Source organism: Pistacia vera, unplaced genomic scaffold (assembly GCF_008641045.1).
Source record: "Pistacia vera cultivar Batoury unplaced genomic scaffold, PisVer_v2 Contig270, whole genome shotgun sequence".
In the NCBI taxonomy this organism is placed as follows: domain Eukaryota; kingdom Viridiplantae; phylum Streptophyta; class Magnoliopsida; order Sapindales; family Anacardiaceae; genus Pistacia; species Pistacia vera.
In genome coordinates this window covers 950,671-1,012,619 of record NW_022196080.1, presented here as the reverse complement: position 1 = coordinate 1,012,619, position 61,949 = coordinate 950,671, and the positions used below count along the sequence as shown (strand labels likewise).

At 35.7% G+C, this 61,949-nt stretch overlaps 4 protein-coding genes across 5 annotated transcripts; 3 read left to right on the top strand and 1 right to left on the bottom strand.

Moving 5' to 3' along the window:
- Nucleotides 1-1,252: 1,252 nt before the first annotated feature.
- Nucleotides 1,253-32,690, top strand: LOC116133566 (THO complex subunit 2). 2 transcript variants are annotated; one of them, XM_031419261.1, is made up of 32 exons: nucleotides 1,253-1,582; nucleotides 1,686-1,811; nucleotides 4,882-4,923; nucleotides 5,775-5,834; nucleotides 5,991-6,053; nucleotides 6,730-6,810; nucleotides 6,918-6,989; nucleotides 7,084-7,131; nucleotides 7,246-7,314; nucleotides 7,416-7,549; nucleotides 9,802-9,877; nucleotides 10,234-10,427; nucleotides 13,713-13,793; nucleotides 14,383-14,593; nucleotides 14,699-14,941; nucleotides 15,022-15,102; nucleotides 15,196-15,315; nucleotides 15,423-15,482; nucleotides 16,791-16,918; nucleotides 21,742-21,838; nucleotides 21,922-22,050; nucleotides 23,169-23,272; nucleotides 24,485-24,665; nucleotides 24,873-25,051; nucleotides 25,220-25,826; nucleotides 25,987-26,091; nucleotides 27,906-28,061; nucleotides 28,166-28,246; nucleotides 28,318-28,782; nucleotides 29,810-30,928; nucleotides 31,800-32,116; nucleotides 32,284-32,690. In XM_031419261.1, exons 1-32 carry the CDS (start codon nucleotides 1,448-1,450, stop codon nucleotides 32,351-32,353), a joined length of 5,634 nt encoding a protein of 1,877 aa, XP_031275121.1. In that variant the 5' UTR covers nucleotides 1,253-1,447; the 3' UTR covers nucleotides 32,354-32,690. The 2 variants fall into 2 exon arrangements, with proteins under 2 accessions (XP_031275121.1, XP_031275122.1); XM_031419262.1 differs by lacking the exons at nucleotides 13,713-13,793; nucleotides 14,383-14,593; nucleotides 14,699-14,941; nucleotides 15,022-15,102; nucleotides 15,196-15,315 and adding exons at nucleotides 11,311-11,391; nucleotides 12,013-12,223; nucleotides 12,329-12,571; nucleotides 12,652-12,732; nucleotides 12,826-12,945.
- Nucleotides 32,691-32,945: 255 nt separating this feature from the next.
- LOC116133572 (putative clathrin assembly protein At2g25430) lies at nucleotides 32,946-34,424 on the bottom strand. The gene has a single exon (XM_031419267.1). It carries the CDS (start codon nucleotides 34,230-34,232, stop codon nucleotides 33,012-33,014), a length of 1,221 nt encoding a protein of 406 aa, XP_031275127.1. The 5' UTR covers nucleotides 34,233-34,424; the 3' UTR covers nucleotides 32,946-33,011.
- Nucleotides 34,425-41,080: 6,656 nt separating this feature from the next.
- LOC116133575 (G-type lectin S-receptor-like serine/threonine-protein kinase At5g24080) lies at nucleotides 41,081-43,663 on the top strand. The gene has a single exon (XM_031419272.1). It carries the CDS (start codon nucleotides 41,197-41,199, stop codon nucleotides 43,573-43,575), a length of 2,379 nt encoding a protein of 792 aa, XP_031275132.1. The 5' UTR covers nucleotides 41,081-41,196; the 3' UTR covers nucleotides 43,576-43,663.
- Nucleotides 43,664-54,577: 10,914 nt separating this feature from the next.
- LOC116133534 (protein POLLEN DEFECTIVE IN GUIDANCE 1-like) lies at nucleotides 54,578-57,232 on the top strand. The gene is made up of 4 exons (XM_031419227.1): nucleotides 54,578-55,258; nucleotides 56,079-56,230; nucleotides 56,612-56,715; nucleotides 57,181-57,232. The coding sequence occupies exons 1-4, from the start codon at nucleotides 54,694-54,696 to the stop codon at nucleotides 57,230-57,232; spliced, it is 873 nt and encodes a 290-aa protein (XP_031275087.1). The 5' UTR covers nucleotides 54,578-54,693.
- Nucleotides 57,233-61,949: the final 4,717 nt, after the last annotated feature.

Below are 61,949 nucleotides of genomic sequence, written 5' to 3'. Positions count from 1 at the left end.
GCCAGCCCTCTCACAAGGGGGATTAGATGACATTACGCCTTCACACCCGAAGCTCCTACTTGAGAGCTTCACATCACCACCGTAGTCACAGTCTCCGACTAGATTTCCGGTAACCTCTCTACTCCCTAGCCCTCACTATACTAGCCTTTTCAGCTTTGCTGACTTGAGCGTCGGAGTGCCTACGGCAAACACCATCCCAGTTTTTTCTGTTCGCTTCACGCTTGTTTCTCTACGTGTGCAGGTGCAGCGGATTGCTAGTGGCCTCAACCTCACGGGATCAGACCCCCCTTCTATACAGGTAGATTTTTACGTCTACACTTATGGACCCCAGAAAGTTTGGGGTGCGTTTGGCACATTATTTCTACCTATGTTCCCAAAATATTGTTTGGCACATTATTTGAGAAATATTAGTATATTTTTTAATCACTTTTAGACCCCTTAAGTTTATTAATTTCATAAATACCCCTAGAAAAAAAGTTTAAAAATTAACAAAAAACGCCCTCACCCACCCATATTTGCCAGATTCCGACAACCACCGTCGATGGTAGCCGGAATCTGTCACAACGGCCTACACCACGACCGGAACTGGCCGGTAATTCACCGATATGGCCGTTAGCGACAACCAAAGAAATGGCCGTCGTTGACAGTCAATGACGGCCAAATCTTGGTCATGGTTGAAAGACAACGACGACCATATCTTTGCCGTCGTTGATGGCTAAAGATGGACTTTTGCGGCCATTGACGACCATATTTGACTGTAGATCCGGAAAAGGTCATATCAACGCCCTACCCGCCAGATCCGACCGGTCTATGTCGTAATGTAATTTTCTAGCCAGATTCCGATGATGATGGCCGAAATCTGGCGCTGCAGGTGGTGGGGGTGTTTTTGTTATTTTGAAAAAAAAATTATATATTGGGGGGTTTAGTTAAATTAGTAAACCTATGAGGTTTTTTCTAAATTTTTAAATTTTACCTAGTAATACTCCCCTATTTAACTACCCAATATTATTTCCAAAATCCTATCCAAAATAATAAAACAAACGGATCCTTGGTTATTTATAAAATCCTTTTTTAATTTTTATTACAGATTTTTAGAAATAAAACAGCGGATAAAAACCCAATTCCACAACTTGACTTGAATAGACCCGAAATACACCCGGCCCGAACCCACTGAAAACAAAACAATGTCCCTCTCCAAAGAGACCAAGACAGATCATTACTTTTTTTTTTCCTTTTCATTTCAACGTAACAATATCAATCGGATGACTGAAAAGCCCTAATGCCCCCAAGGCTCCAAATCTCCAAACTCTTCTTAATTTTAGCCCATGAGAGTCTCAGTAATTACAACCCTACCACTCACTCACCATCCTCTGTAGACTGTAATCGACCTCGATATCTCTCACTCTAGGGTTCGGTTCTTCCTTCTCTCTCTTAAAAAAAAAAAAAAATGTCTCTCCCCCAAATAGAGTGTAAATACATAACGGAGGAATGTATTCGCGAATGGAAAAATGGAAACCCTACCTTCAGAGTCACGAACTCCGTCCCCATGCTTCGCTTCCTCCACGAGCTTTGCTCTACCATGGTACTTTGTAGTGTTTGTGTAGTTGAAGTGAATAGTGATTGATTGTGGATTGTTTGTTTTGGATTCAAACTAGTTTGTTTCTGTGTCGGTTTTTATTTTTTAGGTGCGCGGCGAGTTGCTGTTTCAGAAGTGTAAAACGGTGTTGGATTCGGTGGAGTTTTTGGACAAACCATCGGAGAAAGAGGTCGCCTCTGGCTTTGCAGATATTATTACTCAAATGGCTCAAGATGTGAGTTTTTTTTTTTTTTTCCTCTGTTTGTAGTGGTGAAATTTGTATATTAGACTCAAAAGAGTTGTATTTAAGTAAGCTTAATAATTGGTTCAACTCATTTTGATTAGCAGGCATTTGAAATTGTGATTGCAAGTTATGTCCAGGAAGACAGCTGAGCTAGTTAGCTCAACTCTAGTGTGTTTGAGTTTAATTCAATTAACAACTAATGGGCCTAAGCTCAGTTGAGCCTATTAACGATCTGTAAAATTGTTTTTATTCTTCTTCTACACATGCAATAATGTACCGTAGTTTAAATGCAACCATTTTGAAAATTATTTATGAGTTTGATCATATTTTTGGAGTAAATAGAACTAGTTGGTGATAGTGCGCTTATTGTTGTTTTGATGTAATAATTGATCATTGGTTCAACTTGTCTAGATTTTGGAGATATTGATACTTTTGATTTCTGTTGTTGAGTATATCATGAGCCAACTTCCAATTTTAAGCGAGGGTTTCACATCAAGGTTTTAGGTGCTTTTAGGAAGAGAGACTTGTTGTGAGCGGCTTCTGTTTGTGAAATACTTCTTTGGTTGTTAATAGAAGATATTGGCATGAAGGAGGAGCTACTTGTTGATGACATGAATAAACTGTGCATGCCCTAATGAGTTGGACCTAGAAATGATTGAAGAAATGGGTAATAAGTTGATTTGTTAGATTTTTGTATATTGCTTATTGTTAAAACTGATTCTGAGAAAGCATATGATCACGTAGACAGTAATTTTGCTGACTTTTCTTCAAGATAAAGATTTTAGGAAGAGATGACATAATGGATAAAGGGTTGTTTTTCTCCTATGGATTTATCTACTTTGATGAATGGGAGAACTAGGGGGAGATTTGGGGCCACCAGGTGTTTGTGCCAAACAAATCCTTTTTCACCTTTTCTTTTCACTTTAGTGGTGTTTGGGCTAAGCAAGTTGATGGGTAAAGCTGTTGAGGTAAACTAGTAGAAGACAACTGGAGTCAGAAGTAGAAGTTTAAAGTATCACTTCTGCATTATGCTGATGATAGTTTTTTTTTCTTTCTCAAATGGTGATGATCAACAAATGGATAACCTACTATAAGTTTCCGAAACATTTAGTCTTACTTTTGGATTTAGATTTTATGTCTAGAAGCATGTTTGTGGAGATTTTCCTTCAGAAAGAAAAGTTCAGAGCCTGTCCAATCAATCCGGGCTAATGATAGGGATCTGGCTGATCTAATAGTTGAGTTTTCCCATGGGCTGCTGATCCAAGTTATTCAAGCTTTTGGGACCCCATAATGGAGAAAATTGAAAGAGGCCTGATTGGTGAAACATGGGATTTTATCAAAAAGGTATAGGCCACATTTATCCTGTACATGTTGCTAGCACCCCAAATTTACTTTCTTTCATTTTTCAAGATCCCTAATGTTATTGCAAAAACATTAGAAAGATTGATGAGATATCTTGGGGGAAGGATACAAAGACAATCAATCTCATCTTATTTAGAAAAGATTGATGAGATATTTCACACATGTATTAATTCCTCTTTGCTTAGTTGGAATTTTAATTTCAATTTTAAGACGAGTTTTAATGAATGAGAAAAGCAAGAATATGCAGCCCTTTTGGAGATGCAGCCGATGTTTCTAATGATGACATGACAAATGGTGGTAGAGTTTGGAAGATAGAGAGTTCACATATCTATATTTGTGATTCATTTCTAGAGTGGTTGGTACTTTACTCTCAATGAGCATCTTTAATACTTCCATGGTTAGCTAAGAGGTGGTTTGTTAACCTTTTTTGTTCTTTTGATTTCAAAGAATGACTCAAAATGAAAATAAAAAATTTAAATTTCTGTCTTTAAGATTTGAGAATGTGGTCAGTATTATATTTAGAAATCAACATTGTGAAAATTAGATAATAAAAATATGTTTATCATATATAGTCATTAAAATGCTTTGCTTATATTCTTTATAATTTTAGAAATAAAATTAAAATGACAAAAAAAAAATTAATTCAAAATTGCTTTCTCGTTTTGACAAATGAACTGGAAATTGAGAAAACAAGAGGAAGTTGTTATCCCTGTTTTATTGCTGTGTTGTTATCTATAGGAAATACATGATTTTTGCATTTTTTTAAAAACAAAATGAAAACATTTGTTGATAAAGCACTTTGCATTTTATGAGGAGAAAACAGAAAAAGAAAAAAAACCCAAAAGTCAAGGCCGAATAAGGCATAAAGTTCCTCTTAAAATCCAAGTCTTTGGATGGTTTTTAGCCTAAGGAAATATTAATATCAAAGAATTGATCCAAAGAAAGTGTCTAAGAATGCGTCTTTTGCTTTCTTGGTGTTCATGATGTGTAACAAAAGGAAGATACTTAAGATCATCACGTCCTATACATTAGATAGGGGAAGGTAGAAATTATGAGTTAGAGTGGAGGAGAAAAGATCTTGTATTTTAATCATCTAGATTCAACACTCATCGTTCCAGTAAGTTTCACAGGTTTAATAAAAGCCTGAGATTTTGGAGCAATCCTATGGGTCTGACTTGTAGGAGAACATTTGAGGACCTGAATATCTTTATATATGAACTTGTACCTCTTTCTGGCCATTTTCTTTTTCCATTTGTTTGGCTTTCATCTATTTTTTGATTTGAATTTTAGTGGATTAGATTTCCGTATCTACCACTATAACTTAGAGTTTAGGAACAAATTTGAGGAGTGGCATCCTATTGGAAACAAAAGATAAAGTATTAGTAGAAAAATTAGATACACGGATTTCTTTTTCCCCATTTTGATATGTATGTGTTAATTTAACTGCTGAAAGAAAGGAATATCGAGAAGCACAGCTGCACAACGACGCTGTTGTTTAATTGGTTGCAAAGTTTTTTCTTTTATTTTTATTTTTTATTATATTTAAAATCAGGAAAGCATGCAAAATTATGTTATTACTATGACTTCTTTTCCTTGCAGCTTAATTTTCTATTTTTTATCAGGTAGCAAAGATTTACTTTTCAAATATTGTATTATGGCCAAGTGTTTACTTACACTTTGCATTTATGTAATGTTGCAGCTTACGATGCCTGGGGAGTACCGTGCACGTCTAATAAAGTTGGTTAGTGTTGAATATTTGTTGTTGTGTTTTTTTTAAAAGTGTATATAATGTATGAGTTGGATGTTATGTTGAATTTCCTTTAATTTAATTATATGGATAATGATTTGGTGACTTGGGCATTTGTGGCTTGGAAAAGAAGTGACCTGAATTTGGAATTTAATGGTTCTATTTGCTTAACTAATTTTGTGTAGTTTTTCTTAATGATATATCCGTAACCTCTATGATGCGGATGCGGATATGAACACCAGATGTTTTTATTTCATTAACGTTTTTTCAATACTGAAAATAACTTATTAATAGTCTATAAATTCTGTGTACCTTAAACTGAATGGATGAGAATTTTTTTCTCAGAGGAAGGAAACCCTATAGATAACTAGCAATTTAAAGAGTGATAGTGACTAGATGATTCAGTGCATTGGCACATGCCATGGAGTGTGCTTAAACTTGCTTTTCCTGATATTAATTGTCCTTAAAGTCAATTGTTTGAAACACCTGATTTTCACTCAGCATGTTTATCTAAAGTAAATGTTTTTAATTTTCTATGTTAATTATTGATGCTCTGTCAAATTCTTTACTTCGAAAACATATATGGAGTTAGTTTTTCCCCTTGGGGTAGTACCTTAGAAGAAGTATGATTCCTTAGCTTGTTCCATAAGGGTAGTGCCTTAGAAGACGTGTGATTCCTTATGTGTTTGTATGCTACCTCCTTTTGCCTTTAGCTACAGTATTCCTAATTTTATGTTCTAGTGCTTCACTGTGCATGATGCTTCATTGTTTTTCTATGCCAGGGATGTTTCTATTTTTGTAACTTGTTTTAGATTTGTCTAGTTATTTTATATTTTTGTTTCTAGGCAAAGTGGCTGGTGGAATCTGCATTGGTCCCATTGAGGCTCTTCCAGGAGCGATGTGAGGTAAAGTTTTTCATAATAACGTCGATTTCCTGGTAGCAATCTGGTCATGGATTTTGGTTTCTTTTTTTGATAATCCTATCAATGATTTTTCTTTCTGCTCAATGATAATAGCGATAACTAAAAGAGCTTACACAGGTTATGCATCCTATTTTGTAGGAAGAATTTTTGTGGGAGGCTGAAATGATTAAGATAAAGGCTCAAGATTTGAAGGGCAAAGAGGTAATATGTCATAATTGCTTGTTACTTACTCAAGTAATGATCCCTGATGTTTGCTAATTCAAAGTAATCGCTCCATGTTAGTGTAATATATATATAGGATCCATGGCACCATATTTTTTACACTATTTTTAAACTATTAGATCAAAGCACATTGGATGGTTAGAATTGAATCTAGCATTCATATGATGCATTTTGGAAATGACATGTTAGATGCAATCTCAACCATCCAAAGTGCTTTGATCCACTGTTCCTTTTAAAAAATGGTGTAAGAAGTTGTGTAAAATGTGCTATGATTGATCCTAGTATACATCTAAGTACACTTGTCATTGCAATGTGATTAAAATGTAATGATTTTTGGAAGCCTATTGTTTCCTTCCCTTGTGGATGGAGGAAATATCATAATCTGTTGTTCTAACTGTTATATCATGCTTTAAATATTAAATATGTTGGTTTAAGATGAAGCAGATGATGTTCTACCCTTTTGTTCGACATCTTAAACAAGGCAGCATGCATGGACTAGCACACCTAGGATTTATATTTTTGTACGTTGGCTGAGTAATACGTATATTTGAGAAATGCGAGGTTTGAATGATTATGTGCACTCAGATACATGCGAAATCATGAGAGTGGAAATCTAATTGCTTTGTGAACTGATGTACTTGTTCTTTTGATTCAGGTGAGAGTTAACACCCGACTTCTTTATCAGCAAACAAAATTCAACCTTCTTCGAGAAGAGAGTGAGGGCTATGCAAAGCTGGTATGATCTCTACTTAGTTAAAATTTTGGAAAATTCTAAGTATCACTTGCTTTGTCATCTCTTGGAATGTTGGTTTTATTGCTTAATACTGTCCTGTTGATATGTAGGCCACTCTTCTTTGTCAATGTTCTGAAGATTCAACTCAAAATTCGTCAACAGCGACAATAGGCATTATTAAGGTTTTGACTTGAAGTTGATATTTTTTATCTGAACTTTTCTGATTCAATCTTGTCTTGATATTGATTTTTTTTCTAATTGGTGTAATCTTTGCAGTCATTAATTGGACATTTTGATCTCGATCCCAACCGTGTTTTTGATATTGTAAGTTGTCTTATTTTTCCTTGTCTAAACAGTTGAACTATTTTGATGTTTCTATCTGTGGTATTTGGAAAATGATATGACAATCCAAGTTTCAAATATCCTTTGAGCCTTCAGGTTTTGGAGTGTTTTGAACTACAGCCAAATAGCACTGTTTTTCTGCAACTTGTTCCCTTATTTCCCAAGGTTAATATCTTCTACTTTGGACCGACTGGTAGCTTTAGGTTATTTTTCTCTTGAATTTAGAGAAATCCTTTGTTTCCTCATAATCTTATAATATTTTGCAGTCTCATGCTTCCCAAATTCTTGGATTTAAGTTTCAATATTATCAGCGGTTGGAAGTAAACAGCCCTGTACCATTTGGGTTGTATAACCTTGCAGCGTTGCTTGTGAAGAAAGAGTTCATTGATCTTGATAGCATGTGAGTGATTTGTGTGCATTTTGTTTTCACACTGTTGCATTGTAGTTATCTTTTATTTTAGTCAATTTATAACTACCATCTGAAATTGCATTCTGATTGAAGCTATCTGGCTCAAATTTGTTAAAATTGTTCATTTTTGGGGATTTAACTCTGGTGATTTTTTTATCTGGATGTTTGCAACAATACAATTTTAAGTAATTCTAATTTCTGTTCCTTGTATGTGAGACTTAGAATAGTATATTTCAGTTGATAATGACAAGATGTGGAGGTTTATGCAATATGAAGAGACTGAGATGTGAACTCGATAAACTTCTTGCTATATTTCTATTATAGTGTATACTTTGACAACTGTGAGAATTGGTTGAACAAAGTTCTTTCTATTTCAAATAGTAGTAGGACTAAAATTCACTTCATCAAGTTTTTGGATGGTGCTGTACAGTGATTTGTTTATTTATTCTTCTTTGTTAAAGATTTGAAGCTAAGCCCAATGGAACCCAACCCTGCAAAGTTCTTTCTATTTCAAATATTAGTAAGACCAGAAGTTACTGCTTTGAGGTTTTGAATGGTTCTACACTGTGATCTGTTGTTTATTTAATCTTCTTAGTTAAAAATTTAAAACTAATCCCAATAGAAGCCTGCCCTCCCCATTATTACTTTAGCTGAGGCCTGATAATAAAGAGAAAATAAATTTGTTATTCCATTTTTGGCTATGGTCAATGAGAAGGCAGTTCTTCAATTTATGTTTACCTTGATACGGGGTATATCAAGCGATTATTGTTTGTTCTACAAATGCAGTTAGGGTGTTTAGACTGGCAATAGTTTAAACAAGCATTCTGTTCTTCTTTTCTTAGCCAGCTGTTTTTGGATGATGATTATCAAGTTTTTTCTGGGATTTGTTCTTCAAGAAAAAGAATTCTAATCTTGTAGTAACAGAAAAGCAGAAAGATTCTTGTTTTTCCCTAGAGACAAAAAGCATAGTTCTTGGTTCAATTTATGTTGGCTGAAGAATCTGATTGCAAAATAGAGTTTATGTGAATGATTAGGGCACAATATTTACTTGGTAGGAATAATTAAGTTAAATAATTGCTTTTAACATTGGTCATGTTATCTTGTGGTAATGTGCATGATATTCTATACCTTGAAGCAGCAATATAGAAATGCGCACACTCATCGTGTAAATTTATACTTGTATATGAGATGCATTTTAAAGTGCACATGCATATAAGTATGTCATAATCTGCTGTTGGATAGGCTGGAAGTGGAAGTGGATGTATATCATGGATCTTTACCATGGTTGTCTTTTAGTGTTTTGTCTTCTATGCTGCAAAAGATGTTTGTGCTGTTTTCCTCCCAGTATATATGATTCATTGATTTTTTTTTTTTTTCACAACTGAAGTGCTGAAAGTTCAATCTTTATTCGGTACTCGTCAGTTGTGTTCTTTTACTCTTCGTGTAGACCTCTTTCTCATTCTCTTCATCACCACGAATACGTCATTGTGCTTTCCTGTTTTCACAAAACACAAATAGAAACTCTGTGCATTATGAAACTGTACCATGGAATTTATCAAAATTTCTAGTGAATAAGGAAATGATTTATTTGACCTAATTGAATCAAATTCATATGTTGGGAATTGCTTGATATGATCTGATGGGACCTTACAAAAAGCTTTAGATTTTAAGGAAAGCTAGTGATTGTCTTAGAAACACAGAAACTAGGAGATTTTAGGCAGAGCAAGTTTTTAATGGTAGTTTTTTCCATAGATGAACTACGGCTGCTGGTTCCAGTGGCTTTAAATGCTATTTATCTTTTAAATAAATAAATAAGCATTTGGCTTCAGAATTTTCATTATGCACATGGCTTAATTATGATTATGGCATTTAGTTGAAATTGTTTTGCCAAATTCAGATGAAAGTTGATGATCATGGCTTTCATGGAACTCTAGAATCAGCTGTAAGCAAATTAATTTGACAATATATGCTGTTTTGGATAGTGTGGTAATATAACAATGAGAAGAAGATACAGACTTTAGATTGAAGGTAATTTAGGAAAGAGAAACAGTTCACAAGAAAAGATTAGGAAAAAAGCACTGCCCTTTTCTTGCTATATATTTTTTTCCCTGATTTTCTTGTTTAGGCTAGGCCTTAATTTATGTTCTTGTGTTATTTCCATATCTAAACTTTGGCATTATGTTCCTTTATGTGTTTTTATCTGTTGATATTTCTGCATCTTATTATGCATGTTTGTGTTTCAGTTGTGCACATTTACTTCCCAAGGATGATGAAGCATTTGAACATTATAATGCATTTTCGGCTAAGCGGCTTGAAGAGGTATATCTACTGTAATTGTATACTGATGAGTTTACTGTTTTGGTGTTTGCTTTAAATTAAATTATATTCTATCTTGGTATTGGAAACTTTGTGTTTACTAGGTTGCATAGGATTTTTTGTCTATATATTGAAATGTGTATTCTTCCATTTGCTTCTGATTTTAGGTTTCATTGGTTGAATGTTTTTGTTTTTTCTTAATTCCGCTATTTTGGGTGCATTGACCAATATAAGATAGATTTATAGTGGAGGCTTTCCCGACTTCTTTAATCATTTTTTGTATAGTTTCTTCCTTTAATATGATGAAACTCAGACCTTTCTATATGGATATTTTTTTTTAAAAAATAAACCTTTTGCAGGCAAACAAAATTGGAAAAATAAATCTTGCTGCTACTGGGAAGGATCTGATGGAAGATGAAAAACAAGGAGACGTGACTATTGATCTATATGCTGCTTTAGACATGGAAACTGAGGCAGTTGCTGAAAGGTCCCTGGAGCTTGCAAATAGTCAAACTTTGGGCTTGCTTACTGGTTTTCTTTCCGTAGATGACTGGTAGGTTTGGTTTTTACGAGTATCTTTGGTGTCTGGGACTGTTGAAAAAACTACTTTGTACCTTCTCTTATGGTGTACTTTTCCATGCCCTTCTCTTCTTTCCTGTTTTCTTCACTGCGTGATAGTTATATATTGCTTCAGTTTTGCTTTTGAATATGTTACCACTTCCAGATTAGCTTGAGTGTCCTGTTATTTAATAATTCATTTCTATGTACATGAGCTGCAGTACTGCCTTTCCTCAACCCAGTCATTTAAATTTTGTTTATCTTTTAAATGTCTTTTTTAGGGATGGAGTGTGATATACTTCCTGCTTCCTATTTGTTTTTTTACATTTTTTTTTTTAATTTTTTGGTATTCATTTTCCCCTGAATTAAAGTGTTTTGTTTTACTCCCTTTATGATTGCAGACATTGTCTTGACGTGAAATTCTGGAAATGTTTGCTAAACTTGGTTTACAGTTTTTATGGTTAGGATTAACTTCTTGTGCTAAATTATATTTCGCTCTTATATGGCTGCCCTAGTGGATTATTATTTGAAAATCCATGGCTGCCCTAGTGGATTATTAATTTTTCTTTTTGACATTTTTTATTTTTCAGTCACTATTGAAAAGGATTCAGTTTTGCAAAATCTTTTGATAAGCTAATGAGTGCCAACAGGCTAAAACATTTAATGTAATATTGACTTGATAACCTTATTGTCTTTTGTTTATGAAAATTGTTGACTTACACTTTTTTCATCTTATGCATATCATGCACCCATTGTCAGGATTTTTTCATGTTGCTGAGGTCGCTTTGTGTTTTCTTCCTTGTATTGTATGTAATTAAATTTATATGCTTCTATTGATCATTTATGTATGTATCGTGCTTTTCATTGTTTATTGTCAGGTACCATGCCAATGTACTATTTGAACGTCTTGCCCCGCTTAATCCGGTGGCACACATTCCAATCTGTGATGGCTTACTTAGGTAAGCTCTTTTTTTATTTATTTATTTTTTATTGGCAATTCCTATTTGAATGTAGTTGAAAACTAAGGGCTGGTTTAATTTGTAATTTTAAAATAATTTTCATTAAGTAAGATATAATAAAAAATAGAAATGTATCACAATATTTTAATATCTGAGAACACATCTAACATAATTTCTAAAACTGGTATCAGCCTTAAAAACTATGTAAAACAGTGAAAATGATTTTTTTATATATTTTATTTTAGACTAATTATTGAGATTGTATCAAAAAACTTTTGGGAAATTCTTCAAGTGAACATGTTTCTGAAAATTTTTTGTATGTTTATTTTCAATATTATAAAATTTTATTTAAATTTTAAACCAAACTGCCCTTAAGATTTTGATGTCTTATTTGGGTGTAAGATCATATATTCTTGTACACAAGCGCACACCAAGAGCAGTGCAAGACTATCAATACTTTTTGATCCTGTAATCTCTTCTAACATAGAGAGGGCTTCTACCTTTTTTTGTTCTTCTACCTTTTTTTGTTCGAGTGGTACACATTCACATTTGTTTTTTTTTTTTTTTTTTTTTTGTTCTTTTTCCTTTTCCTTCAAATAATTGATTTGTATATTTGTCCAGGCTTATCGAAAAATCAATCTCTTCGGCATATGGTATCATTCGTCAAACACATCTTCAGAGCTTTGGGTCTGTCTCTGCAGTGGGTATTGATGTAATGGATACGACAGATACAACAGTCAATAGGTCTTTCGTAGATCTTCCCAAAGAACTTTTCCAGATGCTGGCTACTGTTGGACCTTATCTTTATCGTGATACTGTATTGCTGCAGAAGGTGCTTTGCTGTTTGTTTCTTGCACTTGCACCCAGGCATTTGCATGCAAATAAAATATTGCACTTACAGTTGCTTACTACAGTTTATTGTTGTTCCTGTGAGCAGGTATGTAGAGTGTTGAGAGGTTACTATGTGTCAGCACTTGAGCTTGTAAACTGTGATGACGGAGCTTCAAAAATTGAATCTGCTCTTGGTGGAAACCGAGTTCCCCGTCAGCACCTAAAGGAGGCTAGGTCAAGAGTAGAGGAAGCTTTAGGAGCTTGTCTACTTCCTTCTCTACAGTTGATACCTGCAAATCCAGCAGTTGGTCAGGAGATTTGGGAAGTAATGAATCTCCTTCCATATGAGGTTGGCATTACATCAGTGCTATTTGATTCTTTCATTTGAGAATTAGAAAAATCTTGCTAGATGAATCTTCGTCTGCTTAGGTGCGATATCGTTTATATGGTGAATGGGAAAAAGATGACGAGCGGAACCCTATGGTTTTGGCTGCGAAGCAGACAGCCAAGGTATCAACATAAAGTTTTTTAGACTGTGCTCTTCATGTTTGTTCAAGCCTGGTGCAATAAGATCCTTATTTGCTCTTTGTTGCTATTTTACAGCTGGACACAAGAAGGATTCTGAAAAGGCTTGCCAAAGAAAATTTGAAGCAGCTGGGTCGGATGGTTGCAAAACTAGCTCATGCAAATCCAATGACTGTACTTCGAACAATTGTTCACCAGGTATTATTTTTGCTATATATTGCATTATTCATTTCTTTTCTTAAAAATTTGATTTTTTTTTTTTAACAGAACAAAATGTTCTTTTTCTTTGGAATTCTGTGATGCAGATTGAAGCTTACAGGGATATGATTACTCCTGTTGTAGATGCGTTCAAATATTTGACACAGGTCTGCACTATATGGCGTGTTTTAGTAGATTGATTTGTTTGAATAATGATACTATGGTTGGTNTTTTGGTATTCATTTTCCCCTGAATTAAAGTGTTTTGTTTTACTCCCTTTATGATTGCAGACATTGTCTTGACGTGAAATTCTGGAAATGTTTGCTAAACTTGGTTTACAGTTTTCATGGTTAGGATTAACTTCTTGTGCTAAATTATATTTTGGTCTTATATGGCTGCCCTAGTGGATTATTATTTGAAAATCCATGGCTGCCCTAGTGGATTATTAATTTTTCTTTTTGACATTTTTTATTTTTCAGTCACTATTGAAAAGGATTCAGTTTTGCAAAATCTTTTGATAGGCTAATGAGTGCCAACAGGCTAAAATATTTAATGTAATATTGACTTGATAACCATATTGTCTTTTGTTTATGAAAATTGTTGACTTACGCTTTTTTCATCTTATGCATATCATGCACCCATTGTCAGGATTTTTTCATGTTGCTGAGGTCGCCTTGTGTTTTCTTCCTTGTATTGTATGTAATTAAATTTATATGCTTCTATTGATCATTTATGTATGTATTGTGCTTTTCATTGTTTATTGTCAGGTACCATGCCAATGTACTATTTGAACGTCTTGCCCCGCTTAATCCGGTGGCACACATTCCAATCTGTGATGGCTTATTTAGGTAAGCTCTTTTTTTATTTATTTATTTTTTATTGGCAATTCCTATTTGAATGTAGTTGAAAACTAAGGGCTGGTTTAATTTGTAATTTTAAAATAATTTTCATTAAGTAAGATATAATAAAAAATAGAAATGTATCACAATATTTTAATATCTGAGAACACATCTAACATAATTTCTAACTGTTATCAGCCTTAAAAACTATGTAAAACAGTGAAAATGAATTTTTTATATATTTTATTTTAGACTAATTATTGAGATTGTATCAAAAAACTTTTGGGAAATTCTTCAAGTGAACATGTTTCTGAAAATTTTTTGTATGTTTATTTTCAATATTATAAAATTTTATTTAAATTTTAAACCAAACTGCCCTTAAGATTTTGATGTCTTATTTGGGTGTAAGATCATATATTCTTGTACACAAGCGCACACCAAGAGCAGTGCAAGACTATCAATACTTTTTGATCCTGTAATCTCTTCTAACATAGAGAGGGCTTCTACCTTTTTTTGTTCGAGTGGTACACATCCACATTTGTTTTTTTTTTGTTCTTTTTCCTTTTCCTTCAAATAATTGATTTGTATATTTGTCCAGGCTTATCGAAAAATCAATCTCTTCGGCATATGGTATCATTCGTCAAACACATCTTCAGAGCTTTGGGTCTGTCTCTGCAGTGGGTATTGATGTAATGGATACGACAGATACAGCAGTCAATAGGTCTTTCGTAGATCTTCCCAAAGAACTTTTCCAGATGCTGGCTACTGTTGGACCTTATCTTTATCGTGATACTGTATTGCTGCAGAAGGTGCTTTGCTGTTTGTTTCTTGCACTCGCACCCAGGCATTTGCATGCAAATAAAATATTGCACTTACAGTTGCTTACTAGAGTTTATTGTTGTTCTTGTGAGCAGGTATGTAGAGTGTTGAGAGGTTACTATGTGTCAGCACTTGAGCTTGTAAACTGTGATGACGGAGCTTCAAAAATTGAATCTGCTGTTGGTGGAAACCGAGTTCCCCGTCAGCACCTAAAGGAGGCTAGGTCAAGAGTAGAGGAAGCTTTAGGAGCTTGTCTACTTCCTTCTCTACAGTTGATACCTGCAAATCCAGCAGTTGGTCAGGAGATTTGGGAAGTAATGAATCTCCTTCCATATGAGGTTGGCATTACATCGGTGCTATTTGATTCTTTCATTTGAGAATTAGAAAAATCTTGCTAGATGAATCTTCGTCTGCTTAGGTGCGATATCGTTTATATGGTGAATGGGAAAAAGACGACGAGCGGAACCCTATGGTTTTGGCTGCGAAGCAGACAGCCAAGGTATCAACATAAAGTTTTTTAGACTGTGCTCTTCATGTTTGTTCAAGCCTGGTGCAATAAGATCCTTATTTGCTCTTTGTTGCTATTTTACAGCTGGACACAAGAAGGATTCTGAAAAGGCTTGCCAAAGAAAATTTGAAGCAGCTGGGTCGGATGGTTGCAAAACTAGCTCATGCAAATCCAATGACTGTACTTCGAACAATTGTTCACCAGGTATTATTTTTGCTATATATTGCATTATTCATTTCTTTTCTTAAAAAATTGATTTTTTTTTTTTAACAGAACAAAATGTTCTTTTTCTTTGGAATTCTGTGATGCAGATTGAAGCTTACAGGGATATGATTACTCCTGTTGTAGATGCGTTCAAATATTTGACACAGGTCTGCACTATATGGCGTGTTTTAGTAGATTGATTTGTTTGAATAATGATACTATGGTTGGTGGTATTGTAAAAAGTAGCTATAGTTTTGTTCTGGTTTCTGTTAAAAAAAAAGTAGATATCTTTCTATCTGACTGAACAAGTCACTAGTACCTGTTGAGTTTGAAGTTGTACTAATAATCTACCATGTTTGCATCTAGATGTTACTATAACTTTTTGATGTAGCTATAGTTGACCTTGTCTGTGTTGATGTGGATGTTACTGTTGCTTTTGGTGATCTTAATCAGGTATATATCTATGTATATTGATTTGGCCTAGTTTTTAGGTCATTGGTGTGTTCTAGTGTAACTGAATAGGTATTAAGTTAAGGGTTTTTGGTGTGCATGGAGTTGCAAAATTAGCTTGTATGAAAGTCATTGGGGGAATTGCATTACAGTTCGGTGAATATTATTGGAATTTGACTATTAAAGAGCTGTTTTCTTTATCTTTTCTTTTGTTCCCCATGTATTTGGATACCCAATTTGAAGGTTAAATTTTTATTTTTTATTTTTGAAATTTGTTTTATATGCTTTTTGTTCTCTTCCTTTTTCCTTGAATCTTGCAAATAGGGCCTAATTTGTGATCATTTACATGATAGAATGTTTATGTATATATAATAGAAGAGAGAGCCTGTGGTTGCTTGCTTAATTGTTACAGCAGGTTGGTTGAGTAATTATGGTGCATCAGTTGGACATATTTGTGATGATTGGCAAATCTATGCCATCTTTGACTCTGAAAGCTTTTGTGTTGCCAAGGATATACACGGACTAGCCTGATATTTGGATTACATCATTTTCTGTTTACTTGGCACAATGGTAGGTCAAGCCTACTGCCCTAGCTTCTAGAAGATACCAAGTTACGTCTGTTGTTGTAGAAACCCTTAGTGAATCATTATGATGATGGAAATTAGGTCTTTGATGGTTAAGTCTTGAAGCTATAACTGTTTGTTAGTTGGTTGTTCTACTTTCTATCAGAAGGGGAGGGTTCATTATGCTAAGAAGTATTAGTTTTTTCCCTGGTTTAGTGGAATATTATTGCAAAGAACAGTCAATATTTTAGTAGAGTTAATGTAGAACTTTCTAACTGTGGTTGGTAAATCAACTTTGTATTTCTTTTCTTCTGATATATATGTATGCACTTTATGCTGCATTCATTTCAAATTTGCTGAGTGTGATGTTAAATTGTATATGGAATGCTTTATGTCGAATTTCTTCAAGTTAGTCATCTGCTATTTAGCATGACCTTATTAAATTCACATGGTTTTATGCAGCTTGAGTATGATATTTTGGAATATGTTGTCATTGAACGCTTGGCACAAGGTGGCCGTGACAAGCTAAAAGATGATGGCCTTAATTTGTCAGATTGGCTTCAATCTTTAGCTTCATTTTGGGGTCACCTGTATGTATAACTTCTTTATTATCCTTTTGTTATATTGTTATATACATTTTATGTGTTAAGCTCTTGAATTTTTTTCTTGTCATTATTGTTTTCCCTTGTGTATGTTTATCGACATGTTTGTTAGCAGTTAAATTTGTTGTCTTCTGATTTAACATTATAAAATTATTTGGTCCGAAATTGATACCACGACTGTTGGTCAAGAGGTTTCAGTGTTATTCTTCTTTTATATGGTTTCTACAAAGAATCAAATTTTTTTTTTTTTAAGTTGTGTGCATATCTGCCGTCTTCTCATCTGTTTTTGTTTTCTAATGTAATCTTCTTTTTGATATGATGTGAATTAGTCATTTTATTTGTTAATTTCATTTACATATAGAGTTTAGATCTATCTTGGGATGCTTCACTTCAGTTTCCAGGTTGCAGATTAAATTTGGAAAAAGCTGGATGACTGGTGCCGGGGATGTTTTGGGACATTGCAGATGTGCAAGTTCAGATCAGTTCCAACTCTTTGGCTTGCCAATTGGGTGGGGCATGATTCAGTGATCTGTATGTGAGTCTGACAGAGTTCTGATGTAAAGTCATAGGAACGGGAAAGTGATATCTGTTAAACTTGGAGGTTTTGGCAGGACATTGCTGTTCAACTTCCTTCCGGTGTCCTTTTTTTACCATTTTCAAGTTTGTTATATGGGATGGGATGTTAAAGAGGCAAAAAAGGTACTTTGAGAACAGTCAAGTGATATTCATGAGTTCCCGGACATGGAAGATTATCCCTGAACTATAAGTAGGTGCTAGCTGGGAAACTGGCCCTTGTGCTTTCTCATATAACTTGAGGGTTTGATGTTAATTGTAAAGATGGGAGACTGATGTAAAGTGAAGTGGACAGTAAGCACGTCAGTGTCAAAGATCATGAATAGCAATCTGCCTATTGTATTGAAGAGTATGATGCAGAGGCATCCATAGTATGGCATTTGCCGTATGAAATTGATTATCAGAAAGAGAGAATAGGTGCAACTATTTTAACTGTTGGTTGGTCAGATTGACAGAGAGATATGTGGTACTTCTACCGTTGATTGAGAGCTGTTCAATTTTATGCATATGTTCACCTGACAGCTGAATGATTAGGAATTACAGTTCTTGAATTTTGCTAAATGAAGCGCTTAGGTATAGGCGAGGACCTGAAGGTACAAGCAGTCGTATACTAAAGACTAGTCAGCATTCTTTCTTCTGGGTGCTCCTTACTTTTAGTTGTTTGCTTGGTGGTATCTCCTTTGCTTTGGAACATTCCATTAAAGATACATTTTTCAGATCAGGTTCTTACTACAGAAGTGTAACATTGACCANTATTGTTATATACATTTTATGTGTTAAGCTCTTGAATTTTTTTCTTGTCATTATTGTTTTCCCTTGTGTATGTTTATCGACATGTTTGTTAGCAGTTAAATTTGTTGTCTTCTGATTTAACATTATAAAATTATTTGGTCCGAAATTGATACCACGACTGTTGGTCAAGAGGTTTCAGTGTTATTCTTCTTTTATATGGTTTCTACAAAGAATCAAATTTTTTTTTTTTTAAGTTGTGTGCATATCTGCCGTCTTCTCATCTGTTTTTGTTTTCTAATGTAATCTTCTTCTTGATATGATGTGAATTAGTCATTTTATTTGTTAATTTCATTTACATATAGAGTTTAGATCTATCTTGGGATGCTTCACTTCAGTTTCCAGGTTGCAGATTAAATTTGGAAAAAGCTGGATGACTGGTGCCGGGGATGTTTTGGGACATTGCAGATGTGCAAGTTCAGATCAGTTCCAACTCTTTGGCTTGCCAATTGGGTGGGGCATGATTCAGTGATCTGTATGTGAGTCTGACAGAGTTCTGATGTAAAGTCATAGGAACGGGAAAGTGATATCTGTTAAACTTGGAGGTTTTGGCAGGACATTGCTGTTCAACTTCCTTCCGGTGTCCTTTTTTTACCATTTTCAAGTTTGTTATATGGGATGGGATGTTAAAGAGGCAAAAAAGGTACTTTGAGAACAGTCAAGTGATATTCATGAGTTCCCGGACATGGAAGATTATCCCTGAACTATAAGTAGGTGCTAGCTGGGAAACTGGCCCTTGTGCTTTCTCATATAACTTGAGGGTTTGATGTTAATTGTAAAGATGGGAGACTGATGTAAAGTGAAGTGGACAGTAAGCACGTCAGTGTCAATGATCATGAATGGCAATCTGCCTATTTTATTGAAGAGTATGATGCAGAGGCATCCATAGTATGGCATTTGCTGTATGCAATTGATTGTCAGAAAGAGAGAATAGGTGCAACTATTTTAACTGTTGGTTGGTCAGATTGACAGAGAGATATGTGGTACTTCTACCGTTGATTGAGAGCTGTTCAATTTTATGCATATGTTCACCTGACAGCTGAATGATTAGGAATTACAGTTCTTGAATTTTGCTAAATGAAGCGCTTAGGTATAGGCGAGGACCTGAAGGTACAAGCAGTCGTATACTAAAGACTAGTCAGCATTCTTTCTTCTGGGTGCTCCTTACTTTTAGTTATTTGCTTGGTGGTATCTCATTTGCTTTGGAACATTCCATTAAAGATACATTTTTCAGATCAGGTTCTTACTACAGAAGTGTAACATTGACCATTCCTTCAGAGGAAATTATTCTGTGGTGAGAGAGACGTTCTAAGAGTAGGTGTCATGGACCAGGCTCTGCTTAACTTTGGTCTTAGCTAATTAGCTTGCTTTGGTGATGGCTATTTTGTGGTCAGGAAATCTTGGGTCCTCATTATTGTGCATTTTGATTCATAGATGGCGCACTCCTGCCTTCTGTGGAAAGAGATGTACTATAATGCATCATTTTCGGGGTATAGAAAAAGAAGGTTCTTGCAACCTTTTTGAGGTGTACTTCAATTTTTGTCAAGGCGACATCAGAAGTTTGAGGTCAACAATATTTCTGTTGAGGTCCATTTCTCAAAGCTGTCAAGGGTGTGAGGCTATTCACTTATACAATAAAATATGGGGTAGTTCTTTTATTGGAGATCTGAAAAATTTGCTTTGTTAATTTTTTCCCTTTTTCCTTCCCCCTCCTTGTTGGTGAATGAGCATGTCATGTACATAGTGTGGTCTAAGTCAGCAGGTACTATGTATGTGTAGATTGTTAAAAAGGTGGCTGATATTAGTTAATGGAGTAAGTACATTTAGAGAACCCCTTACAGAGAGTTGAATGCCTGTATGTCCGTGCTTGTGTTTATAGATGTATATGTTTGTGTGATCTCCTTAATGTCCATAGATTTGTGTAGTAGTTTAAAGACATGTCACTGTTAAGCTTTAATGTGTTATACTGCTTGATTTTGCTAAATGCACTGTTAATCATTTTGTAGTTTGTTTTATTGATTGCTTGCACACACAGTATGCATGTGTTAGTCTTTAAAGAGGTTTCAAAAATTTGTAGATGTATAAATAGAGAACCCTTGGAATGCCTATATCACAGTAACTTAAATATGACAGAGAATAGTTAAAGTGAATTGCTGAATTTGACTTTTATACTGAATTAATGCCGGCCATGTAGAATTAAGGGCAATTTGTCAAAAAAGAAACAAAAGAATTTATATTGGAATGCCTGTATAAATTAACAACTGTAGGGAAAATTAGATATACAAGGGTGTGGAAAGTATATTTAATTGCCTAAGAGCCTTCTTTTCTCTTTACTATAGCTGGTTGTTTTAATTCTTACATTCGCTCACTTGAAAAAACAGTCAAAACACATAGAAATATACAGATAGTTGTGTATGGCTCATATTAATAAGTAGACCAACTAGAATAAATTTTTAAGTTTAGCTGAATATATTCTAAATGGTTATTATTTTCAATAGATGGGGGTGAAAAGGGTGTTCCAGATCATAATTTCTCAAAATGAATGTGCAGTTCTAGAATTGTATATAGGAAGTTAAATTGATTTCTTCCTTTGAACTCCTTGATGCATAAAGGGTATTCTCAGCAAGTTTGGCTAACACTGGGTGCAACTAGATCTATGACAAACAATGGGAGCCAGCAGCTGAATAAGAAGAAAATTAGGTTTATTATGGACACACCAATAGCTGCAACCAGCACATTGCAAACAATTAGTGACAATCAATTTTCCCTCTTTGGATCTTCAACATTTTCTTTTTTGGACCCCAGTCCACTATACATGAAAACATTTTTAGAGAGAAATTTGAAGTCAACTCTTCATTTTGCTACCACATTGTGAATGATATATACATCTTCAGGAGTGATTATAATTGATTGAATTTTCACATCTTCAGGAGTGATTATAATTGATTGAATTTTCAATTTCTGTAGTTGATCTTTCTACGGTTGATCAGTGGAAGAGTTGTGACTTCTTGGTTGCACGCCTTGATGTAACAAATTTTCTTCATTATTAATGGTTTCTTGTTATAGGCATACCTATGGCTGCAACAAGGAGCTTTTAAAATGATGGTGACAGTTAATTTCCATCGATTAGTTCTTTGAACATCTTTCCTGGAATTCATAAACTGAATCGCAATTAGTTCTATAGAAAAAGAAGCGGACTCCTACTTGTTAATTGTTATGCTCAATTATGTATTTTACTTGTGGAATGGTATAATAGTCTCTATGTTGGCTTGTGAAACATCATGTAAATTTTGGTTGTTTTGGTGATTTGATAAGATCGTGTTACTCCTTTCATTTTATGTGTTCATACTGATTATAAGTTTTATATTATTTGAAGTATTTATTTAATTTGAAATATGCTCTTTATGAATACATTCGTGAAATTTTACTGAAAGCAATTTCCATATCAGGTGTAAGAAGTATCCATCGATGGAACTGAGAGGCCTTTTCCAGTATCTTGTTAACCAGCTGAAAAAGGGACAAGGAATTGAGCTTGTTCTCCTTCAGGTATTATTTAGTTCCAAAGGTTATCATGCATGATTTTGTTCAAAACTTAGCAATTACATTTTGGATTTTTATGATTAATTCAGGAACTTATTCAACAAATGGCAAATTTTCAATACACGGAGAACCTGACTGAGGAACAGTTGGATGCCATGGCAGGGAGTGAGACACTTCGGTATCAGGCTACTTCGTTTGGAGTAACTAGAAATAACAAGGTTTTGTGGACTTTTTGTTCTTAAACTTTCATTGAGCTAAGTTTTAAATGATCAAATGAAGCGTCATCTGTGCATCTGATTTTTAGATTGTAGAAAACACTTGCGAATCTGGTGTCTTTGTAGTCTCTTTCCAAAGCTTTGGCTTTGATCCTAAGCGCATTTGAATCTTAAATATGAATTTTGTCAGAGAAACCATACTATATTTTCTAATTATATAAGGCTAACAACATGATACATTGTAATATATGATGTGTGAAATTAACTACTTAGTGTTTTACTTCTGAATAATTTTGTTTGGACAATGGACTTAGCAAGCTCCTTAGTTAAAACCATAAAGGAAAATACAAACACACACCCAAAAAAAAAAAAAATTGAGAGAAGAAAGAACTGTAATTGAATTAAATGACCCATGAATTGATGTTATAGTGGAAACATACAAAATGTGAACTACATGAAGTGATAGATATTGTTTGATTTTATGCTCTTCAAAATCCAAGACAAAGTGCATGGTCTCCTTGATAGGAACTTATTGGAATAGTTTTCCTCAAGCTTAAGGTCATATTTGCCTGTGACATTAATCTTAAGCTTTTAGAATGGCATAATGTTTTGGCATTATTTAATATCTCATTCTTATGGTTGTAAGATATGCCATGGGTTCTAGAACCCAGAACTCCTACCATGTATGGAATAAGTGAATATGTGAGGCTTTGTGGTTTTCTGCTAATGGAGTCCGATGATCTAAGATCTACATAATATGCATAATCTTTGTGCAGTTTCTGGTGCATTGGGCATTTATTTGTGATAAGATGATCTCAGTAAAATCTGCTTATATGGAGACTTCCTTGTTACATTATGTGCATGACCTTTAAAGTTTCCTCGTTACCTGATGGTTGTAGAAAACTGTCATCCGCTTTTATGCTTTCTATGTTCTCTTTTTTTTTTTCCTTTCTTTAAATTAAAATGAAATTCTGATTTATTAGAATATTAGCCAATGCTATAATGCTCAATGTTCCTTTTGGCTGTTATTTAATCAGGTTTTGAAAGTTGATATTGAAAACTTTGTATTGATTTCCATCCACCAAGTTTTTAGTTTTAATATCATTCTTTGCACTTTGCAGGCATTGATCAAGTCCACCAATAGGCTAAAAGATTCATTGCTTCCAAAGGATGAACCAAAGTTGGCAATCCCCCTTCTATTGCTTATTGCGCAACATCGTTCTGTGTAAGCAATTCATCTTTATTCATTATATAACTATTTGAAGAATATAACACTTTTTTTTTTTTTTTTATCATTACTGAAGAGAGTCAAAGGTTTTAGTTGTTTTTGAAGATGATTTATTCTGGTGTAAAAACAGAATTATAATGAGGTTCTTTTTTTTTTTTTTTTTTAAAAAAATTTGATGTCTATTGCATTTTCTATGGTATATAATATGTTTTGTTGGACAAGTTGATGTATGACATCTTAGTGACCTATGCACTTATGGAAGGCATAGGCGTAGGGCTATTTAGGATGTTTGTCTTATTTTACATTAGGGTTTTCTATATTAAGTTATTTAGGACTTTTTCTAGTGTTTGCAATGTTAGGTTTCTCGTCCATTATAACTATAGGGCCTCACAAGCCTAAACGAAACATTGAAATCTTCTCTATTATGAGTTAGATATTGATTTCTGTAGAGTATTTTAGGAGTTAACAGTGAGACCTGGGCTTTTTTACTTCTTTCTTGTGTGCACTTATTATCATTATCCAGTTATCGATTATTATTACTTTTATTCCACTTGGAGAAAATAAACCAAAATATATCTCAGTAAAAAGTGCATGATCCTTTTGATAGTTTCACCTAAGTTGTTTGATAAATCTCACAATCAAAAGGCTATATGTAATAGCACTCCTATTGCATTTGTAACTAGAATAAGGGACAATATTGACATTTTTTCCTATATTTACCATCGTTTTATTTAAAAATTATAAATTGTTGTGTCAGCTTAGAATTGATTAATTTATTCCATTTATTTTATTTTTATTTTTTAATGCATTAGGTCAAAATCGTTATTATTACAATATTTTTTTTTTTTTTGTTTTTTTTTTCACTCATTACCGTTAGATTTAAAATTTACTATTTTTGTAAAACTGATTTGTTAATATTACTGTTAAACGCTTTTTTTTTTCATTTTTAGATACTGTTCTAGACAATGATGATGAATACCTTTTCAAATTTAGAGAAAGCAAATTTGAACTTTTTATTTTCAGTTTCGAATTCATTTATTACCTAAATCACCAAATAAAATAGTATAAGTAGCCATGTAAAAATTTTGTGATAATTAAGTATTTGGACTTTTGTTGCTGCAGTAAATTGATTGCCACGAGAATTTATCTAATTGCATGCAACTTTTCTGATTCTATGATTACCCTTTCTGACTATATCATTTTCTTCAGGGTTGTTATAGCTGCAGATGCACCTTACATAAAAATGGTTTGTGAACAGTTTGATAGATGCCATGGAACTCTTCTTCAGTATGTGGAATTTCTTTGCAGCGCTCTGAATCCAGCCACTGCTTATGCTCAGCTGGTCCCATCACTTAATGATCTTGTGCACCAATACCACCTTGATCCTGAGGTATGTCTCCTCTCTGTGGGTGTCATAAGGCTTCAAGGTTTATCTATGTCAACTTAACTAATTTATCTAGGTAGTTGAATTATGACTTCCGATATGCTTTATCTTTATTTCTACACAAAAGCTATCTGTGACAATTACATCTCTTGTTTTCATGAATTATTCTTTTGTAATGCAACATCTTTTCATCGTCATTTTTCTTTCCTGTAGGTTGCTTTCTTAATATATCGCCCTGTAATGAGGCTTTTTAAGTGTCAAGGGAGTTCTGATGTTTTCTGGCCTTTGGATGATAATGAAGCTTCAAATGTCACTACGGCAAACTTGGAGTCTGAATCTACAGAATATCCTGGAAAAGTTGTTCTAGATCTTGGCTCTCAGAAGCCTATAATGTACTGAATCTAATCTTTAAAGTTTTTTCCTTTTTATCTTTTTTAAACTGATTGCATAATTAGTGTCCGTCAGCGTGCAAATGTTCAGTTTTCATCACTGCTGAATGAATAGGGAAAAATAGATATCGTCTATGCACACTGATGATGTAATTATATCCATATGTGCAGGTGGTCAGATCTTCTTGACACTGTTAAAACCATGTTACCCTCAAAAGCCTGGAATAGCCTTTCTCCTGATCTCTACACAACTTTTTGGGGGCTTACACTCTATGATCTTTATGTTCCTAGAAACCGCTATGAGTCTGAAATTGCTAAGCAGCATGCTGCACTTAAAGCCCTGGAAGAGCTTTCTGATAATTCAAGTTCAGCAATAACTAAGAGAAAAAAAGACAAAGAAAGAATTCAAGAGTCTCTAGATCGCCTGACCTGTGAACTCCAGAAGCATGAAGAAAACGTAGCATCAGTTCGTCAGCGGCTTTCTCGTGAAAAAGACAAATGGTTGAGTTCCTGCCCTGATACTCTGAAGATTAACATGGAATTCCTCCAGCGTTGTATTTTTCCACGCTGTACTTTCAGTATGCCAGATGCTGTTTACTGTGCCATGTTTGTACATACTCTTCATTCCCTTGGGACACCATTTTTTAACACAGTCAACCACATTGATGTTCTGATTTGTAAAACTTTACAACCGATGATATGCTGCTGCACTGAGTATGAAGCAGGTAGACTTGGGAGGTTTTTGTATGAGACATTGAAGATCGCTTACTACTGGAAGGTGATTGTTTATTTGAAGTTGCCTTTTCTGTATTGATTTATTTTTTCATGAAGAAACTTAGTTCTGCTTTGTTGCTTATTTTTTCATGGAAAATTTATTTTTAATGGTTTTGATATTTCTAATTCAATTGTTAATTTTGGCCAATGCTTTTTGTCTTTAGAGTGATGAATCAATATATGAACGTGAGTGTGGAAACATGCCGGGCTTTGCTGTTTATTATAGATATCCTAACAGTCAGCGTGTCACATACGGCCAGTTCATTAAGGTGAATTTTGGACATATAATTACTTTAAAGTTCATTATTGCTTAATTGTCTTGCCTATAAATTTAGAACTCCTTGTGAAGGACATCATTTAAATCCAAATTAGTTTAGATATTTTTCAAAGCTTCATCTCTCTTCTGCCTTCACTTAGCCAGCTCTTTCTGTGTGTTGATCTATGGTATGATTCAATTGTATTTTTACTAACAGAATTGTGAGACTAAGTTGGGTAATATGCATGGATGTCTGCCTTTCCATGTTTGGATGAATGGTGACCAATTATATCTTAGATTGACCACATTTAGTGTCTGAGGTATTTTATTGTGGCAATGACATCTAATTAGCCCATAATTAATGCATAATCTAATATATTGAACTGATTTTCTTTCTCTTTAAGTTGAAGTCGTGTGCTTATTTTATATAGTATGGTCTTCAAATTTTAAAAAACTGTTACTAATTAATCTTTGGGCAGGGTATAGATAAAAAATCATTTTATTGGGTTGGTAAGATTGTTTATTGAATATGCCCAAGGGGGAGTGCTTTGGTATCTTCCAATCTTATAATGATCAAAGGAATCTAAGTTTTTAGTTATATACAGGAAGCTCAACCTCTTTAGAATTCCTTTTTGTTTCTCCTTTCATTTGCTCTACATGACACATAAAGGCATGTCCGCAACTTTGCTTGCCAAAGCTCCTTTACAGCTAACCTAAATATTGGGCACCCAAATGATAAATGAATGAATAGATTTTCCCAACTCCCATATTGTAGCACAATGAAGATGGTTTTCATTTGTTTTGCTTCTTACACATACACCGCTGATTTATATCCAAATTCCAAAAACCAACTTTAGGGGCTCCTTGACCTGCTGAACTTGAATGTTCACTCCCTGTTAATGCCCCCTGAAAAGAACTAACTGACACTCTTTGCCAATTTTGAATATATAGAATCCTAAACCATGATTTGAATTGTAATTTAGTCTACCATTGACTCATGTTACCTAATTCAATGGTTCTTTTATAGAGAATATTCTTAGTTAAATGTAATTATGAAAATGCAATTTGTAAAAGAGCTTTCACAACCCTTTGGGAATAGAGACAAACCGAAAGTTTTGGGGATTAGACGGTCTTGGCAATCTATTGGGTTAATTAGCAAGATAAAAATTCTATGGAGTTTTGACGATTCAAGAGAAGGAAATGTTAATTTTTGAGAGATGACCTCAATTCTTAGCTTCTCTTTGGGCTTTGGAAGCAAGTAGTTTTAAGATACTTCTCTATTACTTTTGGGTCAGATCTTACTGTAGAATGCTTAGAGGATTTTAGTTCAGTTTTGTTTGTCACAGGTGAGTTAGCTCTGTACAGGGAGCTATTCAACAATGAACTGTACATGTCCAGGTTTCTTTTGGGTCCAGTGGACAGCTTGTTGAAATTTTGTACCTCCGTTTTCTATTTGTATCAAATATTTTAAAAAATAACAAGAGAGAGAAATTTTTTTATAGCAATAGATCGTGCCAAAAATAAACTTGCTTACCATCTCCGTTATGGAAACCAATTTATTTGAGAACAAATTGAAGACTTTTTTTCCAAATTCAAAATGTCCGTGTGTGAGTATGTATATAGAGTAGATCAGAAGTGGAAGGTACATTTGGTTTTGAGGGCTATAATTTTGTTTTGCTGTTGCATTGACAGTGATTAGTTTGAATTGGAACTTTCATTGATTCATAGTACTCATCAAATTGGGTATTGCTGCCACTTTGCTCATGTTTGCTCATCATGAAATTTTATGATTTTCATCACTTGCCTCAAGATTGTTTTTGCTCATAGGTACACTGGAAGTGGAGTCAAAGAATTACACGATTATTGATTCAGTGCCTGGAATCCACTGAGTACATGGAAATTCGTAATGCTCTTATAATGTTGACAAAAATATCTGGTGTTTTCCCAGTTACTAGAAAAAGTGGGATCAACCTTGAAAAGCGGGTAAGAAATATATATTGTACAATCAGCCACTTTCTCTCTTGCCTTCCTATTTTCAAATTTGGTTTACCATAATCAATTTGTTCATAATCTCCCCTGTGATTCAGGTAGCTAAAATTAAAAGTGATGAAAGAGAGGATCTCAAGGTATTGGCAACTGGTGTTGCTGCTGCTTTGGCTGCTAGAAAAGTAAGCTATAATATTAATTGTGCTTAACTGTGCATGGTTTAACATGTACTAAGTTTTCTTGTTTTTTGCAGCCTACATGGGTTACAGATGAAGAATTTGGCATGGGATATCTTGAACTGAAACCTGCTCCTTCAATGGCTTCCAAGTCTTTATCTGGTAATGTAGTGGCTGTGCAAAATGGTTCTTCCCTAAATGTTTCTCAAAGTGATCTTGGCTCTGGAAAAACAGTTTCCGCTGTAACGCAACATTTAGATTCTGGAAATTCAGTTAAAGACCCAATTTCAAGAACAAAACCTGCTGATGGGAGGTTGGAAAGAACAGAAAGTGTCCCGTCTGGAAAATCTGATCAAGGACATCTAAAACCAAAAAGTGGTTCATTGGCCAATGGTTCTGATATTCATTCATCCATGTCAGCTCCTGCACAAGGGGGAACATTAAGATCAGTGGAAAATCAAAAACAGGTTGATGAATCTGCAAATAGAACCTTGGATGAAAATATGGCCAAAGTTGCTACAAAGAATTCTGCTGACTCTGAGGTATGATCTGAATCTCATTTTTTGTATTTTGTGGCTGGACATGCTGAATTCATTGACAGTTTTTGTATGATTGGCATTAAGTTCCTTAGTAATAGTGGGTTCAAAGAGTTTTCGGCTTATTTTCATACAATTTATGCGTGCAATTTCTCATGTAGAGGCACCAAGTATACATCTAAATAATGATAAGACAATTTTTCTGGAGAAGATCATTCATGGAAGTATAAAGATAAGAGTTGGTAGGTATTGAACCGGTCGAGACAGGTATGATACCTGTCTCATGGGATATCTGGGGAATGTATGTTATAGGTCTCATGTGAAAGAGGATTTGAGTAGTTAATCATCTGAAAATAATTCTTGTAGATGAAAGAACATCTATAGAGTTGGAACTGGGTTTTCTTGGTTTCTTGTTTTAAGAAAAATTCTTTTGATAATGGTAGAAGAAACTGTGATTTCTCCAGATTGCAGCTTGGAAGTTAAGTGAAATTCTTAATAAGTACTGTTATAGATAGCCTATTAATAACTAATTGTAACCTATAATTTTTGTCTTTTAAAAAATTATACTCCCAAGTATGTACATGTATTTGGCACATTGAAATTTGGTTGAAAAAGTATAATAAAGAATCTATATATGTAAATCTTGTAGGCGCGATAGTAGTTTGTGATGATGTTCTCTAAAAAGATTCGTAGAGTTTTTGCTGGGTTGTTGGTTGAGTTGTTAGGTGGGGAGTGCGTCTATGTGCATAAACACATATTTTTAATGTTCAGATTTCTTGTATCATTTCTGTATCTAGATGGGGAGATTCTAGTACAATAAGAATAGAATCTATAGCAAAGTGAGTAGACAGTAAACAAACTACACTATAACAACTGATTCATAGCGCAATTGCACCCCAATTCAAATTAATGAAGTGTATTTTTAAATATACTTGAAAGATAAGAATTATTATTTATCTTTCCTTTAGTCAGTAACATGTGTGTTTACAATAGTTTTCCTTTTCTTTTAAATTTTTACGTTTACTCTTTGCAGTCCAAAGCTTCAGCGAAACGATCCCTGCCAACTGGATCACTTACTAAGGCAACAAAACAGGATCTTACAAAGGATGATAAATCTGGAAAAACTGTTGGCAGAAATTCTGGCTCTTCCGTCAATGACAGAGATGTGCTTTCTCATGCTTCAGAGGGCAAGCAAGTTGGAGCTTCTAATGTTTCTTCATCAAGATCAGAGATGCATGCTGCTGACTCAAAGGTGGATAGTGGAGTTGTCAAGTCTTCTGACATGAAGTTTTCTGGTGGTAGGAATGATAGCAGTGAGGTGTCTGATGCTCCAAGGGCCTCTTCTTCCCGAATTGTTCATTCTCCAAGACATGATAACTCTGCTGCTGTTTCAAAATCTAGTGACAAACTTCAAAAAAGAAACAGTCCTGCTGAAGATCCCGACAGACCAAGTAAACGATATAAAGGAGACTCTGAACCAAGAGATGTTGATATTGAAGTTAAATTATCTGACAGAGAGAGGTCCCAGGATCCTCGATTTGTGGATCTTGAGAAAACAGGCACGGATGAACAAAATATGCATAGGTCCATGGACAAGCCTTTGGATAGGTCAAAAGATAAAAGCAATGAAAGATATGATAGAGACCATAGGGAAAGAGTAGACCGTCTTGATAAGTCCCGGGGAGATGATATTATTGCTGAAAAACCTAGGGATAGGTCCATGGAAAGGTATGGAAGGGAGCGTTCAGTTGAGAGAGGGCAAGATAGAGGTAGTGATAGGAGTTTTGATAGACCTTCTGACAAAGTGAAGGATGATAGAAACAAAGATGACAGAAGTAAATTACGATACAATGACTCATCTTCAGAAAAGTCTCATGATGATCGATTTCATGGTCAAAGTTTGCCTCCACCACCTCCCCTGCCCCCTCATATGATCCCCCAATCTGTTAATGCTGGTAGACGAGATGAAGATGCTGCTGATAGAAGGTTTGGAAATACCAGACATTCACAAAGGCTTTCTCCAAGACATGATGATAAAGAGCGAAGAAGATCGGAAGAAAATTCTTTAGTTTCACAAGATGATGCCAAACGTCGGAGAGAAGATGATTTTCGAGAGAGAAAGAGAGAAGAACGAGAGGTGTCGTCATTGAAGGTAAGTTCCAGAGCTTAGTTGTTCTAATTTTATTATATAGATGCAATGTTGAATAAGCATTTTTACGGTATTCATGGGGCAAAATCTGGAAGCTCAATGCGCTTCCTGTATGAGCTTATCAAGCTTATTATGATTGATTATATCTAGGCCATTGAAGTTTCTTTGATGGCTTATTGCCTAAGGGACTTGACTTTTAGTCCTTATGGAGGAGACTTGCTCATCCAGTGGTTATGATATCTCAATAATGTTTAGGCCTTCAAGTCTAGGACGGCCATTGTAGATATTTTCATTTTGATATCTCAATCACATTTAGGTCAACAGTTCCAGAATGTCATTTGCGAAAATTGACTATCTTAAATTTGAATTATATTTTATGCAGTTTTTCTTTATTATTCATCTTTGAGCCAAATTACTTTTAACATGTGAGGACTTCCTGTTTACTCTCCTCGCATGTTTGTGAAATAAAGCATTTTAATCAACAATTTTTGTTTATGGTTTCACATTAAGTTTATTTAAACTATTAAAACTGTAAAATGCTCAGAAGCTAATCACATCATGAATTTCCAGCATGAATTTATCTAGTGAACAATTAGTCTCTTGACCCTGGATGTTAATAACTTGTTGTAATGTTTGGTAAATTGTTTTCTTTTTCTTTCACTGGTGTTTATATTAAACGTATTAATATCTGTTTAAAACTCTTCTTACAGTCTTACTTGCTATAAATAGCTATGCAGTTTTATAATTTCAGTTAGTTGCAATCATTTTTCTACCCTGTTTATAGAAAAGTTTGAACCCTTACGACGTCAAAGCATCTGAAGTCCTGTGTATGATGCATTTATGTGTTATATCACTCAATTGCTGCATTATGTAGGTGGATGAAAGAGAGAGAGATCGGGAGAAGGATAGGGACAAAGCAAACCTTCTGAAGGAGGATATGGATGCTAATGTTGCCTCTAAGAGACGGAAACTAAAAAGAGAGCATCTTCCATCAGGGGAAGCCGGTGAGTATTCTCCTGTGGCTCCACCACCTCCTCCCCTTGCTATCGGTGTCTCGCAGTCGTATGATGGACGAGATAGGGGAGACCGAAAGGGAGCCATGATGCAGCGTGGTGGTTACATGGAAGAGCAAAATATGAGGGTTCATGGAAAAGAAGCAGCCACCAAGATGACTCGTCGTGATTCAGATCCGTATCCTTAAAAGTCCACTTCATTGATCATCATGCATGTAATCTAAAAATGCATTTTATCCATTTATCTTTTGTTCTTTTACCATTTGACATGCTTGCATATTGCTGGCATTCTTAATTTTCAACCGATAGTGTACCAGAATTTGCAAGTCCTTAATCAGGGCCCAGAATGTATGACCGAGAGTGGGAAGATGAGAAGCGGCAAAGAGCTGAACAGAAGAGGAGACATCGGAAGTAGTATTCTTCGAGGGAAACTAGTTGCCTTAGTGCAAGTTGACCAACTGTTCATTTCCTCGTCTTGATGTTAGCTTAATGTACATTTTTGTTGTTTCTTGCTAGGTCGTCAGCTAAATACGCAAAAGAAATTAGAATGCTTGAACTGGGGTTTTGCCCATCATCCTTAACCCTTATGTCCCAGTTGCAGATTTGCTGTAGTCTTGGATTTTACTATTGCTTTCAAAAATTTATTTGGAAAAAGCGTGTCAAATGAGAAGTTGAAACTGATTCATACCCTGTACGAATGCTGTAAATTCAATTAGTCTTTAGTCAAGTAATTATTCCAACTCTTTATCCTCGTTTCTTCTAAATTTGATTACAGTGGTTGAGAACTGATTCTTCTGGAGGGGGAAAAAAAAAAGAACACTAACAGAAGACATGGCTTGAAATCAAATGAAAAGCTGAAGCAACTTTATTCTTATTAGAACAGAAGAATCAATGTAATGTCCACTCGAGGTTTATTCATTCATTATTACATAAATCATTTTCAGGTATGAATCTAACATGAAATTTTATTTGCCTAGAGTTGCATTCCCCATAGATACATGGGTTTATTCAGATATGATCCATGATGATATGGCATATTATAAGGTTGATTAAAAGGATTTGCAGCACCAGGATTATACACTTGTATCTGTTCTCTTTCTCTCGTCCTTCAAATTGCTTTGACCACAAGGCAAGTTTACAGATGCATCAAGAAGATCCTCCCAGCTATCATCTTCACTATCTTCAAACCTAATCAATGGCTCTCTCTCCTCTTCGCTTGGAGCAACTCCATCTTCTTCAAATTTCTCCCATTCGGTACTCACGACAGTTCCCTTTCTAACTACAATTTGTTTGTCTCCCTCATCTTCTGTTAACTTTGGTGTCAAGTTCGATGATGCCGATGAAGAACTTGATGACAACGACGAATCTGTTAGCTGCCACATTCCATGGAGAAAAGTCTCGAGAGCCTGAATTTGTATCTGTGGAATCCGATCAACAAATGGGTATTCATATGCTCCACATAACCCCATTGCCTTACACCAATCATAGAATTCACAAAGTTGATTTGCTTGCAAAGCTGCTTTCTTGTAGATCCCAAAAGCCAATATGCAACTTTTGTACGGCATTTGAAACAAACTGTCCAATACCAAAACAATTTCTCTTCTAAATGTTGTGTAACAGATGAAACTATCCCGGATTATAAACTTCATTGCTATTTCAACAATGGAGCTCCTGGCTGCAACCCCACTTGGCCTGCACTCCATTACTCTATCAATCAAGCTTTGAAGTTGTGTCAACACTTCAATCATCCTCCCAACTAACTTCATTTTATCCAGTAAGCACTCGCTCTCAGGCGTTTCTTCATCATATGACGCTTCCCTATCCAAAGCAAAGCAATCCAGTGCTTCATTGAGCAAGTGAGCGTATGATCGAATAAATCCGTTGTAATCTTCCGGGGTCGACGACGACTCATCTCTAAAGTAACACGGGTTCAGAGACAGGTAACCGTTGGTTCGGGTCCATAACAACTCGGTTCGGAAAGGGCTGTTTTCAGGCAGTGACCTTAGCAAACGGTGGAGGAGAATCAAACATTTAAGTGCAACTCTCCAGCTGTGAGTCTTGGTGAAACGTCGAGTGAAGCTGATCGAAAAGGCGCGAAACGACGAAGGAGAGACGGAGAAGATTTTGAGAAGCTCATGAACGTATTTATCTGGTAATGGTAAATCATCTGGGGCTGTTGCCTTCACAATGATGAGTTCAACATCGCAAAATCCTCCTGCTGTTGCAACTTTAGCATAACTGACACTGCTGTGTTCTTTAACACAAGTGAAAAGTTGCCTGAGTCGCTTGTGCATGGTGTTTGTGAACTCAGAAAAAAGAGATAGAAAGAGGGTTTTGGAATGAGAGCATTAATAATTTAGCTTGGGTTTTGTTTTATGGGGATGAAAATGAAGCTTAGAAAATAACGAGATGAAGTAGAGGTTTGTTGTTAGAATATGACAGAAGATTGATTGGTATTTCAAGTGTTTTTGCTTTGGTTGGATCAAAGCTACAAGTAATAGAAAATATGTATCCTTGTTCTTTCCAAAGTTACGCTTCGTTGTCACCAGTTTGGATAATGCAATGCCATATTTTATGCTTAATTTGTTGGTGCTGTAATGTCGTATTTTCATATTCTCATTTAAATAGATAATGAATGTAAAGTGCAATATGTGTACTTTAGATTGGTTTATCAAATTACAAGTTGCCAAGAAAGATGCTTCTTGTTCTTGTTCTTTTCTTGAAAACAAAGTTGGTTACAAGTGGAAACCCATTAAATAATAAAACTTTATAGTTAGAATTATTCTTTCTCTTTATTTGTATAAAATAACCCCCTTTTTTATTTTTTATCAATCCTTATTTAAGTGAGAGATGAAACTTAATTATATATTAAGAAAATAGATGGGTAAAATAACATTCACTTTTCTCAAAGTGTTGTTTAATTTAAACGTATAGCATTTCTATTTCTATTTGTAAGTAGAAGGATCGACAACAATATCTATGCAACTTTTCCTTTTTCCTTTTTACTTTTGTATCATATTATTTTATCTAACAATAATCATCTTAAATTATATGTTACTTTTAGGTTGTGTTTTAAAACCCGGCTTGACCTAATTGGTTAAACCGGGACTTAAGGCTTTCATCGAGCGAAGTTACCAATTTCCCTATTCACCCAAAACCTTAAAAATTATGATAATGATTGACGAACAATTAAAGGTTGGGATGTTGGGGCTTTTGAAGAGGAAGGGCCTGTGAGTACAATGGTGGCGACGGAGGTGATTTCCAATGAGTGAATCGACCAAAAATTGAAAAAAACTAGCAATGGCAACAGTCAGCTTTTGCCAACCATTGGCGAGGCGAACCGGGGTGGGGTAAGATGTGTTTCGATTAAGAGGCCGAGGAGAGTATTTTCGTGGTGATGGAGAGGGTTGTCGATACCAACGGTGGTGAGATCTGACCGAAATCAATCAATGTTGGCGTTGGTGAGATCTGGCCAAAATCAGTTGATTTCGACCAAATCTTGGGTAGATTTTATGGGGAATATGCTCAAGGGATGAGGATTGTGTTTGGTGTGTCACCGTCGCTAACTAGTCAATTGCAGATTTATATATAGGGTGTGTTTGCTAAATTTCAAACATGTAGAGACTTAACAAATTTTTAGGGGTGTATTTGCTTAATTTTAAACTTTTTGACACCTGGTTTGACTGGTTAACTAGGGACCTGGCAACTTTGTCGAGTTTTACCCCCGATTGGTTATCAAAACATTGCTTTTAGGGTTAATGACATTAATCGTCCTGAAATATGATAAATAACAAAAATTTCTTTGAGATTTTTAAATTTTCGATGCTAAAATAAACTACAATATAATTTTCAACGATCCACTGATATTTTATTAATAACAAAAGGATTTTTGTTATTTTATTATACCTTATTTTGATCTATTCTTTAACCCTATTTTTATTCATTCATTGTGCAAATAAAATAGATTTGCATGTTTCTCAAAAATTCAAAATTGATCAAAGATTAAATAATCGTCACCCCTAAAGTTTGAAGTTTGTGCCGACCATGACTTTTTGAATAGGTTAATTACATTGTCACCCCTAAAGTTCGGCTCAAAAAATTGCTCTCTCCATGTTCAAGAAACTAACTCTGTTGCCCCACTATTAGCTTCAAAGTTGATATTGGTTAAAAGGTTGATCGACTTTGACCACTTAAATCCCCGTTTTACCCTTACTACCTATAATTTTTTTTTTTTTTTTAACTTAACAACTTTATTGATAAATATATAATTTGTAACTTAATTAATATATTTTATATTAATTTCAAAATATTTTAATATTTTTTAAAAATATTATAAAATTTATAAATGAAAAAAATTATTACATTGAAAAAAATCCCTAAAAAATAGATAATTCCAACCCTAAATCGGAATTCATAAAAATCAAAATCAAACCTTAAAATTAAAATCAAACACATCTAAACTTTAAAATGCACCTTCCTAAAAATCAAAATCCCTATAATTTAAAATACATTTAGACCTTAAAAATATATATATTTTTTTTCATTTTTTATGTTAACTTAAAATTATTGTATCTTGTTATTCACCTCTTTCCGATCGACGTAATTTAATACGCTAACTAGTTAAAAAGTACGCCAATGAAAAAATGTTTCACACTAATAGCGTAGAAAATTATACCAACAACGAAAGACAAATTAACCACTAGCCTTGTGGTGACAAGACTTTAGCCATCTAAGTAGATTACCTAGAGATCTTGTGTTTGAGTCTTACAAAGTGGCTATCTATCACATTTGTGACTTATTTGACCTATTGAGTTTGTAGGGTGTTGATGTGTTTACGGAAGCTTAAAGTGAGTTAAAAATAACATCAAACAACAACACTTCAAGTTTGGCAGCAACTACTCTCCAAAATGGATTGAATCAGCAACAACAACAACAACAACTTACAAAGATAACAAACAACTACACAACAACACAAAATAAATTAAGATGGATATCAATGATTTCCAAGCGTAAAGGCTACGCCACCAGCTTTGGAAGATCACTAATAACACAATTAACACAAGATAACATAAATGATAAAGATCTAACAATCCACGACTTAAAGGTTACACCATTGGCCAATGAAAAATAGACACAACAAATAACAACTTACAAATTAAAGATAGATATCAATGAACTCCATAACGTAAAAGCTAAGCTACTGGCTATGGTTATCACTAACAAGCCAATATCTCCAAGACATAAAGCCAAAGTTACCAATCAAGGAAGAACCACCACAAAATCTTGGCTGGAATTTGGAATTTGGATAAAGGATAAGAGTGAACAACTCTCACTAGAGCTCTCACATTTTCATTCCAAAAATTCAATCTCAACTTGTATTACAACGAAGGGGAAGACCCCTTTATATAGGATTACATTGGACGCCACATAAGAGATAATTATATAGTCAAATTCAAATGACAATGAAAAGATAATTATGACAACATTACTATTAATGGAAGGAGCCATTGAGTCACCCAAGAAGGACAACCTTGTCTTTGCTCGAAATGGAATGTCTTGAGCCACACAAATGTCATAGTTATCATAGCTTTGTCTCCTCGTTGAATGAACCCATGTGCTCCCAATTGACTCCATTTGAATTGTTTTCCCTCCATACAAGTACATTGAAACCAATTAAAATGCTTGGGCTTTTCCTTCATGGATTTGTCTTGGTCCAAATAAATATTGATGGGCTTGAATGTCTTGAAGGTGGATTCACATCAGGTGTTCAATGGACTATAGGGATCCGATTATCAAATAAAAAAAAAAAAAAAAAAAAGACAAAATTTGCACTTCAAACCAGTTGGCATATTTTTAAGAGTAATACTAGTCTTACAAAGAGCTATACAAAGAGACAATCTCTGCCCTTAAAAGAAGGGAAAAAGAGAGAGAGAGAGAGAGGCAATCATGAATTTTAAGGGTAGGGATTGTCTCTTTGTATACCTCTTTGTAAGGCTAGTGTTACTCTATTTTTAAACCAATTGGTGGATTTTCCCACAGTAAGTGTCGAATCAACTGCAATTACTTAAATCCAACATAAACAAAACCAACATACTTTTATTTACATCAAACACAACAACACCCACACCACCAACACTCACAACATTCATAAAAACAATAACTTCCACAACAATAATCACATTAACCCAAAAACCCTTGAAATTTAAAATCCAAAAACCTTAACTCAAACCCAAAATTCTTACATAAACTAAAAAATCCAACAACTTCCTTAAAATTCTCACTACCAAAGTCACCCAAAAATCAGTCAAAGTGCAATTAAAATGCTCATTGTAATTAATCTATAACGTGATTAATGCAATAAAGGAGTGAAAATTTGAAAATAAAAATTGGCTCCAAACTGTTTTTTTTTTTTAATGGGAGAACAATGAAGAAAATTTTGCTTATATACAAGGGTAATTTTGAAAAAAATGACATTTAGTGGTTATATGAGTATAGGGTTTGAAATTTTGATTAATTATGTAGGTCCCAAAAATTTGGTTATTTACATTAAAAACTCAATAAAAGCACTAACCATAGAGACCACATTCAAAACCCTAAAATAAAATCCGAAAAATCAACCATATTATTCGTTCCACCAATGAGGGCTCCAGGCTATGTGGCGTGGCCTTCTCTATTTTTTTTTTCACATTTAAATATTAATATAATTCATAATTGAGATTATTATGAAATTCATGCTTAACTGTGTAATTACTTTAATACCCTTTATATGTTAAACTTCAACGGCTAGTCACACTAATAATGGATGTCGGCATTAGTTTTCTAAATGTGGAGGGGTAAAAAATGTGAGCCAATTCTCAGGGATGAAAATGTAATCAGCCCCTCTTGAGTTTGAAAAGTAACATACTCTCATATTCAAAATCAGTAATCAACAATAAAGGCGGAAGCCCCATCCATAGTTTGCCATAAAGACAACTTGGTACCTAAAAAGTTTGAAAACGAAAATTACCTACCTTCTGTTCAAATCTGTTAGTAAAGCCTGTTTAAATAAGGACAATATAATAATTTAATATCCAACAAAAAAAAAAATATAGCATTCACCATTGACCACATGTCCATTTTCTCTCTATAATATTAATTTTATAAAAATCTTCCTTCTCAATTTCAATTATTTTATTTTTATAATTAATTTTAATTAAAATTCTATCTTCATCTTCCTCACCTCTCACCAGAACCACAATCGCTAGAACTAGGACAACAACTAGCAAAACCTCAAACAAGTGGTGTGCCAAAACTTGGAAAATCAATCATCAATGCCAAAACCAATCGGAAATCCCAAAAAATAAAACAAAAACACAGAAAAAACTCTCCCAATTAATCTCCAACAATCAATTTCCAATCAGAAACTCCGAAAAACACCAATCAATCCCATTTCAACAAACAACAAAAACCCTATGAATTCAATCGACAGTGAAAGGTGAGCAAATGGCGACGAGAAACATGGGGGTTTTGAAGAGGGCACACCGAAAAGAAGATTGGCAGGGAGAGGAAAGGTTTCCGATGATGGGGGCTTCTGGAAAATGGGTGGGGAAGTGCGACAGCTTTGCAAAACCCAAATGGTGAGGCGGCGACGATTGGGAAGTGATGACGAGGATGGGGGGATGGGTATCCCAAAATTAGCCCCGATTCACCACACCCACAAACAAAAACACAAAACAAAACAAAACAAAAAAACCAAAATCAAAACTCTAAAAAGACCCCCATTTTTTTTTTTTTTTTTTTGCCCTTTTATGATAGAGATGAAGAAGATGAAGACGGGAAGAGAGAGAGGAGAAAGGATTTTGATCTGGCCAGCTTCTAGTCCATGTTCTGATGCCGGTTTCTTGCCTAGTGACCGGAGGAAAAAGAGGGAGAAGAAAGGAAAGAAAGAGAAGGGGAAAAGAAGAAGAAAGAGATTTGGACGGATTTTTTAATGTTTTCTTAATGCAAATTTTTTTTTTTTTTACTTTTTAATTTTTTTATGTACAAACCCTGAAAGTTAAATTTACTTTACAAAGATGATAGAATACCAATAATACCATTTTACTTAATGTATTTTACTAACGGATTTGGATAGGAGGTGGATATTTGTCATTTTAAAACTTTTTGGGTATCAATTAATTTTTATAACAAACTCTGGGTAGGTGTAAGTCGTTTTCCCGCAGTCAAAGTCTTGTTCTCTTACTCTCGTGTCCCTAAGTCACCATTATTGAAAGTTCATATCTTCTCCTAAGTTAAATATTAATGCCGTATCCAACCATCACATTGTCCTTTCTGGTTGCATTATTTAATGGAAATCCGTGGTCCAGTCTCAAGTCAACCCAGTAAATATACGCATTAATCAATTGATGCAAAATTAAAGAGACCTTATAGGGCCCTCCAATTTGCTATTATCTAAATATCAATTTAAAAAAAAAAATAACGTAAGAAAATTTATCTTGTTTCTAAGTTCAAAGATTTCTGTATAGATTTTTTTTAAATGGTTACAATTAATCTTTTAATTATGTTTTTCAGTTTTGACTTTGTGTTTATAAAAACAAAAACCCTTAACTTTTTTCTTTGATTTGTAGCTGACTGATTTGAAAATTGATCAAATTAATTGAGTGTTTGATGGTTGATTCAGTCTACGTAAATTAATCAATTAAGAAATTTGTTTATATCTAAATTTATTTTAACTTGATTATTACTATTGTGACCCCTTTCTGTCAACAATGCACTACTGATATTTCCTCGAAGATCACGCTATAATAATTCCAAAAACATAGAAGATTAATGTGAAATTAATTAATATAATGTGAAATTAATTAATATCTAAACATTACTCACTCATAATAACAAAAAATTTCTCGAGATTTTAAAAATAATTAGAATTTCTCTATTATTAAATATTAAAATAAATTATAAGAATATAATTTGATAATATTTATTAATTTATAACGCTATAAATTCAATGGCTCGTTATCAGTTCATAATCATAAGAAATTTTTTATTATTTGAAGAGAATTAATATTATTAACTTTTTAATAATTGTTATAACTTCGATATGTAAATTTTTCTACCTTAAAAGTTAGAACCAAAAGCTCTGGAGACTAGAGTCAACAGTCGTTGGTAAACGCAGCAACGGCCATTCAATCCTTCAAAGCCGCCATTAAATATCTTCACCACCTTCAACTCTCCAGTGCTTCACATTTCACATCCAAAACACAAACCTAAGCCTATCACATGTCTCTCTTCTTCTTCTTCTTCTTCCTCATCTCAACACTCCCTTCCCCTTCATTCTCCCAAAACCTCTCTTCCTTCTCCTACTTAGACTCACCATGGCGTCCCACCGACAACAAACTCCTCCTCTCTCCCAACTCCCGCTTCGCCGCCGGCTTCCAACGTCTCCCCTTTTCCCCTGACCGCTTCACCTTCTCCGTTTGGTACCTCAACATATCCCAAACCACCGTCGTCTGGTCCGCCAACGATCCCAACTCCCCTCTCAACTCCAACGCCTCTCTTCTAATCTCCAACACCAGTCAGCTCCGCCTGGTCAACGCCTCCGGCTCCAACTTGTGGCCCGGAACAACATCAGGTAACCAAAACTCTTCTAAACTCGTGTTACAAGATAACGGCAATCTTGTATACGATAAATGGCAGAGTTTTGATCTTCCTACCGACACAATCTTGCCGAATCAAACCATTACTCCCAGCACGAAACTAGTCTCCAATAATAGTCAATTCAACTTCTTGAATGGGTCGGTGTTGGTCTTTCTTTCTTCCAATGACAGTTACTGGAGCTCGGATAATAGGTTTCAAGTTCTTGACGAAGATGGCCAGATGACACAAGCGAATTCAGCTTCATTCATTTCAGCGGATTTTGGCGCTGCCCGGTTGCGAAGATTGAAACTTGACGACGATGGTAATCTGAGAATTTACAGTTTTGATCAGAGTCTAAATAAATGGACACCAGTGTGGCAAGCCGTTCAAGAACTGTGTACAGTTCATGGCGTCTGCGGAGAAAACGCTATATGCGTAAACGACGCCTCAGGCTCGGATTCAACCTCCTGTGTTTGCCCACCGGGGTTCAAGAACAGCTCCGGTCAAGCTAACAGTTCCTGTGAAAGGAAAATTCAGCTAAAAAATCTGGGAAACACCATGTTTTTACCTCTTGATTATGTTAACTTTTCCGGTGGCTCCAACCAAACGAGTCTCAATGTTGCCAATTTTTCTCTCTGTGAATCAAGTTGCTTGAAGAACCCGAAATGTCTCGGATTCGGATTCAAGTACGACGGACAAGGCTATTGTGTTATTCAGGACAAATTACTATACGGGTATTGGTCTCCGGGCACTGAAATGACATTCTTTTTGCGGGTGGACAAGTCGGAAAAAGATGTCTCAAACTTCACTGGCATGACCAGCTTGTTGGAAACGACATGTCCTGTGAAAATTAGCCTCCCGCAACCGCCGAAAGATTCCAACTCCACGACGAGGAATATCATAATTGTGTGTACGCTTTTTGCAGCTGAGCTGATTTCTGGGGCGTTGTTCTTCTGGGCGTTTTTGAAGAAGTATATCAAATATAGAGACATGGCTCGCACTCTTGGGCTTGAATTGTTGCCCGCCGGTGGGCCGAAGAGGTTCACTTTTTCAGAGCTGAACGCGGCCACTAATGGATTCTCGAATCTTATCGGAAAAGGTGGGTTTGGTGATGTTTATAAAGGGGAATTGCCTGATCATCGAGTTGTTGCCGTGAAGCGTTTGAGTCATGTCACTGGCGGCGATGCCGAGTTTTGGGCTGAGGTCACAATTATTGCCCGTATGCACCACCTGAATTTGGTTAGATTATGGGGCTTCTGTGCCGAGAAAGGTCAAAGGATACTCGTCTACGAGTATGTTCCAAATGGATCTCTTGATAAGTATCTCTTTCGGGTGGGTCAAATTGGGTCTTCCATACCCGGAATGAAGTTGGATCCGGTCGTGAACGATCAAGAAAAGCCCGTTCTTGATTGGAATATCCGGTATCGGATTGCACTTGGGGTGGCAAGAGCAATTGCATATTTACATGAAGAGTGTTTGGAGTGGGTTTTACATTGCGATATCAAACCCGAAAACATACTTCTCGGGGATGATTTTTGCCCGAAAATTTCTGATTTCGGGCTAGCCAAATTGAGGAAAAAAGAGCATATGGTGAGTATGTCTAGAATCCGAGGGACTCGCGGATACATGGCACCCGAATGGGTAAAATCGGATCCAATTACCCCGAAAGCAGATGTTTACAGTTTCGGAATGGTGTTGTTAGAAATTGTAAGTGGGTCGAGAAATTTTGAGATGCGAGGGTCCTTGATACATAGTGAAGAGTGGTATTTTCCTATGTGGGCTTTTGATAAGGTTTTTAAAGAGATGAAAGTGGAGGACATTTTGGACCGTCACATTAAGAATTCTTATGATAGTCGGTTGCATTTTGATATGGTGGATCGCATGGTGAAGACGGCAATGTGGTGCCTTCAAGATCGGCCGGAGATGAGACCATCAATGGGAAAAGTTGCTAAGATGTTGGAAGGAACGGTGGAGATCATGGAACCAAAGAAGCCCACCATCTTTTTCTTAGGAGAAGAGTAGATAATTTTAGTATATATTTTTAATCTAATGTTTATGTCTTTATAATAAAATACCTATCACGGGCTGATAAGTGATAACGTTTTGGATCCTTGTTATCTACAACTTAAAGATATTTGTTATCTACATCGACTTTTTTTCTGTTTTTCTGTGAGTTGGGATAATGAAGTCAAGTGCCTCCTTCGTTTACGACACGAATGATTATGAAACTTGAGAGAGGGGATTTTTTTTTTTAATTTTATCGGAAATTAACCAATTTTAGGGGTTTAAGTGGAATTAACCACGTTTCAAATGACCAAAACGAAAATAACTATACTATTTATTTTATTACTGTAATACCCCTGATTTAAACACTCAGTCTCAACCTTTCTCCATTTCCTTCAACCCATTTCATACTACTGACTCAAGCTAAATATTTTCCATTTTCGTCACTCTCACTCTTTTTTTTTTAATCACCAAGGGTGTCTGAGTCAGTTTGCATGAACTTCAACTAATCTCGTAAAGTCTTAAAACTGTCGATCGGATAAGCGCTCAAGTGCCACCTGTATTAGTGTTTAGAGGGACTCGAACTTAAAAACTCGTGAAATCTTCTTTTATTCTTTTACTATCAAGCCACCCAATGATGGTTCATTTTCGTCACTCTCCCTTTTACGTATGTTCTTTATCATCTATTACTTAATACAAATTATTATTACCACATTAAATTACAACTTTTTTTTTTGGTAGTTAAAACTTAAAAGGAATTTATTTATCTCTTTTCCTCTTCTTCGTAGTTAAATGAGTATGCATATAAATATAAAATAAATGATAAACAAGTTCAAAAGTTAAAAAAATTGGTAAACCTATGAAAAGTGGGCAAAATAGCATGTAGTTTGCTCCTTTGGGTAAGCTTCCCAATTCACAAACTCATAAGCTTATGCGTATTGATTTATAAAAATACTATGTTTACAATCCAATTTCACAATCTTCTCTTACAGCCCTAACGTGGCGGTAGAGTTGACATTATCACGTCAGCTAAAGACTTTGATTAAATATGAACGATTGTTCCTTAGAGACGAACGGTCATTCCTTGGGAACGAACGACCGTTCATTCATAAAGAATAATCATTCCTCATGAATTGTTCATTCATAAGGAACAAACATTCCTTGTTCCTTCATAAGGAACAGTTGTTCCTCCTGAAGGAACGACCATTCCTCAGGGATGAATGTTGTTCCTTCATAAGGAGCAACTACTCCTTATGAAAGAATGGTCGTTCGTCCCTAAAAAATGATAATTCGTGTCTAGTCAAAGTCATTTAGTGTCTTGGGTGTGATGAGAGCTAACATGACAGTTGTCAACTCAACTGCCACGTTGGAGTTGTAAGAGAAGATTGTAAGGTTAGGTTGTGAGTGTAATATTATTTATTGATTTATAAGATTAATTATCTTGTTTGCCTAAGCTTACGTGAAATGTACAAGAGTTAGAGCGAAACTTACACAAAATGCATAAGAATTGGAGCAAGATAAAACACTATCTGTTTCGATCCCATAACCTAATCAAACACCATTTTTAATCAATTACACATCCAAAACACAACAAAAATACATTCTAGCATATATATTTTAATACATCTCTTAAAGTAACAAAGCTACATAAATAAAAAGCTAAACTAATCCTCACACATTGTAACCTAAAACATAGTCTAATCTCCCATCAAGATCAAGTAAGGGCTTTATTAACAAATTTGAAATCTCAGAGAAAGTGAGTTATAAAGTTATATAAATTGCATAACATTTTCTAATATAAAATTAATTTATTATTTAATGTTTTAACAAATGTAAAGTTAATTTACTAAATATAGATCAATTGATTGCCATGTTTCAATATCTTATTAACTATGTTACTTTTTTATTTGATTCTTTCAGTTACATTGTTCTATATACCATTTTATTTGTGTAATTACTTAAATGTCATTACTGTTGTGTTGTGGCTAATTTCCTAGCGGTCAAATTTGTGCCATGCATCCTTAAGGTGTATCAAAGCCTAATAGTTAGGATTCTCCCACGTGTCGTCCTATCAAAGCTTATCTTTTCTCACAAGATGATTACTGTCACAAACATGGGTTAAGCTACCATTAACATGACCCGGTTTGTCACAAGCATGGAGATTACTAACTTAGACCCTTATTAAGGAGATTATGCGTGCAAGCAACCCCGTAATACTCACTCTCAACCACTATCAGATGAACCAAGTATAAAAGGAACCCACAACCTCCGTTTTAAGGGATGAATTCCAATTTTTAGTAAAGTTCAAAAGGAAAACACATCATACATGTAGAAGAGCGTTAAGAGAGAAAAGGTCGTGAGAGTCAAATGTCTTCCTTTTAGCTCGCGCCCAATTCCCTTTTAATCTCTCTCGATCTTGTAACACCTCTAAGAAATAACATAGCAGTGGATGAGGCTTGGTCTTGGTGCAATTGAACCACTATAAAATTCTCTTTTTGTTCTTGTTTTATTGACTTCGTTGGTTACCAGTAACCACGTGCACATCTTACTTGGCCGCTCCCAAGGTCGTAGGTTAACACAAAACAAGATGAATTTGGTAGACTGTAAAAAATGTATAAAGCAATGAAAGAAAACACAAAAATTTAAGTGGTTTCACTCACAATAATGTGAACCTACATCCTTTGTTGTTGATGAACTTCCATTATGAAGAAATAAGAAATTACAAACTTACGAGACAAGAATAATTCAGCCCGCCTACTGTTCAAAGATTATCTCCCTTCTCAGTTTTATTAAGCTCTTAAGTCTTAGTTTGCTCACCTACTGCTCACTATTTTGTGCGTCTTCACACATTTCTTGAATAACTCTGTAACAAGCCTTTTATACATTGTACAAAGACTTTTTAGAGCCCTAATATAATTTGATAAACTAACAATTTCTTATTAGAATACAACCTTTGACTATTCTAATTCTGTTGATGCTTGATTTCGATACTAATGACTCACACGTGCAAAATGCTAAGCGGGCTTAGAAGTTATACGTGATATGGAAATATGTAACAAGAGAGTAAATAAAAGACGATTTTTATAGTGGTTCGAATGCTCAAAAGCGAATCCTACGTCCACTGTGATTGTATTATTCTCTGACTATTTTTGTGATATTGCCTGTAAGGCGTACAAAGAATGGAGAAAAACTTTGTTTACAGAGGAAAACTAATGAAATGAAGCTCAAATCTATGTCCAGCTCTTATCTGCCCAAAAACCCCCTTTTTCATGAAGAGAGGTGCCCATTTATACACATTTGAGGTCAATGTAATGAGTGTTTTTCAAGTTGCCTTGACACATGGAGAGCTCTCTTTTGTCAATCTCTTAAAATGAGATAGGGTTGATATAAATATCTTTGAGGCGGTATGGGCTTGGCAGCCAGTACACTTTGTCTTTTAGGCACTTGTTGAGTTGACATCAGAGTGACTTTTATGATATTCCCTGTAAGGTGTACAAAGAATGGAGAAAAACTTTGTTTACAGAGAAAAACTAATGAAATGAAGCTCAAATCTATGCCCATCTCTTATCTGCCCAAAAACCTTATTTTTCATGAAGAGAGGTGCCCATTTATACACATTTGAGGTCAATGTAATGAGTGTTTTGCAAGTTGCCTTGACACATGGAAAGCACTCTTCCATCCATCTCTTAAAATGAGATAGGGTTGATATAAATATCTTTGAGGTGGTATAGGCTTGACAGCTAGTACACTTTGTCTTTTAGGCACTTGTTGAGTTGACATCAGTGTGACTTTTTAGGTACAACAACCCCCCCCCCCCCTTCCCCCAAGTTTTTTACAGTGCGTAATCACGCTTCAAAAAATCAGGTCTTTGATTTGAATGGCTGTCGTACTATAGACTGTAGTCTCGAATTGAAAACTATGCTTGGCGTGATCGGGTGCTGAGAGCTAGGACTGCGATCTGAGAGCTTGGAGTTATCCGAAGCTGAGTGGGATCTGATAACTAACATGAAATGTCCAGTAGATGAATTCCTGGAGGGAGCTAACGCCAGAAGCCCAAATGCACGACTTAGAGGCCTTAAACAGACAAGCCAACTTAAAATAACCATAACTTTTGATCCGAGAGGAGTTTTGGAGCCCGTAAAATATCCACGGAAAGCTTGTTCTGAGCTCTACGTCGTGGCAATTGGGAAACTCAATTGGGGCCATTTTCGGGGCCAAATTCCATAGTTTCGACTTGTTTTGGGGCTGTTTTGAGTTTTCTCTGCGTTTTTTCTAACGCTGGCAACTGGTCACGATCTGAAAACTGATCACGATTTGAGAGTTGAAAACACGACTTGAGGTTGTTCACAATCTCAGAGCTAAGAGCTGATCGCGATTTGAGAGCTAGGAGTTGATCGCGATCTGAGAGCTAAGAGATGATCGTGATCTGATAGGGGCTCGACTTGAGAGTCTGAGTCATGCGATCTGAACGATCTGATGAACGCGATCTCAAACGAGCGAGCTTATGAGCCCAATCAAAGAGCGTAAGGAGTTTGATCTGAGATCATAAGGAGCTCGATCTAAGATCATAAGAAGTTCAATCTAAGATCATAAGGAGCTCGATCTAAGATTATAAAGAGCTCGATTTGAGAGCATAAAGAGTTCGATCTGAGAACTCGCGAGCTCTTTCCGATCTAAGAGTTTAAAGAGTTCAATCAGAAAGCGCAAAGCTTGATCTAAGAACACAAGATCAGCAATCTAAGCGTTTAGAAACGCGATTGGTCTCTTGGAAGCACGATCTAAGTGATCTGAATGCGTGATCTCAACGATTTTGGGGCTGTTTTGAGTTTTCTCTGCGTTTTTTCTAACGCTGGCAACTGATCACGATCTGAAAACTGATCGCGATTTGAGAGTTGAAAACACGACTTGAGGCTGTTCACAATCTCAGAGCTAAGAGCTGATCGCGATTTGAGAGCTAGGAGTTGATCGCGATCTGAGAGCTAAGAGATGATCGTGATCTGATAAGGGCTCGACTTGAGAGTCTGAGTCATGCAATCTGAACGATCTGATGAACGCGATCTCAAACGAGCGAGCTTATGAGCCCAATTAGGGAGCATAAGGAGCTTGATCTGAGATCATAAGGAGCTCGATCTAAGATCATAAGAAGCTCAATCTGAGATCATAAGGAGCTCGACCTAAGATTATAAAGAGCTCGATTTGAGAGCATAAAGAGTTCGATCTGAGAACTCGCGAGCTCTTTCCGATCTAAGAGTTTAAAGAGTTCAATCAGAAAGCACAAAGCTTGATCTAAGAACACAAGATTAGCAATCTAAGCGCTCAGAAGCACGATCTAAGTGATTTGAATGCGTGATCTCAACGATTTTGAATGCTCAATCTGGGTGATCTAAGCATGTGATCTAGCCACTTGATCAAGGCGATCTGAGTGTATGATCTACGATCTGACCACGTGAGTGGAGAGCTCTGATGTGTGAGATTTGTGATCTACCCACACAATTTAAGAGTTGAAGATCAACGATCTGAGCGTGCGATCTGCGATCTGACTACGCCATTTGAGAGCTCTGATGCGTGCGATCTGACCACACCATTTAAGAGCTCTGATGCGTGCGATCTGACTATGCCATTTAAGAGTTCTGATGTGTGCGATCTACGATCTGACCACACAATCCGAGAACTCTGATGCATGCAATCTGGCCATGCGATCTAAGAGCTTTGCTGTGTGTAATTTGCGATCTGGCCATGTGATCTGAGAGCTTTGATGCGTGCGATCTACGATCTAGCCGCGCGATCTGAGAGCTCTGATGTGTGCGATCTGTGTTCTGGCTAAGCGATCTAAGAACTTTGATGCGTGGGATCTGCGATCTGGCCATGCGATCTGAGAGCTCTGATGCGTGCGATCTGCGATCTAACCATGAGATCCGAGAACTCTGATGCGTGAGATTTACTATCTGACCAAGTAATCCAAGAACTCTAATGCATATGATCTATGATATAACCATGCAATTCGAGAACTCTGAGGCGTGTGATCTGCAATCTGGCCACACGATCTGAGAGCTTTAATGGGTGCGATCTGGCCATGCGATCCTAAAACTGTGATACGGAACAAACTTTAGTATTTTGGTGATAACTTGAGCTGTATATCTCAGATTTGGATGATTCTTAAACCATCAGAAAGCTAACTCAAAGGGCTACAACTTTGTGTTTATCACTTTTCCAAATTCAGACTTTATCTTGCTTAGATTTTCACATCAAATGACGTAAAGATTTCAAGACTTGTTGGGAAAACATAGAAAGCTGATGTGAATCATGCCCTCCTTCTAGCACCAAACTGTTGATGCTTGATTTTGACACCAACGACTCACACATGCAAAATGCTAAGCGGGCTTAAAAGTTACACGTGATATGAAAATATGTATCAAAAGAGTAAATAAAAGACGGTTTTTAAAGTATTCGGATGCTCAAAAGCGAATCCTACGTTCACTGTGGTTGTATTATTCTCTAACTATTTCTATGATATTGCCTGTAAGGCGTACAAAGAATGGAGAAAATCTTTGTGTACAGAGAAAAAATAATGAAATGAAGCTCAAATCTAAGCCCAGCTCTTATCTGCCCCAAAACCCCTTTTTTCATGAAGAGAGGTGCCCATTTATACACCTTTGAGGTCAATGTAATGAGTGTTTTGCAAGTTGCCTTGACACATGGAGAGCTCTTATCCGTCCATCTCTTAAAATGAGATAAGATTGGTATAAATATCTTTGAGATGGTATGGGCTTGACAGCTAGTACACTTTGTCTTTTAGGCACTTGTTGAACTGACATCAGCATGACTTTTTAGGCACAACAAATCCTATAAAATTTACAACTCTCTTATGCCTTCTTTCCTATTAAACTAGTAATTACGTAGTCCAACTCAATCTACTTAATGTTGACCTAGATTCATAATTAATGTCACTAACCCTTAAATATGACTTTTTCGAAGGATTTGAACCTTTTTTGCACCTTAATTAATAATTTGTCAAAGTTTTATTACACTTTCTTCTTTTGTTGAGAAAGTCTCTGATGCCACGAGCCAATGCATGTGTATCATGTAAGTTTTAATTTACTAAGGACTATCATACTAATTGTAAGGATATATTTAAGAGAAAAAGAGTGTAAAGTTGCTATAAATACATTTAGGGGTAAGCTAAAAAATAGGGTAAACCTGGAACCGTAGGGTACCCAGCATTGCAGTTCCGATTCCTACCCTATTTTTTGGGTCTAGAGTAGGTTTCAGTTCCCAAATTTAAGCAATTGGTAGTGTGCAGATAGGTTCCGATTCACCACTTTAAGGAACTAGAACGGGGACCGACTCGCAAACCGGTATCGGGAAAAAATAAAACAAAATAAAGAAACAAAACCCACTCGAGTTGCTCTCTCTTCACTCACAATATGGTTGAGTTGTTATGCACAATTAGAAGAAGTGTCACGCAAAGGTTGAGATCATGACTAGGCGGTGTGATGAAGCAGGTGAGTTGGTTCTCTCCGTCGAATGGGTTGTGGGGAAGGTGGATCAGGCATAAATCACAATTGGGAGTGGCCACGAAGTCATGATCGAGTGCGCGCACGATCTCAAAATCCTAGGTTTCTCTGTCAGCTATAGGTTGTGAATCGAGGGTGGAGTGTAGCGAGAAAACTTCAATGGAGGTGTGGGCGGTTGATGGAAATGAACAACAACGAGCGGGGAGTCGTGCAACATGAAGAAGACCATAATTTAGCAAAAAAGTGTTGGATTAGGTGCCCTAGAGCCAATCAATTATTGTAGAATTGACTCTTTGTAATAATATTTATCAATCAATAAAAGACAATTTTCTGCTATATCATGTAAATCATAGTTGTATGTATTGATATATGTCTTTAGGATGGTAGAACCATGACGAGGGTATCAAGTGTTTTAAATCTTGATAGTGAGAACCCTATGATCACATATGATGGCCATTCTAGAAATGTCCGTAGCCCCAGTATTATTTGACCAAGGACACAGATAATATGGTAAGACTATCATAGTATTGAACGACTCTATTGAAAGGCAATGACTTATCTCACTCGTCAAGGTTGTTTGCCAACAACCTGGTGTGACACATGGGTGTTTGTTGTAAGCAAGTTTACTAGACTGACCCACTAGAGGATTCCATATAGATGGTAACCCCAGTGTATATGGAATAAATCCTCTAACAAATGGTGGTGCATGTGATCCTTAGACTTGAGATCACCGGAGCGCCTTGTGCATTGATTGGTGTAGTTTGATACTAGCCTAACGTAGTTCTATTCAGAGCTATCAATACGATAGTGATTGGTTACATTGAGGAGTGTATCGAGACTATAATGGATCAATAAAGGATTCATCACTCTCGGGTATGGGAGAAGTTATCTCATGGCGCAATTCAGTGAATGGCAATGGCACTAAAGTTGTGGCCATCGTAGGATTGAGTTGTTGCTCAATCTAATTTATTATTACGGTCGTTAGTCCAGTAACTGAATACAAAGACATTGAGCGTAACTGAGGTTGACACTATTTTTGTACCTCAGCCTCAATGAGATAGCATATGATGAAATGATTTGATTGCACGGTAACCATATCATTGATAGATAGCGATTTCGCGGAATCCGAATCTATCGGGTGGTCATGATGCCTTGCTAGGGGCCAATCTTGGTCTATATGTAGTGAGACAATTAATTAGTGTTAATTGCGATACTACTTAGTGTCGATATGATAAGGAGCCTACGGGTCACACACTTAGAAGATAATTTAAGAATTGTTTTTGTGAAAGGGGTATTTTCGTCTTTTAGGACGAAAGAGTATTTTGGTAATCCCACAGTGTAATTAAATTTGTTGAGGTTGTTGCTTGTATTTAATTTTAATATTAAAATTAAAATTAGTGAGATTATATTTAAATATATGTGCACATAGCCGCATATATTTAAATGGATTATTATTGTTAATTAAATCAATGTTTTAAAACCCAACCCGGGGTGAAAGCTGGCAAAGTTGTCGGGTCCTGGGTTGACCGGTTTGACCGAAAACTTCTAAAATTCAGTAAATACACCCCTAAAAATTACTATTAAGTCCCTATAGGTTTGAAATTTAGTAAACGCACCCTAAATAAAAATCGGTAGGTGACTGGTTGGCTGCAGTGACACCCCAAATGCAACCCCAATCGTCCCTTGAGCCCATTCCCCTTAAAATATACCCAAGATCTGGTCGAAATAGGTTTGATTTCGGCCAGATCTCATCGATGCTAGAGTCGGCATTCCAGGCCAGATGTCATCGACGCCGGCATCGACAACCCTCCCCATCACCCAAAAATTACTCCCCTCTTCCTCCCAACCAAAACCCACCTCACCCCACCCCCGTTAGCCTTGCCAATCGCCGACAAAAGCCAGTTGTTGTCGCTGCCAGTTTTGTTCGATTTCAAGTTGATTTACTCACCGGAAATCAACTTCGCCACCACCATTGCATTCACTGGCACTTTCTCTTCAAGAGCCCCAACATCTTGGCCGTCAATTGTTCGCCGATCATCCTCCCAAATCCTAGGGTTTTGGGTGAATAAGGAAAATATAAACCCGGCTCGTTGAAGCTTTCGGGTCCCGGTTGAACAAGTTAAATCGGTCTGGCTAGGCCGGGTTTTAAAACATTGAATTAAATGTTAATATATTTTTATATATTAATTGATTTTTATTATAATAATAATTAATTAAACTTAAAATACCATTACTGGGGTGTTTGGTTGCAAGGGTGGATTAGGGTTGGAGTCCATGACTATTCCTAAATGGAATAGGGTTTTTAGTTGTTGCACTATATAAGTGCAACTTAAAATTAAAAACACATAACATTCATTCATTAAAAAAACCTAGCCACCTACCTTCCTCTCCCTCATGTTTTTGACTTGGTGGAGAGAAAATCTTTTTCTCTTCTTGGATTCTTGAATCCATCAAGTGGATCTAGCAAATCCCTTGATGGTTCTACGGATTATCTTCGTGTGGACGACGTCAGTGGGATTCTATTTTGAATCGGGAGCGAGATCAAATCAGAGATATTGAAGGAGCCTCTAAAGGTTGGTAATGTATTCCGAATCCTTGTATGGATTTATAGTGATTTATATAGATTTGTTAGTTTACACTAGTTTTAACATGCAAAACGTTATAATCGTTGCCCGAATCTTTGGGTTTTAGAGTAATGACAAATTCAATTTTAAATATTAAGATTTTCATTGTTGTTTTCTGCTGCGTGAATCTGTTCACTTACTTACAAAAAAAGGGCAGCAAAATCAAGCCAGACAAATGAGAACGGGTTTGGGACAGAGGTGAATCGGCTCTCAAGTGGTTATTTCTTCAGTTTTGGATGCAAAAGTCATTGAAAAAGCAGCGAAAATGGTTGGCGACAACACCGACAAAGGATAAGGATGAGAGAAATTTTTTTGATCATAACAAGATATCTTGGAACCGGAACCTACCCAAAAGGGTTGGTTCTAGGGTAGGAACCAATACTCTGTAGGTAGGTTTTAGTTCCTACATCTCATGAATCGGTACTTTTTGTTTCCAGTTTTGGTTCTTGCTTTTAGACTAGGTTACTCGGATCCGCTCACCCCTAAATTAATTGGATCATAATATTGTATAAGTACTTCTTTCAAATAATCTTTTGTCATTCTTCCACCCAACCAATAAAACTATCTAAATGAAAGTGTCAAATACTACACCAAGCAAATCAAGGTTTTTTTGTGAATCAATCTACCTTCTACACAGGCAAATCTAGGAATACAAGTGTTATTTTTTTAAAACTATTTGGGCAAATGTAAGACTTCAAACCTAATGGACTAAAAATTGTTTCCTACTTTCCTTGTTCAGGACTAGACTAACCCAGATATCCTTTAAAAATTCAAATCTTCAACACGTGTCATAAAATGATTTGTCCAACTCCGTCACCCTCAGTGCGCAAAACCAGTAACCCACCATCATATGATAAAGTTTATAACAAGTTAAGTCTAAGTTACATAACCAAAACAAACTAACCATATGTAACAATAAGTTCAATTCTCCAAAATTCCAAATTAAAAACATTCCATCACTTTCTTCTTCCTTCTTTCTTTCCTTCCCTAGGAATTCAATGGGGTTGAGATCTTCTGATAGAAAACTCTCTTTCGATATTCTCAGCAACATCAATAATAACTCCCCCTTTGATAATAATAAAGAAGATGATTCGCTTCCCCTCTTTCGCTCCACCCCCGATCCCTCACACAACCAGACCAAATCCGATTCCGAAATCTCGCCTTCTCCGAAAAGCCGGAGGAAGAAAAGGCACAAGAAGAAGAAACCGGCGTCCCCCGGTTTCGCTGCGATCCCGGAACATCCGGTGTTGGATTCGGATGAGAGAATTGGAAGTGGGATTGTTTTTGAGAGCAGAAGCGATTTGAATTGCCAGATTAGTTACGGCGGGAGTGTGTGTACAGTGGTGGCGGCGAGTAGTGACAGTGGGAATAGTTTGAGGCAGAGGAATGTGAATGGTAGTGATGACTTGGTGGTGGAGGAGAGTCCATCGGAGAAGCAACAGTGGCGGAGTGAGGCGTTGCCTAATGGGAGTAGTAGTGGTGGTAGTGGAAGTGGTGTTCTCACGAAGTTGGAGACGGTGGAGTCGCTGGATTGGAAGCGACTCATGGCGGATGATCTTCAATGTGAGAAAATTAAGAGCCTTCTTTTATTGTCGTTGTGTTTTGTATTTGATTTGGTATTTGATAATATTTGATCGAGTTAATTGTAGTACAAGAGAAGTTCATAATGTAACACTATTGAATGAAGCTAATTTTTTGGTTCGGATATCAATAGAAAATTCAGCAATTTGAATGTTAATGAATTGAATTATAGGTGATCGAGGGTTTTCTGGGTCTACAACTGTCGTTTAAGGTTGTGCACTATACTAGTGTTGATTTTCTCGTCAAGATGGTTGTTGATATAAGTATCATTTGCTGATGATGCTGGGATTGATGACTGAGATGGCTACCAGAATGAAAATGTTTGTGTTATTTAGAGGTAGGTGGAACAAGTGATCGTTGTAGCTATATTGGAGATTAGGAAAGACTGAGGAGTTGCCAGTAAGAATTAGCTGCATGAGACAAAATATTGAGATATGAAATAGATAGGAGGAAACATTGACCTTTCTGTTTGGTAGAGAAATCTTAAACTTGTGATAGCTTTAGGTGCAATGAAACATAAGATTCATTTATGTAAGCTGAATTAATTGCAAGGAGCTTGATTGTGTTTAAATGTGTATTTTTTAAATTAAAGTAAATTACAAGGCTAAAGCTGTTGTTTCACATTTTAATGGTCAGTTTTCACAAATTATAGTTTCTGGATGCATGTTTAATGTTTTAAAAAAGTAATTAATTCAATGCTACTAATGGTTGTGGTGGCAACAGATTGTTGTTATGACAGACTATTATCAAGCATTTATCTATTCTACTTCCCCTTTGATTTTTTGCAATTTGTCTCTGTTAGGTACCTATCCGATAGAGCAGTCACCATGGAAGTACTTTATGGATGCAATGTATAGTGGAAATTCATTGCGGAGCACAACAACAATTGGTGATGAGAAAGAACGGCAGAGAGTATATGATACCATTTTCCGCTTGCCATGGAGATGTGAGCTGGTAACTTTGGTTTTTCCTTTTATACTCAAACAAAAAGTGAATAATCTCATAGGAAGTGATGTATAACTATTCACTTTATGTTTCATGATTAAATCATTCATCTCTTATTTTGGTTTACTTTCTGTTTCATTACATGTACAGAACTTTTGGTACTTGAAATTAGGAGTTCTACCAATTTTCTGAAATGGTGCACTGATTAGTTTGCATAGGCTATTATTCTCTTTTGTCCTAGAAACATTCTGGAACTTTTGAAGTTTGACACTGAAATGACAGCGTGAATTAAGGCATTTTAGTGATTAAATAGTTAAAACACTGATTTAGGCAAGGGTACTTATATCGTTATGGTTGAGATTTCTTAAGCCCTTTTTTTTTTTTTTTCAGATTATTGATGTTGGCTTCTTTGTCTGCTTGGATTCATTTCTGTCGTTGTTAACCATCATGCCAACAAGGATTCTGATGACTCTTTACAGGCTTCTATGTAAAAGGTTTGTTACTTTGTTCAGTCTTTTTGAAATAAGCTTGAATATCCTATTTCTCTCATTCAAAATTTTAAGGACTTATCAATGGTGTATCATACATACATTTAAAGTCTTGTTCTGGTTGAATGTGAAAATCCTTTTTCACACTATCATTGTAAAAACTGATAAATGATGACTCAAGACACAGAAACGTTTCTTCAAGACAAAATTTTTAGTTTGTGGTATCTGCCTAATTGTGTATCCAAATTTATCGGGAGAGCATGTGTGTTTTTGGGTAATCCAATGACCTTCCCTGACGTTACACCCAAAGGTTTTTGAATTATAAGGAGTGCTCCACTTAAAAGAGTCCTCAATAAGGCATTGATGTAATTTTACACAAAAAAATCATTTGTTAGAAGAAGTTAATTTGCCTAATCTACCTGAGGTGTGGGAGTTAAAATTTTTTTAAAAATTTTTTTTTTGAATTATTAGAAGGCCTCCCCCAAACCTCAAGGGAGAGATTGCAAATCACCCGTTCTTATAATTTTTATTTTGATAAACCGAAGTTTGTGAGGTTTGGTTCTCCGTTCTGCTGTGTCAGACTGATTTGATGATCTGAGCTGTAAAGATATGGAAGAAGTGTTGTGCATTTTATAGTTTTTGGAATTTGATGGTTAGAAGGTGGATAATAATTGTGTAATTTTAATTTGGCATATTACATAATGAATTGTTTCTGCATGTTAACCGCAATCCAACCCAATGTTTGGAACTCACAAATCCACAATTTCTTTGGATAAAATAGCTTAAGATATTATGTAGTGACTCTTGCTTATGGTCTCACTACACCATTCCTAGATACTGAGCTTGGTGGAATTATTGGCAGGTTAGATGTGTGGTCAATTTGGTTTTAGTGTAAAAATGTGTCTGTGATCAGCTTCAACATATAAATCATCAATTTTCAGCTTCAACATATGAAATAGGGGACTAAGAAAGTNTAGAACAGGAGAGGACAACACTCCAATAAAAACAAATCATCCATTTCTTCCATAGCCTCAACATTGCAACTCCTAGGAATGCCCCATTCCTCAGCAACTTTATGTACCCTTTCAGTATCCTTAAATCTAAGGCTAATCAGTTTGAACTTGACTACATCAAAAATTTGGTTCACAACCTAATGGAGGCTCTTCCTTAAACCTTTAAACAACCGAAGATTTCTCTCCTACCAAATCCCATAAATAGTTGCCACTAGAAGAGGACGATTTATGATAGATCTGACACTTTTTTCCCATAATTTATCTATGCACTATGATATGGTGTTATCTCATTATCCTAACAAAACCTTGAAATTACCCTCGTCTTGCACCTTCTACCAGACGATTGAAGTGAAGGGGCAGGCAAAAAAGAGGTGATCGTGAGAGTCTAAAACACCACTACATAAAGTGCAACTCATGCTCAAAATGACCAACCAATTACTCATCCGGTCTTGCGTAAGTAACTGACCCTTAACTACTAACCACAAGATGAACGAATGTCGTGGGATACTCTTACCAAACCAAATGAGTTGGACTCAAGGGACTTTGATATTAATTGGAGACAAGTCAAACCAAGTATGCTTAATAGAGAACTTAACATCTTTTCCTTCTTTAGTCTTCCTAACCAACATATCTCTATTAGTAGATTGGGAAATACATGGCTCTTGACTAATGATTTGAGGAAGACGAGTCATGATAACTTCTTGCCAAGCCCATTGATTATTAATAATGATCTTGCTAACTTTACTTTGTGACACAATCTCGATTCATACCTAGTTCTATCCGGGATAATTTTATCAAGCGGGCCCAAAGGATGCTAAGAATCATGCCAAAGTGAGCTAGAGTTACCATTACCCAAATTGAACCCAATATGATTGCGGACTTTATCTCTCATCTTAAGGAGTTTCCTCAAACTCCAACTAGCATTCCATAGGATTCTAATGCTCCAAAAATCCCTACCACAGAGCCTAAAGGTATGGATCCATTTTACCCACAGCGAGCTCTTACTTGAGACAACACTCCAAAGGTGATTGATTGGACATAAGAGACACATTCCACACCTTCAAGGGGCGAATGCCCCAACCACCCTCAGATTTAGGGAGGCAAGCATATTTCCATGCCACTTTAACCTTACCCTTCACGAGGTCATAGCTTGACTAGAGGAAGCCCTTAAGCAAACTCTCTATAGCTTTGGTCACTGAACTTAGGAGAAGGAAGATCGATATTAAGTAGACTTGCATGGAGGAGAGCACATAAATCACCAACCGCACCCAACCGATAGAGGAAATATATCTATTTTTCCATGAGTTCAACCTTTTTTCCACCATATCCATGAGAGTCATACAGTCACTATGCCTAAGCCTTGACGTGATCAATGGGATCCCAAGGTACTTAAGAGGAAGACAACCTCCAAGAAACCCATAATGTCGTTGATTCTCAAACAATTCTCCTCTGTGACATGACACATAAACATATCACTCTTCAAAGGATAAGGATGTAAACCTAAGACACGGGCAAAGTCCGTGAAAGCATCTTTCAGAACCTTAACCGAGAGGGAGTCACCATGGCAAAAAAAAAAAAAAAAAAAAAAAAATGCCATCCGCAAAGCACAAATGGCTTATCTCTTGCTTTTTACAATGATAATGGAATTTAAAGCCATTGTTCTCTTCAATCTTCTTATGAATAACCAAGGAAAGAACTGCATAACGAGAATGAATAGGTAAGAGGATAAAGGATCACCTTGTCTAAGACCTCTCTTCGCAGGAAAAAAACCATGGAGCTCACAATTAACAACCATCGAAAAGGAAGTGGTGGTCACATACTCTCGAATCCAATGAATCATTTGGCTAGGAAAGCCAAACATTTGAAGAGTAAGGAGAAAATCCCAATCAACGCTATCGTATGCTTTCTAAATATCCACCTTGAAGGCATATTGGGCAGCCCTAGAGTTTTTGTGATAATTATGAAAAATCTCATGGGTAAGCATAATATTTTCACTGATTCTTTAACCAGAGATAAAGGCTAATTGAGTCTGATCAACAACATTTTCAAGGTTATTCTTGATCTAGTAGCAATAATTTTAGAAATTCATTTATACACTACATTGTAGCAAGAGATGGGCTGGTAGTCACCCACCAAAGAGGGAACATCTTTTATTGGTACTAAAACGACGATAGTGGCATTAACTTCTCTAAGCATTCTACCATAGCTGAAAAAATGAATCATAACTTCATAAACTTTACTGCTTACAATATCCCTACCTCTTTAAAATTTTTTTGCAAAGAAACTGTTCGGACCCAGAGCTTTATCATCCCCAATAGTAAAAATAACACTCCTAACCTCCTTAGTAGAGGTCAGCCAAACCATACTAAAACAATTGGCCATCAAGATCTAACTACCAAGAAGATCCTTCCAACCCTCAACACAAAAGATAAAGGAAGCCGTACTAAGCAATTGCTTGGAGTAATTCATAAAAGCCAACTCTATATTCCCTTTCTCCATTAACTCCCTCGAATATGTCATAATACTATCAATCCGCCTGATATTTTGAGAAGAATGAAAAGACTTATGGAAGTTAGTTGAATTTTTGTCTCCCACACTAAGCTACAGAACCTTAGATTTTTGCTTTAGAAATCTTTCTTCATCAAGGAGGGCCAGTCTGAATGCCCTTGGGAAAACAACTTCTTGGTCTCGGAGCTCTTTATTGAAAAGATCCCGATCTAAAGCACCTTGGATCAACTCAACCTCCTTTATAAGAATCTCAACCTTCCTAGTAAAATTACATTGCTTTCAATTCAGGTATCTCAGAAAAGGCTTAAGAGACTTCAATTTACTAACAATAGAGAACATGGGCACCCTACACACCTCATTACAACAAAAATGGCCTACAGTAACACTGGACAGTAACACTTTTCCTTAAAGTGTTACCGTAGACTATCCATAGTAACACTTGATGTTAAAATGTTACAATAACAATTTTTATATGTAACACTTTAACTTTTTGTAACACATTTTATATCAATGGTAACTTTTCTTCTTAAATGTTATGGAAAATATATCTACAGTAACATTTTTAAAGTGTTACAATAAACCTAATAATATAGTAACTTTTTTGTAATGTTGCCATATAATCAAAATACAGTAACATTTTATACGTTTTGCCATAAACCCAATTATTTACCAAAAAACAAAATATTATTCCCGCTAATATGAAATGAGGTTGATTTTGTCTCATTTTTATTGTTTAGGGGTCAATTTTACTATTTGAGCTTTACTTTGTTACATCTCATTCATGTAGGGACCAAACAAATGTTTTTACAAATAGTATAAAAAGAAGATGAAAGGTTAAATGCAAAGCCAAAAACGTCCACCCATCTTCATCCATTTTCCGAAGACTGTCCAACTTCCACCTTTGATGACCATTTTCCTTCTCCAATGGCTAGCCGTCATCAGGTAAGACCTTCCTAGATTCCAACGACCATTAAGCTTCCTCCATCTGTGACCATTCATCTTCTCGATGACTTTAATTTCTTAGTTTTTTGGCAACTTCTAGACATCCTAGAGGCTACTCCATACTCCCTAAGGTCAGATCCACATTTCGTAAGCTTGGTTGACTCGAAATCTCACTTGAAAAAGCCATTTCACTTTCTTGACTCTTCACCTTAATTCTCGGTGTGATTTTGTCACTTTTTGGTGTTGTTTCATCTCCCAAGTGTTGGAGTTGTCCACCACTTCAACAATAAGGGGTCACACATACGCATTCGGGAGTCTCGTTGCCCAGTCAATGGGTAAGGGTGCAGGGGGCAGCGCGTCCCAGCCCGTAGGCAATTTGCGTGTATTGAAATAATATTGATTTCATTAAATTAAAATATTGTAACACTTAAAAGTGTTACTAAATAAAAATATAATAACAAAATTTATTTTCCTAAACTTTAACGGGGAAAAAATTTGTCTACCTGCCAAACAAAATTCGAAAACATACCAAATACCTTATTCACTCATCTTCTCCAATTCATGCCACTTTTTCAATTTTGCTTCTTTACTAAAATTTCAGGTCCAAGCTTCTTTCTTACACAATTTTTGTTATGTCAATGAAGCCACCCTACACTTAAAGCATTTTCAACTCATCCAACCTACTCATTCAAACAAAATACCCTACACTTAATCATCTTCATTCAGTAAAAATCTAGTGAAAATCATTGGTTTCATCAAAATTTTAGCTTAAAATCT

What these genes read in the sequence shown, in the direction of transcription:
- LOC116133566 (XM_031419261.1), top strand. Translation starts at nt 1,448, where the DNA reads ATGTCTCTCCCCCAAATAGAGTGTAAATACATAACGGAGGAATGTATT. An exon ending in ATACTGTATTGCTGCAGAAG is followed by an intron (nt 14,594 to 14,698) that starts GTGCTTTGCTGT and finishes TCTTGTGAGCAG; the next exon opens with GTATGTAGAGTGTTGAGAGG. An exon ending in ACTCGTCGTGATTCAGATCC is followed by an intron (nt 32,117 to 32,283) that starts GTATCCTTAAAA and finishes ATCAGGGCCCAG; the next exon opens with AATGTATGACCGAGAGTGGG.
- LOC116133572 (XM_031419267.1), bottom strand. Translation starts at nt 34,232, where the DNA reads ATGCACAAGCGACTCAGGCAACTTTTCACTTGTGTTAAAGAACACAGC.
- LOC116133575 (XM_031419272.1), top strand. Translation starts at nt 41,197, where the DNA reads ATGTCTCTCTTCTTCTTCTTCTTCTTCCTCATCTCAACACTCCCTTCC.
- LOC116133534 (XM_031419227.1), top strand. Translation starts at nt 54,694, where the DNA reads ATGGGGTTGAGATCTTCTGATAGAAAACTCTCTTTCGATATTCTCAGC. An exon ending in CATGGCGGATGATCTTCAAT is followed by an intron (nt 55,259 to 56,078) that starts GTGAGAAAATTA and finishes TGTCTCTGTTAG; the next exon opens with GTACCTATCCGATAGAGCAG. An exon ending in TGCCATGGAGATGTGAGCTG is followed by an intron (nt 56,231 to 56,611) that starts GTAACTTTGGTT and finishes TTTTTTTTTCAG; the next exon opens with ATTATTGATGTTGGCTTCTT.